Below are 72,089 nucleotides of genomic sequence, written 5' to 3'. Positions count from 1 at the left end.
TTTGGGTCTGTAATAATTTATATCGGTCTATAATAATCTCTACATATCATGCATGTAAGTTTTGTAAGCTCAACATGACCATAGACAAGACCATAGGGACCGAATGACCTGAGGCCACCCTTTGATCGACTTTCGGTCGACCGACACCAGGTTTTTGGACATACTTGAAAAGACCCAAGGTCCCAGCACTTGCATGTAAGAAAGTCCCTATAATAATTTGCTCAATTAGGGGATCAGATTGAAATTAAATTGAACATAATAGGCAAATATATGAGAGGTTGGGCGACTGAACCCTAGGAGTTCAAAACTCCTCGGGCGCCCAAACTGCTAGAAAGTCAACAGTTTGACCAGGTTTCGGGCGACCAAACCTATAATGAACGTATCGCCCTCGAGCGACCAAACCCATGTCAGAGAGCTTTTCCACCAACCCGGGCACTCGAACCTTTGCGTTCAAAAAGGCCTTGGGCGACCGAACTTGCTTCTCGGTTAACCAAACTCAGCTTCGAGCACCCAAACCATGGACAAAAAGTTTATGTCTTTGGTTTAGCCAACCAAACCTTTCTTTGGGCACCTAAACCTTTAAAAATTGATTTTCTAACTGAGTCTATTCGGGCACCCAAACCTCAGACCAGGCACCCAAATCTCGCGAGTTAAATTAATTTTTACCGAGGTTAAAATTAAGTAAACAGGGTTAATTTTGCTAAACCTTTTTAAACAAATTTAAGAATACCCTGTGTGTCCCCCAACGGTCATAATTTATCCTTTTCTATATATAGGGGTTCATTTGCAAAAATTAGTAGCGATTAGAAAATAGGATTAGCCAAAGATTCTCTCAAATTTCCTAAACCCTATTTGTTCATTCCAACTCCATAACACTCAAATACCTTCATTCCCTTGAGAAATCTTACTCTGTGAGTGTTTATTTATTGCTTGATATTGCTAGATACTCCCACTATTTTGGTTGATTGTTTGTCATTGATTTTGGGGAGTTAAGCAAGAGTTTTCCCATAGATTTTTATTTGATAAATCCTTTGTTGGGAAAATCTCGTTAGCTTAAGGATCTTTGCATTGTCATTGCAAAGATTCCTATAGCTTGATTTTGTTGTGAAAAATATTTTTTAACAAGTTATATTATTCTTTCAAGCAACTCGTGAGCATATTACATTGAAGAAAATATTTTGAGTTGTTTTGATTATTGTTTGCAGCATCTTTGAAACCTTAATCTAGTATTGAGATTTGATATATCTAGTTTCAAAGAAATAACTTGATTAGAACACTCTTGAGCATATTAGCGATCATATCTTATTGAGTGTGGCTTCACAAAAATACACATCACTGAGCTTACATTTACCTACATTGTTGATGTGTGGTTTATTGATTATATTATACATATTGGGTACATATCTGCTTTACTTGACAAGCATAATCACTGTATCAGTTACTTTGTGAAAAATATTGTTGTATTTCCAGGCGTGGCTTGAGGGGGTTTGATCTAGCCTAGAAGGATCAGGTTGGGGTCAGCCTTGTGAATTTGACCTAGGGCCTTCTTCGTCCTGTAAGGAGAATTTGTAAAGGTTAAGGTCAGCCCTGTGCTAATTGACCTGATTGTATTAGGTGCCGCTCCACCCGTTAAGTGAGCCATTAGTGGAATCCTCGGGCTTGCGAGCTAGAGGCGGGGACGTAGGCACAGTTGACCGAACCCCGATAACATATCGTGTGTCTGTTTATATTTACGCACTTTATATTTACCGCACATGTATGTTATTGTGTGAATGATGCACATGATTTAAATTCTGCATATTATACTTATTTGCGTATTTGGGTAGATAGACCTAGGTTGTGAATGTACTGTTGCTGAACTAGTTTAACCTAGGAGAAAAAGTTTTAAATTCCAATTCATCCCTCTCTTGGGAATACACCAAAGCTAACAGTAGTTCTATAGAGAATGGTGTTGTGAGCATTTTCTGTACTGGGATTTGTAGGTTTTGGAACTCGGTTCGCGGTTTAGGAGCCTTGGAGTTCGAGATTTGTTATTTGGGGGAAAGGTAAGGGGATTAAGTTTATGTCAGTTATTTTTTAAATCAGACTCGGTAGAACAGTGGTTCACAGTCCTGTGTGCGTTTTGGTTACTCATTTGGGGGGATCTAACAGGTAAAACTATAGGTTTTTCATTATTACAGTTTTGGGAAAAAATGGGTATTGGGTTGCGTCCCTAGTTTTGTTGGAAAACTCTATGTATATGATGATTTATACTGTGTAATAGGGATGGTCATACCTTGACTTTATTTAAACTGCATATATTTGGAAAACCATGATTTTAGATTACCAAATGGGTATGGTATGTTTGGTTATATGAGCATGCATAGTTGTGTTTTGTGAAATGCAATCGGAACTGGGTTCTGAGTTGTTCTAGGTACTGAGAGTGTTTGGCTATATATCTGAGGGCGTATGAAATCGCTGGCCATGTTGGAAAGAGTGTCCGGCTCTATATCCGAGGGCGTAAGCCTTACTGGCTAATCACCGAAGAGTGTGGATCCACCAGTTTGTACCGGTACGATGCCATAGGAGTCTGGGACTAGCCATATGCTAGGGGCACCATGTACTGAGGGTCAGTTACGGGTTGACGCCGCGTATCGTGGGCCGACTACAGATCGAAGGGTGTGACGACATTGCGTTGCTTGATCATGTATGTGTGTGCTTGTATGCACTATTGTGAAACTAGTACTGGAACTGCATTTAACTGTGTATGTGTTGTGTATCATGATAACACTCGAATGCCACACACTGATATAACTTGTATTCTTCTTTACTGAGAGATGTCTCACTCCTGCTGTACGTACATATTTTCAGGTCCTTTGGGTAACCGGAGCTAACTTCTTGGTGTAGGAGTGTAGTGGTCGGTGTATCGTGGATAGCGCTTGGGTAAGTGCTAGGACTTTTGTTCTTGGGTAGTCATTTTGGAGTACGATTGATAATCGAGTTAATGTTCTTTGTTAGGGAGCTTGGACTCCTGTTGTATAGACTCTGGTGTGGTGCTGTATGGATATAGGAAAATCTTTTTCTGCTGTGTATATGATTATATGTGGATGTGTATAGGGTGTCTAGGAGCGCCCCACGGGGTCGGACCCTCATTCATTGTACTGTATCTTTGGATGATTTGTTGGATACAGGGACATATTAGATTACATTTTCACCCCTAGGGTCCCATTTTCAGGTTCGCGGTGTGACAAACCAACTCTGGATATACAATCCTCACAATTTAAGAATCGAGTTGGCTTCCTCAACTTGCAGACACATTTATTTTCCTATACGAACTCCTAAGAGTTGTCCCATTTGCTGAGCATTCAGCTCCTGATAGATCTTTCCTCAATTAGGAATTCCTTCATGTTGCCTTACCTTTCCTTATAGCCATACTATTTCTTTGAACCTTCATTTCTGTTGAGGCAAGACTTGGCAACTAAAAGTCCTATATGAGGAGTGGGAACTACCTGAGGTTACTTGGAAATTTGGGAGGATTAATTTACTTAATGCACCAACATGACCAAATTGCCCCTCAGTTCCTTAATCACTAATCTTTTTAATTTAACTACTTTTTTTAATAACTTTGTTAGACTCCAAAATAGTACTGAACCTCTATTTCTTCTTCATTGTATACCACTAGTAAGTTGTCCATGAGTGATTTGGGGCTTTCCAAAATTTTAACTAAGTAGTGTGTATGTCTAAAATGGACGCAAAATATGGGAAACCATACAAAAGTATTCAAACAAACACAACAAAAGACTGGACTAAGTCATAAGAAGAAGGATGAAGCTCTTGTCCCAATCCTGGGTAGATTTATCACTTATAGGTTTTCTCCAAGGCTCTATCTTAAGGGAGGAAGCTAGAGTCAAATATGTGTACGTGATTTAAGCTCTATTCCCTATCAACAATAGGTTCCTAGAATGTCCCCTATTCTTACCCAATGGGCTTGGACAAAGTACAAACTGAGCAGAGTAGTTCGCCCCCCCCAAAGTGTAACGACCTGCTTATATACTCATATAATATAATTAAAATAAATAAAACAGTCAACCCGAACCCGTGGGTGACGGGGACACCTGTCATTTACAGCGGAAACCTAGGCAGAAGTAAATATAAATCACATTCTCAAAACCATAAAATATATAATACCAGAGTCTACTGTAATTCCATAATACTGTGTTTATATACAATATCCAAAAGTGCCAAAATAAACTTAGGATCATACACCAAAAAATATCTTGATCCTAGTACAAAACTTACCCTCTTAACGGGGTAACTCGATAAACTCAATGGCGGCCACGACCTGCCGGTCTCTCAGGGTCTCCTGAAAAATTTATTAAATTTGAGGGTGAGACACTTCTCAGTAAGGGAAAATAAAATAATACAACTGTGTGGCAACATGAATATTTATTGCAGTTGTACATACTTAGTATATTTCATATATCTAAAAACATACATCATAACATGGTAAAATAATCATATACTTTCATATTTTCTAATAATTCATACTGATCATGAAATGTCTGTTATAGCTAATAATACTGAAAACACACCCAGGATGAATAGTTAGCTGATGTCATGTATTACCTCCCATGACGGGTTGTGCGTCCCGAAGGCGGGACCCGACAATGGCTGACTGACCACTGCCGAGTCAAAAATGTCTGTAAGTATGATGGGCCTGGCACATCCTGGTTTGGACTTCCAGGTGGACGTCCACACTCTACACTGAAGGCCACATCAACTATCCATCTCCCACCCCCTTGTGGGGTGGTTAGCACCAATCTGATCATAGATATCTAATCTATAAGCTACAGTACCGTGCTCCTGAACTAAACTAAACTAACATCCGGGTTCTGATAACATATAATACATGATAGTATAGCATTTTTCATCATTTCATAAATATCTCGCGCTGAAATCATTATATATATATATATGGCCTCGTGCCGAAATCATTTCATATATATTATTTTGAAAATAAATCAATTTTCATGTATTTTTAACATCATTTTGTACTGTAACATTTCATATTCCTAAAAACATGCTTCATTCGTAACAAAGTCATATCATAATACATTTCACGTAAAATAATATTCATGCCACACGTTTGCTGTATAAAGCCATACATTGTATTCTAAAAATCATAATTTCTAGCATCTCATACATATATATACATTTCAAAATACTAGCAGTATTTTCCCAAACGTGCATTTCCTTTGTAATATACAGATATAATACATGCTTTTCTAAAAATAAGTTTACTTATACATAATAATAATATGCATGGAAAATAACTGCTTTAGTTTATTCCTTTACCTGGATACTGAGAAAAGCCCCTATAAATTTTGGGCTCACACCCGTAAGATTTTCTGATCAATACCCTGAAAATGAAAACTCTCAGTACTAAACTTCAGTATTTTTCACGTGAATATCATTTCCTATAACTATAGTAAGACTAAATTCGGCATAAAAAGCCTTACCTCAACTCAAGGATGATTTTCAACGGAGTTCCTCCGACAATCCGCTCCAGCAGATATGCAGAGAACTTCTCCAAGAGCATCGTGGTGGCCTCAGATCATCGATCCGGCGAGCTACGAAGCCGGAATCGAAGAGAGAGGAGAGATAAACCGAAGGCGGAGAGAGAGAGTGAGAGATTTCTTAATTTCTGCGTAAAATATCCGAGTTTCTACTATTTATAGGGTCAGATTCGTCGATGAGACACGTCACCTCATCGACGAGTCCTGTAGAGAGTTCATCGACGAACCTTTACCTTCGTCGAGAAATTTCAGACTTCCCCAAAACCCTCTCTCAGTATCTTCTCATCGACGAAACATGGATTCGTCGACGAGGCCTTGATAATTTCCCTCAGTTAATATTCCCAAAGTGTGTTCGCGTTCGTCGACGAAGTTGACTGCCTCCTTCTGTTACTGTTTCCATTTCCTTCCTCTTTATTATTTAAATACCATTATTATTATTCGGGTCGTCACACAAAGACCCTATCTCATTGGGGCTAATAGTACTACAACCTTATCTATTCCTAAAAGGTGAAATCTAGGTAGGAGGGTAATGAAAATGTATGTGCTCATATAAAATTTTAAAGCCTATCCCCTGATCCCAACTATTAGCCTGGGTGGCTACACTATCATATTTAATATGTTTTAATGATATTAACCTATTTGTAAATTTTCAATGACTCAGTGGGGTCCAAAAATCACTGTCCATAATTTAATTAATAAACAGCAAAAGTAAAGTATTTTTCTACAACCATAACTACCAGAGTACTAACTCATCCTAAAAAAAAAATATACAAGTCCCAAAATAAACATATGTCCACCCCAAAATAAAAACATTTAATATAAACAAAATGGTATCCTGCCCACACACACCCTCAACGAGATCGTCCAAGTCCCGCTGTGGCTCCCCGATTTTTCATACCATTTTTTCCCACATATTAGCATACATAACATATTAGCTACATCACCACCTTGATACCATTTAAACAAGACCCGACCCGGGGTGGATACCGAATAAAACGGTCATACTAGTATTCCTATTAGCATAAGTCGCAATATATATACATATATACACACATCACAGTGAATACACATACCAGATGTCGACTAACCGGAAGTTTATACATCAACATACATCCCAAAATAACAAAACTCTAGAGGAATCATCCATCCTTAGTTTACACACTCACCTTGTATTTCAGGGTACCAGCTCCACCCTATCTGGGAGCTCCATCACCAGCTCGATCTTGGTTTCTTGAAATATTTAAATGATTGGGTGAGACACATCTCAGTAAGATGGAATAAGTTATTTACAGTGTGTGGTAATATGAGATTCATTGTTTCATAACTCATTGTTTCATAACATATAACATATCAGTGATAGTATCTTTTGAGAAAATATATCATTTCTATAATCATAATAATTAAGATGTACAAAACAAGCTTTCATAAGCTTTTACTTCCATTTCCAAAATCATTCATTCATAATCCAAGTTTACGCGCAAAGTTCCTCATAATAGGGAAACTTACCCGTCCATACAAGCAGCTTCCCTCTACCCTGAAATCATTTGCAGCCTAGCTCGATTAACATGGGTTCAGTTACAACTGATACTTATAAAAAAACTCACCTTACTCAGTAAGCCCTCGGGCGGTGTGTATTACTTCGCTTTAATTATTTATTAACTTACGTAATATCATTTCTCGTTTTCATTTCATTTCCATAAACCCACTTCTTTTCCATTTCCGTTTCCATATCTAGCACATGAGTATACTCGGTAACCCAAACACCTATGTCTATAACTTATGGTTGCCCTTAGGATTTTTCTCCATGCCATGCTTCCCCTCATGGTCAAGGTTGTGCGGCTCGAAGGTTGGATCTAACCGCGGTTGGCCGACCCGGTTAGATAAAATAATCCTATATACCTATCTGTAGTAACGAATGGTCTGCCAAATACCCTGGTCCAGAATCGAGGGGGCAATATACAACCCTTCTCTGGCCCATTTGTACTGCCTCACCACATGCTCCGCAAGTCCGTGTGGTTGCACTTTTCATTTGCTAGCATCGGTACCGTACTCGATATCATAACCCATCGCTGGGGTTTACACATCCATTCCATCAGGGTTCTCCTTTTCCATTATTTCACTTTTCTCATATCAGCATTTCCAAATTCAATATTCATTGCAGTTGTTAGTTGCAATGTTCACATTCCCAATATTCACAATTACCATTCACAATTTAGTATTTACCAATCAATATTCCCATTTCAATATTTCTAGTAAATTCACATTTTTCTACCAATAAATTCTCAGTATTTCAATACCAGTTTCATTTTATAACAATATGAATATATATATATATATATATATATATAAGAAAATATATTACATATCACATGTTTCATCATTTCCAGTATGCACCTTTCAATATTTTATATTTGCCTCATTTCACAAAACCCCTTCCATATTCAATATATTTCCACATTTCTCTATTTACACAAATATCAGTATTTCATACTTTCACTGTTTTCATAAAAATCATTCCCATACATCCCTTTATCCCATTTCATTATTATCTAGAAATCGAAATTAACATTTCATCATTTTCATATGATCATATGCCACACAAATTTCATTTATTAATCATATCATAATAATTTCAAGAAAAATGGAATAATTCATTTCACATATAATTCACCTAGTATTTCACAAAATACCTGTTATAATTTATTCCGCTTACCCGACTTACTGAGATGCTCGCAATTTAATCCAAACTTACACCCATGGTGTTCCCAGCTTAACACCCTGAAATTTACATTTTCCCAAACAAAACTTCAGTATTATTCCATCTACTACACTTTCTTTAGTCCATAAATATCAAATACCTTATAAAACTTAAAATAACCAACTTACTCAAATTTTGGGATGGCGCCCAACTTGGTCTAACCAGCAAACTACTCCAGCAGACTTGAAGAGAATCTTCCCAAGAGTAGCGTGGCGGCTTCTGATCATCAAACCGGAGAAGAACGAAGTCGGAAATCTAGAGAGAAGGTAAGGGAGTCGAAATTCTAGAAAGAGAGAGGGAATTTGCATGCAATTTCTCCCTGAAAAACCCAAGCACAGCTTTTTTATAAGGTGCGGATTCGTCAATGAGACACGTCACCTCATCGATGAGTCCATGAAGGGAGTTTGTCGACAAACTCGTGACCCTCATCAACAAACCTCATGCTCTGCTGAATCCCTCTTGGTAAGTTCTCGTCGACAAGACACGCGTCCACGTCGACGAGCACTCTGCACTCGTCGATGAGACCCTGCTGAATCCCCTTTTAAAAAATCCTTTTCTCTTATTTCTTTTATTATTTATTTGCTATAATTCTTTGGTTCTCTACATTTTCCCCACCTTATAAAAATTTTGTCCTCGAAATTTTCTATTTGTCCTATACAACATCCACTGAGGAAAAATTGACTACTTATTTTATTACTTACCCTCACTTATGATGGAGGAATATTGTGGTTACAAAGGGGTTCTAGGAGATTACAACCATTGAAATGAAATTCTCCCCAAAACCATTAAAATCTAAACACTACCTAACCTACATTATACAAATTAAATTACATACCTTAACCCTAATTCCCGCCGAACAGGTGCAGATATCTATGGTGCATTTGCTCTTCTAACTCCCAAGAGGCTTCCTCCACTGTATGATTGCACCACAAAACTTTTACCGATGATATACTTTTCGTACGCAGCTCCTGTTCTTTCCAATCCAAAATCTGCATTAGCGCTTCTTTATAAGACAAAGCATCACTGAGCTCCAGTGTCTCATATTTGATCACATGGGAGGGGTACAGGATGCATTTCCTTAACATCAAAATGTGAAATACATCATGAATTCTAGACAAAGTAGGTGGCAGAGCCAACCTGTAAGCAACTGGACCCACCCTCTCCAGAATATCAAATGACCCAATATACCTAGGGCTCAATTTAACCTTTCTCCCGAATCTCATAACACCTTTCAATAGTGCCACTTTTGAGAACACATGGTCCCCTGTGTCAAACTCCAGCTCTCACTGGCGAGTATCAACATAACTCTTCTATCGGCTTTGCGCTATACTGATTCTATCTCTGATGAGTCTACCTTTTTCCTGAGTCTGCTGTATCAGCTCTAGCCCCAATATCTGTCTCTCCCCAATATCATCCCAATAGAGTGGGGATTGGCATTTCCTTCCATACAATGCCTCAAATGGTGCCATACCTATGCTGGCCTGATAACTATTATTATACGCAAACTCGACTAAAGGTATAAACCGTAACCAACTGTCCCCAAAGTCCAGCACGTATGCATGTAGCATATCCTCCAATATCTGTATCATCCTCTCCGTCTGTCCATTTGTATGAGGATGAAATGCAGTGCTGAACGACAATTGAGAACCCATGGCCTCTTGCAAACTCCTCCAAAAATGGTAAGCGAACCGTGGGTCTCAATCTGAAACTATGGACATAGGCACACCATGCATTCTCACTATCTCCTGAACATATAACTCTGCCAACCGGTTTAAGGAGTAGTTAACTTTAATAGGCAGAAAATGGGCAATCTTTATAAGTCGATCCACCACTACCCAAGTGTCGTCCTGTCTATGAAGTGCCAGTGGTAACCCAGTGACAAAATTCATCGCTATATGCTCCCACTTTCACTTAGGAATATACAGCAGCTACAATGACCCCGCTGGTCTCTGATGCTCAACTTTCACCTGCTGGCATGTCAAACACTATGCTACAAACTCAAAAATTTCTCTTTCCATTCTGATCCACCAAAATGAATCCCGAAGATCCTTATACATTTTAGTGCTACCAGGATGTACCGTATACAAGAATCGGTGTGCTTCCTCCAAAATCACTTTCTTAATCTCAGGATCGACAGGTACACATAACCTGGTATGGAACCTCAAGGCCCCATCATCTGAGATACTAAAATCTTCCTCTAGACCATCCTGTACTTTCTCTATGAGCTACATGTAACGCCCCGAACCCATAATCCTGGGTCCGGTGCGTTATACTTGATAATATCCTGATAAATCGTAATCCATAACATACGAAGTGGAAAACATAATCATAATCTCTATATAACATATACCATAGTACCACAATGCCGTAATACCAGAGTTTACTAATTCTAACTATAATCCATATTAAAATTCATCCACCACCTGCATTACCATAATTACACACACCTCCAAAAAATTTCAGTATTTTCACAACCATCCCTTTCTCAACAGCCATAAAACATAAACATATACATCTCCAAAATAGTATCATCATATACCCTTTCTCCTATAGTCTTCAAAAATGCTAAAATACCCTCGAGTTCCTAAGCTCAACCTCGAGGATGTCCTGAAAAAGAAACATTCATATTCGAGTGAGACACATCTCAATAAGGGAAGAAACACATATATTAAAACAGCGTGTGACTAACATGATGTATATAGATATCATTTTAAATACATTTTCCAATCATTATTATAACATTAAAACCATTTTCTGAACCTAAACCATCACATACAAAGATTTAACCACGAGATTACTCAAGGATAGGGGTGATTACCCGCCCATACAAGTAGCACCCCTCTGCTCTGATACTTAGGTAACCCTAAGGTCACCACTAAAGCATACTAGGGCACTCACCTTACTTAGTGAGACCTCAAGTGTTAACTTAATCTCGTACTCACGTATTCAACAATAGTTTACCGGAAAAGGCCCTAAGGATAGGAAAATCTACTCACCCATACAAATAGGTTCCCTCTGCCCTAGTACGTTATACATCTATTGCCACATCTGAAGCGACTAATGCACTCGCCTTTCTCAGCAAGCCCTCAGGCGAAGGGTATGCCTTGCCCAATCGTAACATATTCTACGTACATACATACTTCTAATATCATAATGCATTATTCTTTCTTTCATTATTCGATCATACACATCTGTTCATATTCATAGCTTAACCTTACATTGCATTTCACTTTAAGTGACTCTTTTCCATTTGTATCATTCACGTTTAACATTTCATTGCATTGCATTGTCATTCCATTGTCGTTTCATTGCATAACATTTTCATTTTATTCCTTCATACTACAGCTGGTCTTTTGCCATCATTTGTTAGTCTACATAGCTAGTCCATATAGAAATGCGTTAGAATCCACTAACATAGTTGTCTTTCAGCTGTCTTACATTTACATGGTTGCATTTAATATACGCAAGCAATATTGTCCATATCATATTTTATTCTCAATACTTTACTTATTTAGCCTGCATCTCATACATTTAACATATATTTGCACAGAATCTCATGACATACAGTTTAACAATAAAATTCATATACATTCTTTACAAAATAAACCAACCCATAATTAACATTTATACGTTGTAAATAAATTTCATTTCTTATTTAATTCCTTAGAAAATTCTTTTCACTTTCATTCGTTTACTTTCACATATACATAACTATGTAAACAATCCTAAGATTAGAAAACATAGATTTCATGGTTGGCATTTTAAACCCACATAAAAATATATATTTAAATAACACATAATCATTTTTAATTTATAAAAACCTGATTTAATACATAAATTTCCCCTTTACTTGACTTCTGATCTATGCCTGTAGGATCCCCGAACTGATACCCACAACGTTCACTTGGACCCTGAATCCAAAAATCTTAACTTAACTAAAATAAATTCTAACTAACTCAAATCGTAAGAAAAACACCTATTTACTACTTTCTAGGCTCCAAATAACAATATACATTAAGGAAATCTCAAAATAAATCACTTACCCTAATTTTGGGATGTTTCCCAAACCCCTCAACCCAACGATCAACTCTTATAGCCTTGCAGAGAATGATCCCACGAACCTCTTGGTGGTTTCAAATCGTCAAATTGGGTCAAATTTGGCCCAAAATCAAAGAGAGAAGGCTGGGAGATCGTTTTCTAGAGAGAGAAGGAGAATTTTCCCGAGTTTCATACTGAAAAATGAAAGAATTTCAATTTATAAGCAGGGCTTCGTCGACGCGACACATGGGTTCGTCGATGGTTCGTCGATGAGGCGCTATAGAGACTTTGTCGACGAGAAGATACCTTTGTTGATGAAATTTAGAGTTTCAAAATTCTCTCTCAGGATTCCTTCATCGACGAGGAACTGGTGTTCGTCGGTGAGCTTAGAAGGACACTCGTCGACGAATACAAGACATTCGTCGACGAGGCCTACTTTCCTTCTTAAATCCTTCCTTTATCCCTTATTACCCATTAATCCATTTTATTCATTATATTTTCTAATTATTTTAAATTCTGGGTCATTACACTACTAGTTCTGCATCACTCCTCTGTGCTGCTTTAATTCTTTCCTGTAGAGTCGGCTGCAATAACATATTGACAATAAATGCTTGATGATCACTCTGTACGAGTTCTATTCCCATTCTTCCAGATCTATCTAAATCGAATGTTGGATCTCCTATGCAAATACTGATGCACCCATGAATTTTCGGCTCAAGGCATCAGCCACCATATTCGCCTTCCCCTGGTGGCAATTGATGGTGCAATCGTAATCTTTTGTTAGTTCTAACCATCTCCTCTGGCTCATGTTCAATTCTTTCTACGTGAAAAAGTATTTCAAACTCTTGTGGTTAGTAAAAATTTCACACCTACCTCCATAAATATAATGCCGCCAAATCTATAGTGCATACACTGCCGCTGCCAGCTCCAAATCATGGATAGGGTAATTCTTCTCATATTCTTTCAACTGACGTGAGGCATATGCTATAACTCTCCTCTGCTGCATTAGAACACAGCCAAACCCTTTATGCGATGCATCACTACAAATCACGAAACCCTCCTCATTTGAAGGAATCGTCAACACCGGTGTAGTGATGAGTCGCTGCTTCAGCTCCTGGAAGCTCTGCTCACATTCATCTGACCATTCAAATTTTACCCCTTTCCTGGTCAACCTCATCAACGGACTCGACAATTTCAAGAAACCCTCAATGAATTTTCCGGTAGTATCCATCCAATCCCAAAAAACTTCTACTTTCCTGCACATTCTTTGGTCGTACCCAATCTACTACTGCCTCGATCTTACTTGGGTCTACTGAGATGCCACCTCTGGAGATCACATGTCTAAGGAAGGTAACTTGTTCTAGCCAGAATTCACAATTTTTAAATTTCGTAAACAGTTTCCTCTCCCTCAGTATCTGAAGTACTATCCTTAGATGCTCCTTGTGCTCCTCTGAGCTCTTTGAATACACCAGTATATCGTCAATAAATACCACCACGAACTGATCTAGATACTGGTGAAAAACCATGTTCATCAAATCCATAAACACCACAGGAGCATTTGTCAACCCAAATGACATAACCAAGAATTCCTAATGACCATACCAAGTCATGAACGCCGTTTTAGAAACATCTTCTGGTCTGACTTTTACTTGATGATACCTAGATCGTATATCTATTTTTGAGAAAACTTGTGTCCCCTATAGCTGATCAAATAAATCATCGATGTAGGGAAGCGGGTACTTATTCTTGATAGTCACTTTATTAATTTCACGATAGTCAATGCATATTCTCATCGACCCATCTTTTTTTTTTTTCACAAATAAAACCGGTGCTCCCCAAGGCGATACGCTAGGCTGAATAAATTCCCTGTCCAACAGTTCCTGCAACTGATCCTTCAATTCCTTTAATTCTACTGGTGCCATTCTATACGACACTTTTGAAATCGACGATGTCCCCGGTACTAGATTAATAGAAAACTTTACCTCACGATCAGGAGGTAGTCTCGGCAAATTCTCAGGAAAAACATAAAAAAAAATCCCTTACTATCAGGATATCCCCCATCCTCAACTCACCCTATGGTACTGCCTTTACATAGGCCACAAAACCCTGACAACCATCTAACAGCAATCGCCTCGCCTGAATGGCGGATAGCGGCTGTGGTGGGGTATTCACACAAGATCCCACAAACCTATACTCCTGTCCCCCCAGAGGTTTGAACACAACCTTTTTCTAATGACAATCCATGCTAGCATAGTGAGTGGCTAGCCAGTCCATACCCAATATCATCTCGAATCCATGCATATTGAAGACAACTAGATAAGCCATTAAATTCCTCCCCTGAATACACACTGGATAATTGCTAAGTACTTTATCACATGTCCCCACAGCCCCTGTTGGCATAGCTACTGATAAACTAACCCCCAACTGCTGAGTTTCAGACCCACACAATTTTATGAATTCTAGGGCGATAAAGGAATGGGCTGCCCTTGAATCAAATAATGCAGTAGCGTTAAATGACAGAATTGAAATGGTACCTATCACGACGTCTCCGGCAGCCTCCGCATCTCCGGGTGTCAATGCATAAAATTGTGCTGAGGTGATATTCCTGTACTGACCATCACGAGGTGCCTGATGACCTCCTTTGTACGGTCTCAGAGCAAGCACTGTCGTCAGTAGTGCATGACAATCCCTCGCCATATGTCTCGGCTGATAACACCGATAATAGATTGTCTCCCTGAGCCGGCATTCTTTGAGTGCCTCCTATAACATGTGGGGCAAGGAGGGGGCATCTATCTACCTTGTCCTGCTCTGTAACGACCCAAAAATTACACCATTTTTTTTATATAAAATATAAATTACTTTGATACCCCTGTAACACCTGGTATAAAATCTTATGCCCCAGATGGGTACTGGGGTATCCCTGTACACAAATTGACACACCTATGCAGCGGAAACATAAAGTCATACACCCATATTTACAATACTAGAATTTAGTGTTTCCAAACCATATATATATTTACACATCACCCTAGTATCATCTGCTAAAAAATACAATCCCCTGAATACACTTACCCTATAAACAGGGCAGTACAAAAAATCGCTCTATCTGCTCGCCCAATCTGCTCGCCTAGTTGGATCACCTAAAAAATGTTAAATCACTAGGATGAGACAACACTCAGTAAGAGGAAATATGTTATTACTAGTGTGTGGCGACTAAGTTTCGTAAATACTATACTAACAATATCTGAAACTGTAAAATTTGGTAAATCGATATACAGTATAATTTGCATCTATCATAGTTTAAAGTATAACTGTAATATCTGAGTTTTCTACTTTATCATACTTCTAGTATCATACTATATATGTTGATGTTCTATAAATCTATATACATATACATAACTGAGATGTTTACCTTGGAAAATTATACGTCATGATTTAACCCCTCATGACAGGGTTATACGACCTGTAGGTGGGACTTAATCCTGGTTGGCCTACCAGGTAAGTCAACTGTAACTCTACCAATCCTCAGCCCGGCCAAACTACAACCTTTCCTAGGCACGAAACTGGTAACTACCTCGTCAAATCGGTCACTTCAACCCAGTCTTCTGGGGAGTCTACAATCCCTCTAGACACCGTTGACAGAAACCATCCACACACTATCTAAGATGTGTGTTTGCACTCTGATCTATACTAGCAACAGTACCGTGCTCTACTAACTGATTATAACTTGATTCATCAGGGTTTGATACTGTAAATACTATTTCTATAGATATCCTACTATTTTCATCATATTTCCAAAATAACCATAACACTATAAATCTAATATGAACATATTGTAATATCTGACTGTATATCCGTAATATCTAATTGTAATATCTGACTTTCATATATGACTAAATAATCTGTAATGTCTAAATGTTATGGTTTTGGAAAGAATGACATTCTGTAAATACCGTAAAATATTTTTCTGTATAATATTTGTAAAATATCTATCTGGTAAATATCAGTCTGTAAAATATATTTGTCTATATATGTACTGTAAATCATGATATTATGAAAAACTATATAAATTTTGTACTTAACAAATATCTACTCAGACCACACAATTAATAAAACTCATATTCTGAAATCTGTAAAACTATATAATTTATACCATGTACCTTAATACGCAACTACTATAATTTACTGATAATATTTCTGAATATACTAGCATAGCATATTTCTCTTACCAAACTGGTTGGGAGGCTCGCCTCCAACTTTATCCTCACGCTCACGGCGTACTATCCCCAAAATCCTAAAATAATACATATATACATATTTCCAATAAATCAACTATATTTTCCCGAACCTACATACTTGTAATTTTCTAAACTATAATTTACCTGGATTCCTGGAAATTTTCACTAGGTCCCCAACCCATGTCTACAGGGTCCCAAAAACACCAGTCCTGAAAATATAATACCCTAATTTATTTCACAAAACTCCAGTATTGTAACGACCCAAATTTAAAATGAAATTTAAATAATAAAGAAAGGGAAATGAAAACCGAAAACAGAAGGAGGTCGTCGACTTCGTCGACGACATTGAATTTTGGGAGGGAAAAAGGAAAAAGGGATTAGCAGGACTTCATCGACGAATACAGGGGATTCGTCGACGAAGGCTTAAGAGAATTCATCGACGAACACAAGGCTTCGTCGACGAGAAAATACCGAGAGGGGTTCTGAGGCAGCCTGAATTTCGTCGATGAATATAGGGTCTCGTCGACGAAATTTGTGAAGGACTCGTTGAAGAAATCCCCTGTTTTATATATACGAAAATCCAGATTTTTTAAAGCTTCTTTAAGAAGCTAACTCTCTCTCTCTCTCTCTCTCTCTCTCTCTCCCCTTTGGTTCTCTCTCTCTCTCTCTCTCTCTCTCTCTCTCTCTCTCTCTCTCTCTCTCTCTTCGTTTTTGGGCCATTTTTATGCCGGATCAACTATCCAAAGTCACCACGACGCTCCTGATGGAGTTCTCTCCGAATCTGCTGGAGCGGATCATCGGTGAAAGTAAGGAGGAAACCATCCCAAATCTAAGGTAAGGCTTTATACTCAATTTTTGGATTTGTGACAGTTGAGAGAAGTGTTGTACGCGTTAAAATATTAAAGTTTAATACTAGAAGTTTTCGTTCCAAGGGGTATTGATTGGGAACATTGGGAATCATCCCTAAGTTGAGGTAAGACTTTTAAGCCTAATTTGACTTAGTGATAGTTATAGAAAATGTTGTACATACGAAAATACTGAACTTTAGTTCTGGTGGATTTCATTTTCAAGGTATTGAGTCGAAAACCCTGCGGGTGTAGGGAAGAGTTTCTTAGGGGTTTTGTAGGAATCAGGTAAGGGGATAAACTAAGCTAGTTTGTTTTGAGAAAATGTATGTATATATTTATATAGAATCTCACTTGCGGAAAATGTATATATATATATATATATGATTTATATTTGGAAAATATTGTTTAAATGATGATATATTGAATATGTGAAAATCCGATTGTGTGGCATGAGTATAAAATGTTGTGAAATACTGTTTTTTGGGAATGTGGATGATATGAATTTTTATGATAGAAAATCGGCGTACGGGCCGAGATATTTTTATATATATATGATTTGCCGGCGTACGGGCCGTGCTATGTGGATGAGATTTGCCGGCGTACGAGCCGAGCTATGTGATTTGCTAGCGTATGGGCTAGACTATGTGATTTTCCGGCGTACGTGCCATGCTATGTTAAAATGTGTAATACCGGCGTACGGGCCAAAGATTTTCATGATGCACGTATATATATATACATATGCAAATGATATGATTGATGTGAAAATGAATGATATGAGATATCTATGTATCACGATTTTAGTATATGTATATGATATCAGAACCTGGTTGGCTTAGTTTAGGCTAGCACTTTCATGGTACTATTGCTATGTGTTCATGGTCTTCGTGATCATGATATCTGTGTTAACACCGCTGTATGGAGTAGTGTGAGATTGGATGGTCAATGTGATTATTTTCAAGAAGTGTGCTATTATCGCCCCTGGTGTACGGACCAGTCTGGGTAGACCCATCGGACCTACAGACTAGACTATGGACTTGGAAGTGGTCGGCCAACCATTGTCAGGTCCCGCCTTCGGGTCACACAACCCAGTCATATGGGGGTAATACATGACAACAACCAACTAACCTACCAGGATTGTTTTATGATATTATTATTATGATATGAGATGAGATGAGATATGTTTATGAAATGCAGTATGTTCTGCCATGCTTTGATGTGCTTATGTTTTCCCAAATTTGATAAACAGTATTGAATATGTTATGTATGGTATATGTAGAACACAGAGTACTCATGTTACCACACACTAGTATTAGTTTATTTCCCTTACTAAGAGGTGTCTCACCCCTAAATTTCATTAAATTTTTAGGAGTCCCAGATAGGAGAGCGGGAAAAGCCCCACTGACATAGTGTGGTTTATTTGCCCTTTTTGAAGGGTAAGTTTTTGGTAGGGATAGTATGGTTTTGTGGGAATTGTCCCTAGATTTCATTTTTGGGATGTATATATGGAAGTACAGTGATTGTAGTAACTCTAGTACATTGTGATGTATGATATGATGGTATGAATATGATTGTACATTTTTTGCTGCATAGGCTTCTGCTGTATGTTCTGATATATCCCTGGTGCCCATGGGTCAAGGTGGATTGTGACTTGCTGAGCTGAAATGTGAGATATATGGTATTGATTTTATGATGATATTATTATAAAAAAAAATGTGTGGAAAATGAGCAGGTCGTGACAAGTATATTCTCATATTACTCAAAATCTAAACTCAAATAAGCCTAATAAAATTGAAAATACCTAAATAATCTTCTTACCCTAGTTTTGGGATGGTACCCAAGTTGGTCAAACCAACAATCTATTTTGGCAGACTTGTAGAGAATCTCCCTAAGATCAACGCGGCGGCTTCTGATAGTCAAAACGGGGAGAAACGGGGTGAAAATCGTAAAGAGAACTGAGTTAGAGAGAGAAGGAAAAGGGAGAAAATAAATTTCTCTCGCTGAAACCCGGTTTCCTGCTATTTATAGACCTTTGGACATGTGGCCTCATCAACAAGCCACGTCATCTCATCGACGAAGGCAAGAAGGGAGTTCGTCGATGAGCACCTAACCCTCATCGACGAGTTTCAGGCCTTGAAAATAGCTTCTTAGTAAACACTTGTTGACGAGACACACATCCACGTCGACGAGCCTAAGAAGACTGTTCGTGGATGAGGCCTTGTTGCGTTCCCCCTTTAAATTAAAATTTTCCTCTCTTTTATTTATTATTTAATTCTCATAATTATCCAGGTTACTACATGCTCGATCTCCTCCCCCTGGTCTCCATCCTCCTCTAGTGTCCTGCCTCCTCCATGGCCCCTGACTGGACCCGGCCTGAAACTCTAAAGGTACCAGTCTCTTCCTTTGACTCTGAGCTGCGATGTAACATCCTCAAAATTTCTCTAGTTTTTTTATTATATATCTATATCCATACTTAAGCAGCGGAAACATAAATCATATAACCATATATACTATACAATACCAGAATCCAATATATACAAACCATAGTCATACAAAATAAATTCCTCCAGCATCATCTATCCCAAAAAATACAAACTCTGTCAAAACTCACCCTACAACCAGGGTAATCAGGTAAACTCCCTATCTGCGAGCATGATCTACTCGCCTAACTGGCTCACTTGAAAAATGATAAAATAATGGGGTGAGAAGACGGTCAGTAAGTGGAAATATGCTACTACTAGTGTGTGGCGGCCGAGTCGTAAAACTATAAGAATAGTATATAAAATTGCATGATCTGGTAAATTTGTAGAACTCATATATCACATGTACAGTAGCTTAAAAATATATGTATCATATGAACTTTCTATCATTTATACTACTAATATCATATTATATACAACAAAAGTTGTAAAACTGTATACATATATATAACCGTGCTTTTATCCCTAGAACTTTATATGTCATGATTTGACCCCTCATGACAAGGTTGTGCAGCTCGTAGGCAGGACTTAACCTGGTTGGCCCTCTAGGTAAGTCATCATACTTTACACTACCTGAGCTCGACCAAACTGCATCCACTTGTAAGCTCAGAACTGCCTGCTACCTCGTTTAACCGACCCCCTCAACCCAGCGTTTTGGAGAGCTACATCCTCTCCAAGCACGGTTAGACGGTACCCACACACTATCTAAGATATGTGGTTGCACTCTATCTGTATATAGAAAAGGTACCGTGCTTTGTATTCTATATCTGTACCGTATCTGTCCGTAATCTTTCCACAGGGATATGATACTATATAAATACACACACACACACACACACACACACACACACACATATATATATATATATATATATATATATATATATATATGTCTTTACTGTTTTCATCATGTTTCCAAAATAACCATAACACCATGATTCTGTGCTGTAAATATTGTGATATCTGAATAACTGTAACATCTTGATGTTATATATGTATAATCTATCTTTATAAACTGTCTGTAGAAACTATCTGTATACTCTGAGTGTTATGACATTTAGGAAAACATAGCTTTCTATATACACTGTATATACCGTTCTGAATAATTATTTGTATACTGTTATATATCTGTTTATGTAATCATCTGAAAAAAACTGCATATGTATTCATACTCTCTATGTATAAAATCTACAAATATCTAACTATATCTGTACAATTTGAAATACTGAAAAACTGCATAAAACTCCATATCAATATCATATACTCAGGCCACACATACTTTAAAAAAAAATTCATATTCTATATAATATCTTGTATACATATTCTATATAATATTTGATATACATAATCTATATAATATCTGATAACGTAAGTAAATTTCCTAGCATAGCATATTTTCCTTACCTTAAATTTGAAAAACCTCTCACTAAACTCCAGCCCTACACCCGTAGGGTTCTCCACTCAATACCATGAAAACAATATTCCCCAAAACAAAACATTAGTATTTTCTTACATACAACATTTCTTATAACTACAAGGAAGGCATAATTTGAATAAAATGTCTTACCCTAGATTTGGGATGAATTCCAAACCAACTTCTCCCACGATCAGCTCCGGCAGACTTGCAGAGAACTTTGCCAGGAGCGTTGTGGTGGCCTCAAATCTTAAATTCGGCGAGAAATGGGGCCAAGATCTAAGAGAGAAGGAGGGAGAGTGTTTTAGAAAGAGAGAGAAAGTGAGAGTTTGTGGTGAAAATTCATCCAAAAATTTGGGTTTTCACTATTTATAGAGCTGGATTCGTCGACGAGACACGTCACCTTATCGATGAGTTCTTACGTAATTTCATCAACGAACTCTACCTCCTCGTCGATGAAATTCAGACTGCCTAAAAACCCTCTCTCTGTATCTTCTCATCGACGAGGCCCTGTGTAAAAATTTTCGAGTTATTATATTTAAAGTGTAATGTCGTCAATGAACGCGAAGCGTTCGTCGACGAAGCCTGCTGCCTCCTTCTATTTTTATTTCCATTTCCCTCTCTCTTTATTATTTAAATACCATTATTCTTCGGGTTGTTACGTGCTACACCTCTCTGCATACCACTCTTGATCACTACAACTTTATCCATAACCTCAACAAATGTCTGGGCCCGAAAACCTATGACCTGCTTGAATACATTCTGTCTAAGGCCCTCCTCAAACTTTCTCGCCTTCTTCTCCTCATCTGGTGCCAAATGTGGGGCAAACCATGATAGCTTAATAAACCGGGCTGCGTATTGCTGCACCATCATCTGCTCTTGATTCAGGTGTAGGAACTTTGCTGCCTTTGCGCTTCGGATGATAGTAGGAAAATATCACTCGAAAAACAATTCCTTGAACAGACCCCACGTTACCGACATAGGATCCGATCTCTGCTCCTCAATCAACCTCGCTGATCTCCACCAGAGTTTTGCTTTCCTAGTCAGCTTGAATGTTGCAAATGATACATTTTGTTCATCGGTACGTAGGAGCACTAGTAGCATGTCCTCAACATCCTGGACCCAATTCTCAGCCACTATCGGGTTTGCTCCTCTAGCAAAGGATGAGGGTCTCATACGCGTAAATTGATCGATCTTGCAGCTCCGCTCCACCAAATTCCTGGCCATCTCAGCCATTACCTACTGAGTGACACTGCGATAATGCGTCGAAATCTCTGCCCCCCATACTGGAAGGTCCTGCTCCATCACCCCCAGCATTCGTGTCACTGCTCCCAAGGTCCATCCTGAAAAGGAAATTGCCAATCTCACAATTCCATCATTATCATACCATCAATATATTCATCATACTATAACTTATAAAACATCCTTCTAAAATCATTTATCTTATTATCCCCAGTCCCCATTTAGAATTTAGTCCTACCACCTAAAAATAGACCCAACGATAGTATCAACAGTTTTCCTGGAATCGTTACCCTAGGAAAAACATAGAAACAACCAAGGAACCTTTGCTTGTAGGTTGCAAGACAAAACCCTAAATTCTAATCTCATCCTATAAAAACAACTGGCTTATATCTCATTAATATCCATTCCTATACTTTGGTATTGTATTATGCTGTTTACTAAAGTCTACAGAACCTAGCAAAGTTAGGCTCTGATACCAAACTGTGGCGCCCCGATTTTTCGTACCATTTTTTCCACATATTAGCATACATAATATGTCGGTTAGAGTGTCAACTAACTAGAAGTTTATAAATCAACATACATCCCAAAATAACAAAACTCTATGGAATCATCCATCCCTAGTTTACACACTCACACTGTATTTCAGGGTACCAGCTCCACCCTATTTGGGAGCTTTATCACCAGGTCGATCTTGGTTTCCTGAAATATTTAAATGATTGGGTGAGACACATCTCAGTAAGATGGAATAAATTATTTACAGTGTGTGGTAATATGAGATTCATTGTTTCATAGGATATAACATATCAGTGATAGTATTTTCTAAGAAAATATATCATTTCCATAATCATAATCATATAGATATACAACACAAGCTTTCATAAGCTTTTACTTCCATTTCCAAAATCATTCATTCATCATCCAAGTTTACGCACAAAGTTCCTCAGAATAGGGAAACTTACCCGCTCATACAAGTATCTTCCCTCTGCCCTGAAATCGTTTACAGCCTAGCCCGATTAACCTGGGTTCAGCTACAACTGATACTTATCAGAGCACTCACCTTACTCAGTAAGCCCTTAGGTGGTGTGTCTTACTTCAATTTAATTATTTATTAACTCACGCAATATCATTTCTCGTTTTCATTTCATTTCCATATTCCCACTTCTTTTCCATTTTCCATTTCCATTTCCATATGTAGCACATGAGTATCCTCGATAACCCAAACACCCATGTCTGTAACTCATGGCTACTTGGAGGATTTTTCTCCATGCCATGCTTCCCCCTGTGGTCAGGGTTGTGCGGCCCGAAGGTTGGATCTAACCGGGATTGGTTGACTCAGTTATATCAAATAATCCCATATATCTGTCTGTAATAACGAATGGTCTATAAAATACCCTGGTCTGGAATCCATGGGGCAATATACAACCCTTCTATGGCCTATTCGTACTACCTCACCACATGCTTCGCGAGTCTGTGTTTGCCCTTTTCATCCGCTAGCATCGGTACCGTGCTCAATATCATAAACCATTGCTGGGGTTTGCATATCCATTCCATCAGGGTTTTCTTTTCCACTATTTCACTTTTCTCATATCAGAATTTCCAAATTCAATATTATTGTAGTTGTTAGTTGCAATGTTCACATTCCCAATATTCATAATTACCATTCACAATTCAGTATTTACCAATCAATATTCCCATTTCAATATTTCTAGTAAATTCACATTTGTCTACAGATAAATTCTTAGTATTTCAATACCAGTTTCATTTCATAACAATATATATATATATATATATATATGTATGAAAATATATTGCATATCACATGTTTCATGATTTCCAGTATGCACCTTTCAATATTTCATATTTCCCTCATTTCACAAAACCCTTTCCATATTTCATATATTTCCACATTTCTCTATATACACAAATATTAGTATTTCATACTTTCATAGTTGTTAGAATTGGTGTATTCCCAAGAGAGGGGGGGTGGGGGGTGGTGAATTGGAATTTTAAACTTTTCTCCTACATTGAACTAGATGTTAGCAGAATATTACAACCTAGGGTCTTTCTATGCAGTTCCAAATACGCCGATAAATATAATATAGAAACTTAAATCAAGCGCATCATTCACATAATAACATACACGTGCGGTAAATATAAAGTGCGGAAATATAAACAAACACATGATATGTTATCGGGGTTCAGCCAATTGTGCCTACGTCCCACCTCTAGCTCGCAAGCTCGAGAATTCCACTAATAGCTCACTTAAGGGTGGAGCGACACCGATTACAACTAGGTAAATTACCACAGGGCTGACCTAAACCTTAACCAGGTCAATTAGCGAGGCTGACCTCAACTTACACGCCTTAGCAGGATGGCGCACCTAACTTTCCTAACCGGGTTTAAGCCAATCCATGACTATTCTAGGGCTAGTCTCCCTCTTCAGGCTCATGCCTGGAAATACAATAGATTTGCAATCAAATAATATCGGTACAGTGATTGTGTTTTCTTGTAAAGCAGATATGTACCCAATTACGCCCAATCATATAGACCACTAGAAAGATATAATATGTAAGCTCAGTGTGGTCCAATAGTTCAATTCTCAAATGTATTTTTCTATAAATGTAATGAGTGCGTGAGAGTATCAACCAGTATGATCTTTGTATCACAATATGTTCTATCAATAAGTTCACACAAAGATATCAAGTCTCAAATATTTCAATTAGCAGGATGTCTCAAGAATGTAAATATCAAATAATGTATATGCTTGGTTTGCAAAAGATATTCAATTTTTGTTTTCAGCAAATGATATGTAGGTCAGTGAATATTCCAACAAAGATTAATATCACAAACAAAAATATCTTCTTACAAATATGTCAATATAAATCACACAAGATATTTGAGTATGTTTTTAAAAATATTTTTGCAATTGAAAAACAAATACAAGCTTTCTAAGATATTGCAACACAAATAATACTCATAAGCTTAGGTAAGTCTTCTTAGGATAGGCTTATGAACAAAACCCCCTAAGAACACTTAGGTTTAACTCTCATAAAAATCGAATCAATGAATCAAGAGTGGGAGAGCAAACCTATTGAAACTAACACTTAATCAACTTACACAGGGTTTAATCAGAATGAGAAGGTAAGTATGAGTGTAGGAGGCTTAAAAATGAGTATTATAGGTTTTTGGATTTTCAAAGAATCTTCCCTAATCAAATCTGCTAATCTCTTACTAATAATCCCAAATGAAGGGGTATATATAAACACCCCATGAAATATAATAGTTGGGGGACAAGTCTGGTATTATTAGAAAAGATTAATGACCTTTTAATTAATTTAACCCTGTTTAAAACATTTTAACCACGGTAAAAAATTAAGGCAACCTGAGAGGTCTAATCGACCAGAAACCTTTTTGGTCGACCGAAGTTCATATGGTTCGATCGATCGGGCATGTTTTGAACTTGGGACTCGGTCGACCGAAGTGTACATGCTCAAGGCGATTTTTCATTCTATCGAGGTTCGGTCAACCAGGGCTTTTTGAACTGGACGATTCGATTGAACAGACAGTTCCAGGAGGGTTCGGTCAACCGGGCCATTTTGAACTACAAGAGTTCTGTCGATCGAGCTGTGGTCAACTTGTTGACCTGGACTAGGTTCGGTCAACTGGGGGTAGAAAGAACTGCCAGGGTTGGTCGACCAAAAGTACACAAAATGTGCATTTTAGTTCTGTTTTGAATCACAAACACCCTATTCAATGTACCTAACATATATGAGCATGGGTGAGTGTCCTAAGGTCAGTTTTAGGTCCTTTTGAAGACATCGAAACAATCTGGTGATGGTAGACCTTTGGTCGTTTGGATTATACTTGGTTTGAGCTTACGTATTATACCATGCATGTGATGTGTGTGTGCTTATTACAAACAAAAGGCCCTAATTACAACTACAAACCAACTACATGAATGAATTATATATTACAACACAAAGTAGTTAGGTCTACAATCTTCACTTGCTCTATGTGCGTCTTGATCTTGACAATTTTGGTTCCTGCACATAATCTCAAACACTCATTAGATATATAATGAGTATTTGTCATAATCAAAACCGGGTGTGACCTATAAGGTCAACATTTCAGAAATCACAGTTAACATTTCATCATTTTCATATGATCATATGCCACACAAATTTCATTTATTAATCATACCATAATAATTTCAGGGAAAATACAATAATTCATTTCACATATAATTCACCAAGTATTTCGTGAAAAGACTTGCTATAATTTATTCCTCTTACCTGACTTACTGAGATGCTCGCAATTTAATCCAAACTTACACCCACGGTGTTCCCAGTTCAACACCCTGAAATTTACATTTTCCCAAACAAAACTTCAGTAGTATTTCATATACTATACTTTCTTCAGTTCAAAAATACCAAATACCTTATAAAACTTAAAATAACCAACTTACCCAGATTTTGGGATAGTGCCCAACTTGACCTAACCAACAAACTACTCCAGTAGACTTGAAGAGAATCTTCCCAGGAGTAGCTTGACGGCTTCCAATAGTCGAACCGATGAAGAACGAAGCCGAAAATCTAGAGAGAAGGTGAAGGAGTCGAAAATCTATAGAGAGGAGAGAGAGAGAGAGAGAGAGAGAGAGAGAGAGAGAGAGAGAGAGAGAGAGAGAGAGAGAGAGAGAATTCGCATGCAGTTTCTCACTGAAAAACCCAAGCGCAACTTATTTATAAGGTGCAGATGTAAAGACCTGAATTTTTTTTAAAAAAATGATTAAAATAATTAGGAAAAATAATAAATAAAATTAATTAATTAATTTAAATTATTAATCAATTAATTAATTAAATATTATTAAATTGATGTATTGAATAAATAAATAAAAAGGAATAGTATGAAAGAAAAAAGAACTAATTGAAATAAGATATATATATATATATATGTATGTTAAAGCTTCGCTTCATCCCAAAATTGAATTTGGGATTCAATCTGCCCCTTCTCCAGTTCTCCCACTCTCTCCTGCTCACGCTCACCTCTGTCTCCGTCTCTCACTCTCTCTCTCTCTCTCTCTCTCTCTCTCTCTCTCTCTCTCTCTCTCTCTCTCTCTCTCAATTTCTCGACGAATTTTCAGCTAATCGTAAAATAGAATGTGTCGTTGGATTCCTAACTCTGCCACTAACATTTCAATTGGTACAAATTTGTCGTGGGAGCAGCGTAAGCACTATTCCTGATGTAAGACAACTTTTCCCTATTTCTTCAATTTCTCCTTAAATCTATCGTTAAATCGACGATTGAGCACCACCATGGGATCCTAGTCACAATTGTTGTCATTTTGGCCAGAGTAAATTTTCAATTTGGGTTTCCTAGGCACCACTCCAAAGCGAGAGTGAGATTTGGGAAATTAAGTAAATTAGTTATGTATGATGGTATAATTATTTATTTAGAATTTAAGGGCCTAAGAAATATTAAAATAGTATTTTATTTAGGGTTGATTTAATTGAACTAGGGTTTTTGAACCAGGGTCCAGATGAGCGCTACGAGCATCTGTGTTAGTGTAGTTCAAAGATTCAGGTAAGGGGGGAATTTTATATATTAAATCAAGTTTTCATATATTAAATGAAAATGAACTATACTATATATATGTATATATGTTTTCATGTGGATATAAAAAATGCCGACCATTTAAATTATGTTTTCTGAGCTTACGGCTGCTTATTTAGTTATGTATATGTGAAAATGAACTAATGAAAGTGGAAAAATATTTTCAAGATAATTATGTAAGAAATGAAGGTATATTTTCAGTATTTAAACCTTAAATGTTGGTTGACTTATTTTACAGGCAATGTATGAATTTTACTGCAAAATTGTGTGGCATGAATAGATGGTAATGCAGTATAGATGTATGTTATATGTATGAGATGCAGGCTATGTAAGAAATGCAATGACAATGAAATGTATAAGGATTATGTGGCTTGTGTGTGATAATGCTACCATGTATACAATGACAGCTAAAAGGAGCTGTAGACTAATTGATGACAGCTAAAAGGAGCCGTGTTAGCAGATTTTAGCGCATATTTATATAGACTAACTGATGTACAACTAAAAGGAACTGTAGTACGAATAAATGAAATGAAAATGAATGAAATGGAAATGTGAATGAAATGGATACGAAATATGAAATGTGAATGAAGTAAAATGTGAAAGGTTACGTAAAGTGAAATGTTATGAAATGCTAAAGTTATGAACATGAACAATTATGGGTGGTTGAATAACGACAAACAGAATAATGTATTATGGTATTATCAAGTATTTATGTTAGTAGAACATGTTATGTTAGGGCAGAGCAAACTCTTTGCCTGAGGGCTTGCTGAGAAAGGCAAGTGCACTAGTATTATCAGATGTAACAATAGGCTGCATAACGCACTAGGGCAAAGGAAAACTACTTGTATGGGTGGGTGGATTCCCCTATTCTTGGGGGCTTTCACTGGTAAACTTTTGTATAAACTGTGTGAGTACGAGACTAATCTAACACTTGAGGGCTTATTGAGTAGGGTGAGTGCTCTGGTATGCTTCAGTTGTGACCTTTGGATTGCCTAATGTATCAGAGTAGAGGGGGTGCTACTTGTATGGGTGGGGAATCACCCTTATTCTTGGGTAATCTCGTGGGTAAATATTTTGCATGCGTATGAGTAGGATCAGGAAATATTTTCAGAATTTATGTTAATGGCTTGCAAATGTTATTAAAATGTTGTTTATGAATCTCATGTGGACCACACGCTGTTTTATTATATATTGTTTCTTTTCCTTACTGAGATGTGTCTCACCGAATTACAAATTTATCATCTCAAGACTACCACGTAAACAAGCTTAGAGAAGCTCGAGGTTGATAGCATTTTTGGGGTTATAGAAAGAGAAAAGGGTATACACATTTTGATGTATATAAGTTATGTTTTAGGTTTTATGTTTTAAGTTCTTCTGGATTTTATGGATGGTTATGGGACATACTAGAGTTCATGAATACTGAATGTTTTTGGAGATATGTGTTTATATGGGAATACAGGTAATGAATGACTATTATGGAATATGGATAGAATTAGTAAACTTCGGTATTTATTTTTTTATGATTGAGGATCATAGTTATGTTTTCCGCTGCATACATGACATTTATTATGGATTATCAAGATTATCAAGAAATAACACACCATACTGGGTTTAAGGATTCAGAGCGTCACATTTTGGTATCAGTGCAATGATTTTGGGATTTTGAGAACTTAGGAAATGATTTATACCAGAATATAGGAATGAGTTAGGATGAAAAACAAGAGATGGGTAGGTTAGGTGTTGATAAGTATAGGATTTTGTCTTATAACTTTGAGGCAGAAATCCTTTGGCGGACTTCTTTGATTTTCTAATTCATTCGACGGTTTCAGAAAACTAAGGTAAATCCATTGATGATGATGTTTCCTAGCCGTGAGATTGGTCTTTATATGGACATTTTGGATTTTTATTTGAATTAATTTAATGATTATGATGTTTGAAGTTATGATATGGAGTTCTTATCTCTTTTCTGTCCTATTTTTTAGGATGGATCTTAGAGATGAGGACATAGAGGCTGAAGGAAGAGAAGATTCAGATACTTCCAGTGAAGAGGACATTGATACCTTCAAGGTGCTATGGCGTATAGTCCTCCACGTTAGGGCAGAGATGAAGAAGGAATCTAAAGAACGAAATTGTCCACCTGCAGGTCAGGGCTTCAACATTAAGGAGTTTATGAGGATGAACCCTCAAATGGTGTCATCCTTATGTTGGCATGATAACTGTTATTATACTCAAACTCGACTAATGGTATAAATCGTAACCAACTACCCCCAAAGTCTAGCACACATGCACGTAGCATATCCTCCAATATCTGTATCATCCTTTTCATCCGTCCATTTGTCTAAGGATGAAATGCAGTGATGAACGACAACTAAGAAACGGTATGTGAACCGTGGGTCTTAGTCTGAAACTATGGAAACAGGCATGCCATGCATTCTCACTATCTCTTGAACATATAACTTTGTCATCCGGTTTAAGGAGTAGTTAACTTTAATAGGAAGAAAATGGGTAGTCTTTGTAAGTCAATCCACCACTACTCAAATGGCGTCCTATCCATGAAGCGTTTATAGTAACTCAGTAACAAAATCTATTGCTATATGCTCCAACTCCCACTCAGGAATATACAGCGGCTGCATTGACCCCGCTGGTCTCTGATGCTCAAATTTCACCTGTTGGCATGTCAAACACTGTGTTACAAACTTGGAAATTTCTCTTTTCATTCTGCTCCACCAAAATAAATCCCGAAGATCCCTATACATTTTAGTGCTACCAGGATGTACCGTATACAAGGATTGGCCCACTTCCTACAAAATCACTTTCTTAATCTCAGGATCGGCAGGTACATATAACCTAGTACGAAACCTCAAGGCCCCATCATCTGAGTTACTGAAATCTTCCTCTAGACCATCTTGTACTTTCTCTATCAGCTCTACCAGTTCTACATCACTCCTCTGTGTTGCTTTCTTTCCTATAGAGTCGGTTGCAACACCAGATTGACAATAAATGCCTGATGATCACCCTCTACGAGTTTTATTCTCATTCTATCCAGATCCATATGAATCAAATGCTGGATCTCCTCTGCAGATACTGATGCACCCACGAATTTTCGGCTCAAAGCATCAACCACCATGACTCACTCGAAAAATGAGTAGCTCAGAAGCTATCCCAAGTATAGGAGTTACGTCGTGTAATAAATAGCTCAAGGGCCAGATCATCTCCTCAGGAAATGCGGTTTAATCTCAAAATTTGCATAATTCCAATTGAAAATAAAAAGTGACTGAACACAGTTCAGATTCGAGGTTTTCAAGATGTTTGTGATTTCTTTTGACAAATTAAACGAATATGTAAATTAAATTCTAATCCTAACATGCACTGAATTTAACAATGAGAAATGGAAATCCTACATCTAATCAGGTAGGAATTGAAACACACGTTGAACTTCGGAATACAAACTAAAAAAAAATGATAACTTTCCTATGTAATTAAAGCACACAATTCTAAAAACTCTACTAATCACAAATTTAAATGAAAGCTAATTTTAATGTGATTAAGAACTTAAACAGAAGTTCAAAACTTAAGAACTAAACAGTAAACGAAACACAGTAAAAAAAATTGGATTTTAACTAAACGAACTTCATATAAATAAAACCCAGCAAAATTTAATTTCTAAAGAAAGAAAACAAATTTAAACTCCAAAGGAAATATTTTTTTTTTTCTTTTTTGTATTTTTCTTTTTTTTTTTTTTTTTTTTTCAAAAACTGAACCGAACCTTAATCAACAATAAAAAATAAAAAAAAAAAGCTTCAACATGAACTCACACTAATAATAAATCCACTCTAATAATGATAACCCGATAAGATTCAAAAACTTAAACTTTAATAAAAATTCACTAAAAAATAATAATATAACTAGCACTCAATTAATTAAAGGTAAGAACAAGTAATAAAAAAAAAACTAAATAAAAGGAAAGGGAAGAAAAAAAGAAAAAAGGAGGACAGAGAGGGAGAGAGATGCTCAAGCAACAAGTTGGCCGAGGGGAATGTCTCAGGATGGCTGGCCGTGAGTTAAAGACAACTGCAGCACACAGGGGCTTTGGGGTTCACCGGTTGCAGCAGCAGCTAGCAGGGGCAATCCGTGGCTTGGGTTCAACAACTGTGGTAGCAAGGCAGCAAGCAGGAGCCTTGGATTTGGACCTCTAGCGGCAACCATATGCAGCAGGAACAACTTCGGTTTGTAGGCCTCCAATAGCAGTAGCCGTGGAGGAGGAGCAGGGAGCTTCCGAGTAGTCTAGAGTTGCAGCAGCCGTGGAGGATGGCCGTAGTATAGGAGAGCTTTAGTTTTAGCACAACAACAAAGGGAGGCTCGGGATTCAGCAGCAGCTGAGAGAGAGAAAGCTGGAGGAAGAGGGAGAAGAGAAGGAGATATAATGGAAGAGAGGGAGTCGGGTGAGAAAGGAAAGAGAAGGAGAAAAAAAAGGAGAACCGAGAAAAGAGAACAGCAGGAGGAAGAAAGGGAGAGTTCGGGGTGGCTGGGTTGGCTTGAAGCAGCCGGGAGAGAGAGAGATAGGAAACGATAGGGGGAAGGAAGAGAAAGGAAGGAGAAGGAGAAGGAGAAGGGAAGGAGAAGGAGAAGGGAAGGGAAGGAGGAAAAAGGGGCTGCCGGAATGAAAAGGAGAAAAGGGAGAATTTATAAGGGGAAGCGGGGTTACTACCCAACCCAACAAAGACCCGAGAACTATCCAGACCCGACTGCATGGTCGGGTCACATCAGGGCAAAGGTTTAAATTTTTCTTTTCTTTTCTTTTTTTCTTTTTTTCATTTTTTTTTATCTGCGAACGAGGCCAATTTTGACCCTCCTGTAGCCCATTGTTCTCAAAGCTCAAAACACAAAAGTTGTAGATAATCTTCTCATATTTTGCTAAAATTTTAAATCATCTCGATCGGAGTGCAGATAGAAAAATTATGTACAAATTACAAACTAGTGTCGGTTTTAGCTTCTGATAATTTTTCTGCGATTAAAAAATGCCAAAAATTCATAAATTGCTCAATAAAACCCAAATATTATAAATAGAATACCGTGTTAAAATATTGAGAGTAATTAGATATTTAATTAAAAATATAAGCCCTAATGCTTAAATTAAAGTACCTAATTACACAGTTTAAGTGCGTAATTGCACCCCCCAACTAACATTTTGCTAGTTTCTAGCAAATAACGTGAATGATTTCAAGGGCGGTATCCACAAATACAAACTTCAGCAAACATGAAATTAATGCCTACGCAACACAATCATACCGTTTCACATACAAGAATATAACTGAATTTCACACAAGCTCGTTCATATTTAATGCACATAACTCCGAAGCACGTCACTCATGCAAGTTTCATCATTATATAGCATTTAAGAATAGTATACTCACATGACAATTCAGAGTTAAAGAGGTCTTATGAGTTCGGTATAAATAGGTGAAATCTTGAGGAATGTGTGATGTGTGTGACTCATTACACCTAGGATACCTACAGAACGATTGTTTTGATTCGACCTAACTGGTATACCCTTAAACACACTCAAAAGGAATGGGTTCGCTCGTCATATGTGAGGAAGAGTGTCACGATCAAACATCCCATATATTGTAAGGAACAAATGCTAAATGTATGGAGTGGACTAGTCTGAAAAGGATCCAGCCTATTTGTGAGGTGTCGGGTCCTTCACCTTAACATCTTCTCACCTACTTGCCATGTCCATCCGAGGCCACCCTAGATCAACTTATTCACAAACTTAGCATGAATACATCTGAAATATTAAAAAATTGAAGAATCTTCATTTGTGGAGAACATGTGTCGTGTCCCTGACTTTTTGTAGTATTTGTGTGGAGCAGACATTAACATTTCATTTCATATGCATTTCTATTTTTCTTATTCTTTCTTCTTCTCATTCTTCAATTTCTATCTTTTCATGATCAATTAGGACAATCGTTTCACTTTTTTGTTTTTGTTTTCATACTGCCAATAGGAATTAAGCTCGAACAGTAGTCCATGAACTAAGTCTATTTCTAGGGATGGTTCAACCTTCGCATCTTGAGTAGGCTACAAGAACTAGGTTTCTATCTCCCCACTAGACGTCACCTTTAGGCTAGAAAATCAAAAACAGAGACCGGTTTACAAAGAATCATTCAGAAGAAAAGAGAACTGAGTGTTGTAAACTCTGATTTGTTGTTAACACTCAAAAGGACTATAAATAGCTCAAAGATATCTCACAAGGTGTCATAGTCGCCACGGATGTTCTCTCGGTGCTCACAAGGAACCCTAAGTGCAATGAATCACGTGAATGTGTCTATTCAGTTTCATGAGATGCCGCGTAAATACAAGAGTTTGTATAACTAGATTAACACGAGTGTACTACCGATCAATTTTTCATGGAGTTATAAAGTCATATTGAGAGAAACTACACATAAATGACTCAAGTGTGTAATTCTTAGGTTATATGCAAGTATGTGAAGGGTATAAGTCAGTGTTAATCATGACATAAGTCAGTGTAATTCCTCAATACTCTTTCTTTCTTTTCTCTGTTTTTTTTTTCAAATTAATATAAAATCCAGCAAGTATACGTGCACAGTGTCACATGCAAATGCTCACCCCTTCAACTAAAGTGGAACATTGTCCTCAATGTGAAAGCATAGGGGAAATAGAAAAACTGTGCACTGGTGAACATACTAATAGAAAATCACTACCAACTAGTGCGATAAAAAAATAAAAGAAAGATGCAAATAAAAAAACAAATAAAACGAAAAGAAAAAAATGAAAAAGAAAAATAGTAAGGTAGAAAGGTCGAAGGACTCCCTTAGGGTCTTGCAGAAGCAAGACCTTTTTATTTGGATCAAATGGAGTCAGGAAGTGCTTTAGACGTTGTCCATTGACCGTGAAGTGGTTGCCACTCTTTGGATCTACAATCTCTACCGCGCCATGAGAATGAACTTTTTCAATGACGTACGGACCACCACATCGAGACTTCAATTTCTCAGGAAACACATGCAATCTGGAGTCATAGAGAAGCACTTGCTAAGAAGGGAAAAGTTGTTTGTCTTTAATTTTCCTATCATGTAGCAACTTCATCCGCTCCTTGGCTAAGCGGGCATTGTCGTAAGCTTTCCTCCTAGAATATTCAAGCTCACATACTTGCAATTTCCTTAAACTCATGACATCGTCAAGTGAAAAGTTAATCTGTTTTATAGCCCATAAAGCACGATGTTGAATTTCAACAGGTAAATGACATGCCTTACCATAAACTAACCTATAGGGAGACATCCCTAAGTTTGTCTTGAAAGCAGTTCGGTAGGCCCAGAGTGCATCAACAACTTTTTTTTTTCCAGTCCTTTCGATTAGGACGCACGATTTTCTCAAGTATGATTTTGATCTCTTTATTGGCCAACTCAGCTTGACCATTAGTCTGAGGGTGGTATGGAGCAGAGATCTTATGGGTCACGCCATACATTTGCATGAGTTTTTCAAAAGGTTTGTTACAAAAATGCAACCCTCCATCACTAATGATCGCCTTGGGCATGCCAAAACGTGCAAATAACTCCTTGAGAAAATGAATGACAACCCAGTGGTCATTTGTTCTACAAGGTATAGCTTCCACCCATTTTGAAACATAGTCCACAACAACTAAAATGTAAGAATACCCAAAGAGTTTAGGAATGGTCCCATAAAGTCAATTTACTAACACTTAAAAATTTCAAGAGTAAAAATGGGAGACATGGGCATTTCATTCCTTGCTGTAATTTCCCCTAATTTCTAACAAGCCTTATAGGTTTTACAAAAATGTTCAACATCTTTGAACATAGTAGGCCAGTAGAGTCTACTTTACAAAATTTTTGAAACGGTTTTCTTTGCAACAAAGTGACCTCCATATGCTCCACTATGACAAAAATGCATCACATAAGTAAATTCTTCATCAGACACACATCTATGAACCAACTGGTCAAAGCAGTATTTAAATAGATATGGATTGTCAAAATAATAATATCGTACCTCCACAAGGAACTTACGCTTATCCTGAGTTAACCAATGTTTTGGCATTCGATCGGTGACAAGGTAATTCACAATATCAGCAAACCACGGAGCGTGTGACACTGCAAAAGGACACTCATCAGGAAAATCATCATTTAAGGGAGAGGGAGATACATACACATCAGGTAGCTGCAAACCAGAGGGATGGTCAGTTACAACATTTTACATGCCCTTTTTATCTCGAATAGTGATGTCAAATTCTTGGAGAAGTAGAATCCATCCGATCAACCTAGGTTTAACATCCTTCTTTGCTAACAAATATTTTAAAGCAGAGTAATCAGTAAATTTATAACAAGCGATCCAATTCCTTCTCAGTGGTGGTATAATTTTTCTGAGCATCATTCAAAGTTTGACTCGCATAATAAATGATAGATGGTTTATTATCAATTCGTTGACCTAGAATGGCACCAAGGGCGTAGTCACTAGCATCAGTCATGATTTCAAATGGGAGGTACCACTGAGGAGGTTGCATGATAGGAGCAATAGTCAAATGTTTCTTTAGTGTTTCAAAAGCCTGTTGACATTCATCAGTCCACAAAAAATTAGTTTCATTCTGCAATAACGTACATAATGGTTTAATAATACTACTAAACCCCCTGAATGAAACGCCTATAGAAGTCGGCATGACCAAGGAAAGAATGGATATCCCTAACTATCTAAGAGATAGGTAATTGGGAAATCAACTCTACCTTGACCCTGTCAACCTCTATACCATGCTCAGAAACCAAATGACCAAGCACTAAACCACTACTTACCATAAATTGACATTTTTCCCAATTCAAAAACAAATTCTTTTCCTCACATATTTTAAAAATAGCAGTCAAATTTTTCAAACAAATATCAAAAGACTTACCAAACACAAAAAAATCATCCATAAAAATTTCACACATATCATCTAACATATCAGAGAAAATATTCATTATGCAGCATTGGAAAGTAGCAGGTGCATTGCATAGACCGAATGACATTTTGCGAAAAGCGAAAGTACTGAAGGGACAAGTGAAGGTAGTCTTCTCTTGATCCTTAGGTGCTACAACAATTTGATAATAACCAGAAAATCCATCCAAGAAGCAGTAAAAAGAATTACCAGCTACTTTTTCAAGTATATGATCTAGGAAGGGTAACAGGAAGTGATCTTTTTGGCTAACCGAATTCAATTTACGATAATCAATGCACATTCTCGAACCTATTACTTTTCTAGATGGGATCAAGTCTCCATTAGCATTTTCAATGACAGTCAAACCAAAATTTTGGAACTACCTACGTTGGGTTTACCCATTTGCTGTTGGAGATTGGGTAGATGATATCGGTAGCTAATAATTTTAGCATTTCGTTCTTTACCACCTCCTTCATGGTTGGATTCAGCCTCCGTTGTGCATCTCGAACTGGTTTAGCGTCTCCTTCAAGGAAGATGTTGTGAGTACAAATCGAAGGGTCGATATCCTTGATGTCTACAATGGTCCATCCTATCGCTCAGTGATGCTTCCTTAGTACCTGCAATAGCTTGGTTTCTATTTTAAGAGTAAGGTGAGAAGAAATTACCATAGGGAATGTGCCGTTTACTGGACCCAGGAAAACATATTTCAGCTCTTTAGGCAATGGTTTCAATTTGAGTGTTGGAATTTCTTCTTCTAATGAATTCATAATTTTAGGCAGGTCAATAACTTCAAATGTTGGCTTACACCAACTGCTCGTGTAACTTGCATCCAATATGTGAGGGGAACCATCTATCTCTAGAAACAGCCCCTCCGATCCTGGAAATTTTTCATCAAATACCTCAAGCTGTTTAGAAGAGTCATTTTCAAATGCGCCATTCAACATCAAGTACTGACAGTAGCTCTGAAATATCCAAATTATCTATTACATCAACTGCATGTGTTTCTGCATCATCGCACCCACTCGACATCTTGTGAGCATTGAATATGTTCATTTCCAATGTCATGTTCCCAAACGTGAGCTTAAGTACTCTGCTTCGACAATTAATCAGGGCATTAGAGGTAGCGAGGAATGGTCGCCCAAGAATGACAGAGACCTGATATATGGTGGAAATAGCCTGTTGCATATCCAGAACAACAAAGTCCACGGGGTAGTAAAATTTGTTAACCTGAACCAATAGATCATCAACAATGCCTCACGGAGCTTTTACAGATCTGTCTGCCAACTGTAGCATCATAGTAGTTTTCTTCATCTCACCTAAACCCAGTTGTTTATATATCGAAAACGAGAACAAGTTCACACTACTCCCCAAATCAAGTAGAGCTCTCCCGATACAAGATTCCCCAATCATGGTCGAAATAGTGGGAGAATCAGGGTCTTTAAGTTTCTGTGGAGTCTGACTCAATATCAATGCGCTAACTTGCTCAGTCAAGAAAGTCTTTTTCTTCACGTTCAGTTTCCTTTTTACTATGCATAAGTCTTTTATAAATTTTGCATATGCAGGGATTTGTTGTATGACCTCTAGAAGTGGAATGTTGATCTTCACCTGTTTGAATATTTCTTGGATCTCAGTGTGATACTTATTTTTTTGACCAGATGTCAACTGCTGAGGATAGGATATCACAGGTTGATATTCCTTAATAGTATCATCCTCCTTATTATCTGACTTCTTTGAACTTGAGCTTGCTTCATCTAATTTTTCTTTTCCTTTATTTGTCACAGTTGTCACTTTAAGAGTTGGAGTAATTGTTTGTCAATCAATAGGCATTTTAGGACAGGAAACTTCCTTTCTTGTCTTCGTCAATGAAGAGATCTCGAGTGAATAAATTTCAGATTTTAAGTTTTGTCGATGAACGCATCCTCTTGTCGATGAAGTCCCTTCTATGGTTTGTCGACGAAGCCACGTGGCAACATTGTGTATAAAAGATCCAAGGAAGCTTCTTTGCGAAGAAATCCATTCTCCTTCGATTTTCTCTCTCTAGAATGATTTCCTCTGCCTTATCTCTTCAAATATGGCCCGGATTCAGCCCCAATCAACAAATGGAAATTGTTATGGTGTTCTAGGGAAGATTCTCTACACATCTAGTAGAGCAGATTTCTAAACTGAACTTTTCAGGAAACGCTCCAAAGTTGAAGTAAGGGTTAGGATTCTTAGTTTCAGGATTTTAAATATTTATTTAAGGTTTATAGGTTGGGAAAATGTTGAAATAGTAGGTTATTTGGGGGTTATCTGATTAAACTAGGGTTTTTGTGTGACGACCTGCTTAATTTCCACATTTTTTTTTTACCATAAATACAATATCACAAAGCTAGGTAGATCATAGCCCAACTGGACCCGTGGGTACCAAGGGTACATCAGAATATATAGCAGAAGCCTAAGCAGCAAGAAACATACAATCATAAACATCTCATTATACCATACATCACAATACTAGAGTTACTACAATCATTGTATATATATATATATACAACACTCAACCTAAAAAGATGTTTTAGGGCCATTTCCACAAAATACATCTGACCCTATCAAAATACTTACCCTTCTGGAAGGGCAGATCTACCGTACTAGATCAGCGGGGCTTTACCCGCTCTCGTGTCAGGGGCTCCTGAAATATTTATGAAATTCGAGGTGAGACACCTCTTAGTAAGGGAAATAAACTAATACCAGTGTGTGGCAACATGAGTATTTCACGTTATACATATACCATACAGAACATATTCAGTAACTATTATGTCAAATCTAGGAAAACATATATATCATCAAAAACATGGCAGAACATACTGTATTTTCATAAACATATTTCATCTCATATAATAATAATACAAAAACATTCCTAATAGGTTAGCTGGATATTGTTATGTATTACCCCCACATGACTGGGTTGTGTGGCCCGATGGCGAGACCTGACAATGGTTAGCCGACCACTGCCAAATCAAAAGTACAGTTTGTAAGTCTGATGGGTCTGCTAAACCTGGTCCGTACACTAGGGGCGCTCACACACTTCTTAAAAACCACATTGACCATCCAATCTCACACCACTCCATATAGCAGCGTTAACACAAATATCATGATCACAAAGACCATGGACACATAGCAACGGTACCATGCAAGTGCTAGCCTAGACCAAGCCTATTAGATTTTGATATCATATAACATATACTGAAACTGTGATACATGGATATTTCATATCATTAATTATCAGATCAATCATATCATTTTGCATATATACGTATATCATGAAAATCATCAGCCCATACACCGGTATTACACAATTTACCATAGCTTGGCTCGTACACCGGCAAATCATATCATAGCACAGCTCATACGCTGGCAAATCATATCATAGCACAGCCCGTATGCTGGAAAATCACATCCATAGCTCGGCTTGTACGCCGGCAAATCATACACATAGTTCGGCCCGGTAAATATATCAAAATCTCGACCCATATGCTGGTTTTCCATTATAAAAATTTGTATCATTAACACATTCCCAGAAAATCGTATTTCATAACAATTTCTACTCATGCCACACTAACAGGTTTTTCACATATTGAACATACCATCATTTTCAACAGTATTTTCTCAAATATAAATCATATATAAATATATTTATTTTTCTGAAATCAAATGCTATAACAATATACATATTTTTCATAAAATGCTAGCTTAGTTTATCCCCTTACCTGATTCCTGAAAAGCCCTAAGAAAATCTATCCCACCCCTATAGGGTTCCCTACTCAACACCCTGAAAACAACAATCCCTAGAACTAAAGTTCAGTATTTCTACGCGTATAACACTTTCTACAACTATCAAAAATCCAAATATTGAGTAGAAAGCCTTACCCTTGATTTGGGATGGTTTCCAACTCAGCCCCACTGACGAACCACTCCGGCAGACTTGCAGATAACTTTCTGGTGGCTTCAGATTGTTGAACCGGTGGAAATTCGACCCGAAATCGAAGAGAGAAGGGGGAAGAACCGAAGGATGAGAGAGAGAGGGTTTCTACGCAAGATTTCCATCAAAAATCCGAGTTTTTCACTATTTATAGGGTTGGATTCATTGACAATCCACGTCATCTCATCAACGAGTTCTTTAATAATTTTGTCGACGAAACCCACTCTTCGTCGACGAAATTCAGACTACCCAAAACCTCTCTCGATATTTCCTCGTCGATGAATCCCCTGTGTTCATCGACGAGTCCCCTATGTTCGTCGACGAAGTCGACCTCCTCCTTCTGTTACTATTTCCTTTTCTCTTCCTCTTTATTAATTAAATCTCATTATTATTCGGCTTGTCACATTTTGATTCAGGGTTCAGGTAAACGCTATAGGCATCATTTTGGGGTTCCTGTTCAAGGTTTTTATGAAATTAACTAGTAAAAATGGAAATAATATGTATATATGTATATGATTTTTATGTGAGTTCTGAAAAGCCAACCATTTAAATAGTAAATTTCTAAGCATAGGGTTGTGTTACTAGTTATATTTGCGAAAAAGGTAAGATAAAATGGCAGATTTTCTAGTTAATTGTGTAAGAATTTAAATTTTGATTTTCAGTATATTAATGATGAGTATGGGTTGGTTCATTTTCAGTAAACGTATGATTATATGTTAATAAATTGTCTGACATGATTAAAAGGAAAATCCTGTGCTGAACTATGATATATGTACGAGATGTAGGAAATACTGGAAATGTATTGATAATCAAAATGGGATATGGTTTATTATGCATGTGTTTGGGATTGTTAAATGGCAATGTATGGTTTGAGAACTCTGGTAAACTAGAAACTGGTAAACTGAAAAATGGGCATAGTACTGTTGTAGATATATTTGGCGGAGCTAGTGCACCCAGATGTCTTAGATAGAGTGTGGAGATGGGATGGTCAATTGTATTGGGAATGGTAGTGTCCCCTTGGAGTCTAGACCAGTGTGGCAGTAGTCAATTGGACCTACAGATAGTAGAATGTGGTTGAGAACGATATAGAGTAAAGAAAGAAATGTATTATATATTGTATTATTACATGTATTTGGGGCGGGGTATACTCTTCGCCCGAGGGCTTGTTGAGAAAGGCGAGTGTCCTGATAGGTATGAAATGTAGTTGTGGGCTACATAATGTATTAGGGTAGAGGGAAGCTACTTGTATGGGCAGGTAATCTTTCCTATTATTGGGAACTTCTGCTGGTAAACTTTTGTATAAATGTGTGGGTATGGGATAAACTAATCACCTGAGGGCTTACTGAGTAAGATAAGTGCCCTGATATGCTTCAGATGTGATCGTAGGTTGCTTAAAGTATCAAAGCAGAGGGGTGTTACTTGTATGGGCAGGTAATCACCCCAATCCTTGAGAACTCTCATTGGTAAAATACTTTGCATGTGTTTGATTAGGAGTAGAGAATGGTTTAAAATATGGTTTCATTTTCAAGAACTTCGCGGGATCGAGCTTAGAGATCGAGACCTTTGTTAGCATTTTTGAAATAGCGGGTATAAACTATGGTTTTAATTTTGGGGTTGTAATATATTTATGTTTGCAATGTTGTGAATATTTGGGAATACTTGATGCTAGATTATGTTTTTGAGATGTAGTTAGATGTTGAAACTCAGGTATATTTTTGAGGATATGTTGTTATTTCTGCTGTGTGATTGAGAGTATGATATCAGATACAGGAGATATATTTTGTATAACACTCCGAACCCCAGTTTCAGGTTTGGGGCGTTACAGCTCCAACCAATTTCTATTTTCTTTTTTAGTTATTCAGTTGCTGTTTAGTTTTTTTTTTTTCTAGTTTTTCAATTGTTCAGTTATTTTTTTATAGGTGTGTATATATATATATATATATATATATATATATATATATATATATATATATTCTTGTTTGTATAACATGCATAATAAGAGAAGAATAAGAATTCTCTCGCAGCTTTCTCTATGTGTGTTTCCATTTCTTCTTCATTCAATTCTCTATTTTTTATCTTTCACTACAATCTTCTATTTTCGTGAAATGTAAAAATATATTCTGTTATCTGTTGCTGTTTATTCTATAAACTATTAGTTACCCGCTGCTGTTGCTACTCCTACTGTTGGTGCTCAATGCTGCTCCAATCAATTTCTGTTTTATTTTTTAGTTATTCAATTGTTGTTTAGTTTTTTCAATTTTTTAGTTGCTCAGTTATTCTGTTGTGTGTGTGTGTGTGTGTGTGTGTGTGTGTGTGTGTGTGCTTTTGAGCATAACAGGCATAATAAGAGAAGAAGAAGAATTCTCTCGCAGCTTTCTCTGTGTGTGCTTTAGTTTCTTCTTCATTCACTCCTCTATTTTTCAGCTTTCACGACAATCTTCTGTTTTCGTGAAATGGTATCAGAGCATACTTGATTGCAAATTTGTAAAATCTTATGTTTCTTTTTTCTTAAAGAAAACACATTCAACATTTTTTTTCTCGTTTTTTTGTTAGTCATGTCTTCTTCTGTTTCATCCTTTGAAATTGATTCATCTAATCCATACTTTATGCATCATGGCGAAAATCTTGGTTCACTTCTGGTTTCTTAGCAATTGACTAGACCTGACGATTATCCCAGTTGGAGGCATGCCATAATATTGGATTTATCTGCCAGAAACAAATATGGTTTCATAAATGGCACAATAGTTAAGCTTAAGGATGAAGATCCTTTGTTTGCAGCCTAGTCAAAATGTAATACAATGATCCTTTCTTGGCTCCTGAATGCTATTTACAGAGAAATTGCGTCAAGTGTTCTTTATCATGAATTGGCAAAAGATTTTTGGGATGATCTTGCTGTCCAATTTCAACAATCAAATGAACCATGTCTCTATCAGTTAAAGAAGGATATCTCCAACCTAATGCTGGAAAATTTAACTGTAACAACCTATTTCACTAGGCTCAAAGGTTTGTGGGATGAATTGTCTAATTACATAGCCACTAAGAAATGTGTTTGTTGTCAAGGATCTGCATGTGGAAAGTCATCTCATGAGGATTATGTGCTGCAATTTCTTATGGGGTTAAATGGCACATATTCACAAATTCGTGGACAAATATTGTTGAGTGATCCTCCGCCTTCAATCAGCAAGGTGTATGCACTAATTGTTCAGGAAGAACCTCAACGAACTGCTGTAGGACATGTGCCTTCCATTGAATCTGCAACAATGTTGAGTAAGAATTATTCTTCAAATGCACACAAGAAAAGATATCAGAAAAATAACAAGCAAAAAAGACCATGTTCTCATTGTGGTTATGAGAATCACACAATTGAAAAATGTTATAAACAGCACAGTTATCCTCCAAGGTACAAATTTACTAAAAATAAGCCGACATCAAGATATACTAGTTATGCTCATCAAGTTATTGCTGATAAAGACTTAATTAATGCAGCAAATTATTGTCCTTTTACTCCAGAACAATGTGAGCAGGTTTTGAGTCTCCTCAAGGCTTTTAACTCTTCATCTTTGTCATCTTCCTTTGCTATAAATAACAACTCAACATATTACATGTCAGGTAGGTCCTTGCCAAGTGTCTTTTCTGCTTTTCAATCAAATAAAACCAACCCTTGGATCATTGATATGGGGGCTACTGATCACATCATACATTCGACATCTATGTTTCATACTTACTCTCGTATTACATCTAAAGTTCAACTGCTGAATGGACAAAAGGTTGAATCCACTCATATTGGTACTGTTAAGCTTTCTAATGATTTATGCTTAACCAATGTGTTGTATGTCCTTGCATTTAACTTCAATCTTCTTTCAGTTAGCAAATTGACTTCCGACTCACACTTATGGCTGTACTTTGCTTCTTCACACAGTAATATACAGGACCTTGTGAGCAAAAAGATAATTGGAGCAGCATTGAGCAGCAACAGCAAGAGCAACAACAGCAACAGGTAACCAACAGTTAATAGAATAGATAGCAATAGATAACAGAATATATTTTACAATAATATTAGAGATAACACAAAAAAAAAATCGAATTTGAAACTTCTCATCAAAAGTCAAATTCAAAACAAAAACAATTCAAAACTTGATTAAATGAGTAAAAATGGAAATTAATTTGACCACTTTGTTTAAATTTAAATATTTTTATAATAAAAGTTATTTCTTCCATTTATAATATACATAAATGTATGTTATATGTATATCTTATTGCTAAGAAAATATAAAAGACTTGTGTATTTTCTTCATATAATATTTAAAATAATTATAAATAAATACACAGACAAATTTAGAAAAATATTAGGAATAGTTATTCTAAAAATTGACCTCCTCATACACCGTATTCGTTCATTTTTTATCATTTTCATTCATTCATTTATTATCATTTCCGACGTGCAAAAACAATTACGCTATCTGTATAAGCAACTTTTAATTTAAATTATAAAAAAAATTATAAAATAATTTTAAATTTTTTAGGTAATTGTATATAGCAAAGCATATGTCACAAGAAATCATAAATAATGCAAAATGTTTATAATCTATTGAAATTAATTGATTTTTTCAAAGTCATTAAATTATCGATATGCTTACCTTTCATGAGATTTGTATTCTAGAAATATTTTGACCAAATCCGAGTTTGGTGTGGATGGTCCACCCCACCCTGTGTTTGGCTAGTACCCTCTAAACAAAAATTTCGAAAAGATTAATACAATCAAAAAAATTATATCAAGCATGTTACATTTTTAAAAAAATGCCAGCCTTCTTGATAATTTTATAAAGATGTCTCTCGAATATAATTTGATACTATTTTCAATCTCATATGAATCATCACTTGCATTCCAAAATTTAACATAATGCTTAAAATAAATAAACATTTTAAAAAAAGTTATCAAGGTGACAAGCATAGGTCTGAAATTTCCTGGTATGAAAAAAAAAAAAAGCAAACTGTTTTTTTTTCATGGTATAGGATTTTGAAGGCGACCGACATGGCGCAAATTGGCGCCATACCAACCTCCGAAATGGATAAGTCTACTAGATATCCATTCGCTGAACGAACAACAGATTAAAGTTATCAAAGTGACTCGAATCGGAGTCATTTTCTTGCTGGACAAACAACAATTTAAAGAAGGGAGTCTCGGAAAACAATAAATGCCCATTTGCCATTACAAGGAATGAAATTCAACTCTGTATCTCGTCGCGCTGGAACTTGAACAGATGCAACAATTAAAGCCCTAAGGGAAGTGATTTAAGATGTTTTTGCTGTTGGAAGCTTCGATTTTATATTCCACAATTAATTTGCTTTCCTCTTTTATACCCAACCCGTGCCTACTGATTGAACCTGCTGATATATATAGAGATTTTTGTTCCAAGTGAGCCAGGAACAAACGTGGGTGTTTGAATATGTTGTCCCAATTTTCATGCTTCCAGTCATTTGAATCCTAGATTTTCTTTTTTATGCTACTTTTTTATGTGGACAATCGAAATTTGAGCAACCCATTTCCGTAAATTGGTTCTTAGGCTATTTCGCTTCTGTCGTTTGCATCATCTTCTGAGCAACATCTGTCGATCCCATGAGATATTCAAGGGATTGCAGACATTTCAGATTTTGAGTTCAGTTTCTGCTGACTTGGATTCTTCCATCATCTTCCTTGCTTCAGTGTGTTCATCAACAATTGGATAATTTAGAATAAGACATCAGATTTGGTGATGGATACTCTAGCAGATAGAAAAATTATAGCTGTGATAATGTCCCTAATGCATATTGTGTTTGCCTTGCTGGGGATTTGTAAGGCAGACAATAAAACTCCTGCTATTTTTGTCTTTGGAGATTCTTTGGTTGATGCTGGAAACAACAACTACTTATTCACCATCGCTAAGGCCAATGTCAAGCCCAATGGAATTGACTTTGGGAGGCCAACCGGGCGATTCACAAATGGAAGAACAATTGTGGATATTATAGGCTAGTGTTATTCATGCTATATGATTCTTCTTTTTCACAACTTGCTGCCTACTCTACTGTTTGAAACAATTTAAATGCTCATAGTTTCTTTCTTCCTTCCTTTCTTTGACTTTGGGCCAACCGGGCGATTCACAAATGGAAGAACAATTGTGGATATTATAGGCTAGTGTTATTCATGCTATATGATTCTTCTTTTTCACAACTTGCTACCTAGAAATAATTTAAATGCTCATAGCCTCCTTCTTTCTTCCTTTCTTTTTTTGACGTTACTTTCATTCGTGGATTTGTTACCACAGGTCAGGAATTGGGTTTGAAAGATTTCATTCCTCCTTACTTGGATCCAACAACAGTTGGTGAAGCGGTTCTGCAGGGTGTCAATTATGCCTCAAGCACCGGTGGAATTTTAAAACAGACTGGGTTTTTTTTTGTGAGGCTTCTGCCTCTCCCATTTTTATTGTTTTGTTATTGTTATTTAAATCTTCTGAAAGTATGGTATGTTTTACTTTTACAAGGTCTTTTACCATCAAGTCTGTAGCTGTGTTTTTCTTCCTTCTCTATTTCACTATTTGGATGATGAAACATAATCATACAAAGATCAGCATCATGTGGAAGAGCCAGAGTATAGCTGGAAGCCTAGAAATGCTTCTAGGGAACGATTCCAACGTACATTTAGGATTTAAAATCCAACAAATAGAAAATAGAAAATAATCACTTTTCAGAGTCAAATTCCTGAGTAGAAGACACAAGTTGGCAGGGATATAATGTCGATTGCATAGGCATTTGAACCATGCAAGTTATTTGTATGCTTTGTGTGGATCCTAATAATGTACGTTTACAAAACTGTACTGGATCGAAACATGAACACAAAAGCTTGGTGGGTTCCAAGTCGTATGTAGAGAGATTGCAAGTCTTTCTTGCTGGAAGACAAACCATAAGTGCAAGGAAATGCATACAATTACCCGCACCATGTGAGAATCGAACACAAGACCTCATCCCTTGTACAACTGGGCTAAGACCTCTACTGTTAACATAAATGATCCAAGTAGCTTGTCATAATGTGAACTTCTGAATCCAAAAGTTTTGAATTTGGAGACAACATTGATTAAGTTACCTCAACTTCAGGATTGCATTTAGATGCACCAAACTAATGAGCAAACTGAATTCTATTCACAGTTCGGCCGAATCAACATGGATGAGCAGATTGATTACTTCGTGAAGACCAGGCAAGACATAATCTCGATGATCGGTGCTCCAGCAGCCCAGAATCTGTTGAATAAGGCTCTATTTACAATTACAATTGGCTCAAATGACTTCATGAATAAGTACACATTGCCCATTGGCTCAATTAGCGAGCGGATAGTCGCATCTACAGAGACCATTGTGGCCATCCTGATTTCAAAATACAGGCTCCAAGTTACTGTAAAACCTCCAAAACCCTCACCACTTTTAGAAACACACTTCCAACCTACTAGAAATGTTCTTATAGCAGATGTATTGATTTCTGCAGAGGCTCTACGATTTGGATGCTCGAAAGTTCCTTGTGACTAGCATAGCACCTATTGGGTGCATCCCATTTATGAGGGACACTAATTCTTTTGCCGGATCAGACAATTGTGTTGGAAAATCCAATCAGGTAGTCCAGTTATTCAACACCCGGTTGAAGAGCCTCGTCGTCGAGCTTACTGCTAACCTCGAGGGATCGAAGTTTGTTTATGCAGATGGTTACCACATTCTAGATGATATGATCCGAAACTATAAGGAATATGGTTTGTCTCTTCTGCTACATCATAGCCATCCACCAAGCTGTAGCTTAGGTTTTGCTTGATCATTGAATTCTGATTTGAGTCTTGCAGGTTTTGAGAATGCAGATTCTGCGTGCTGCCGTCTAGTAGGCCGCCACGGAGGCCTCTTCCCTTGTAATCCTATTTCTAAACTTTGTCCAGACCGGTCGAAGTATTTGTTCTGGGACTTATTCCATCCTTCTGATGCTGCTAACCTAATCATCACAAAGCGCCTAATGTATGGAAACGACTCGAGGGATGTTTGGCCTATGAATATTAGGCAACTTGTTGAAAGTTGAAACATGATTCTATTGATCAGAACACAAACCTCTTAATCTCTTAAGGAGTGTTATCCCTGCAGTTGTGCTAAATTTGTGTTTTGGGTTGATGAAGCCCCATGTATTTTGGAATGTTAATGCTATAGCATTGATTATTGATATAAATGTATTTGCTTTTGTTTCAACATATATATCAAGTTAAGCATTTGGTGTTTTGTTTCAATGACTGAGAACTGGGAGTGCAAACTTAAATTTTTTTTTCTTGATCAAAATTTATATTTAGATAAATAGGTTAAATAGGTTATAACATTGTATCTTCCTGCTATGTCAGAGAGCTTCTAAAATAAGGTTGCTAATGTGTTAAAACTTTAACCCTATGTTTGGAAGCAGTCTTAGATTTGAATTTATGTATATTTGAACAAGAAGCAATACAAATTTGTATTACATTCTATTCAAATCTAAATTTAAGACCTAAAATTCATTCTCCCAAACCCAGCATAAATAACTTTTAATATATTGTTTGTGTTATGAAAACCAATTTAAAAAATAATACTAACAATCTTTAGTATCCTTTAAGTGCCACAACCAAACGGTCCCTATATTTCCCCAATAATTAGTTGGTTTGAGAGTCAACTTTGAATTTGAAGTAGTCATTTTGTTGTTTTATTTCTCATAAAACTTTCATCTTCTAAGTTAGCACAAAAAAAATTCTATTAGTCCAAACATGGAAACTCAATAAAGTTTAAGCGTGTAGGTGTATATATATATATATATATTAGTAAGTAGTATTCAACAATTAACACTATAATTGGAGAAATTATACAATAGACTTTGAATCATTAAAACTCTTTCTAAGTATGACAAAAATGCAATGTAGAGAGAGAGAGAGAGAGAGAGAGAATTACACAAACCACCTTTGTGGTTTGACTAAAAAATATGGGGATATTTTGTGGTTTTGACAATTAAAACCTTCTATCAAATCAAAATGTTAATAGTTTTTATTGGTAAAATGTGATAGAAATTCAAAGACAAAAATACCCACACAATCAATTTACAAAATTAGCATACTAATTGATTTGATTAATATTTGTACAAAGTTGGAAGTTTACTCTGTCCTTATTGTGAGCAACCAATACACCAAATCAATGTTCCGCACATTCACTGTCAAGCTTGTCAATGATGGCATTGTCAATAACAGTGAAGAGTGAGCCAACAAGGAAACACTTTTAGTAAAATGGAGTGAAATTAAAATAACGCCATCAGATCTGTGATGATCCAAATGTGCTTAAAGGGAAGTAAGGGTTTATTAAACCTTAAAATTGTATTGATAATAATATAATTAATTAATATTTTAATTTAATTAATTACTTTTGTGAATACCAATGACTTTTCATCACTTCTTATTAATTGGAAATAATGGAACTAATATTTTACATGCTTTCATAACAAAACCATAAGGTACCACATACTGCTTTCCTTCGAGTCAAACCATAGAAGTTTCCCCAAAAAAGGGTTTGCTTAAAGAATTATTAGTTTTGCTAATCTTATGTTATATATAGAAAGAAGGTTGTCTCTTAAGGGATATTCCAATTATTATAATTTGACACTTCCATATTGGAAGTCTTACTCTCAAATTTGGGGAAATGAGAAGAGATAGGATGGGGGATCTCAATCTTCTATTATTTAATCTAAGCCTATTGTAGGCATCCATAAATCCAAAAAATGAGCAATTGGATACTGATTTTCTCTAAAATTTGGCGAAAGAATGAAACCTCCCTAAGGTTTTGCTAAAAAAGATGCCAACTTGCCCCCATGATATGGTACAGTGGAAAGACATCAGTAAGTAAGGAGCATCGGGGGTTCAATTTCAAGTAGATAAACTCACGGAGTTAGCGGTACCTATAAATGGTGAGAGTTTACTCTGTGAGTCAGCGGAGACTGTGGATGGTGAGAGTTCGCTCTATGAGCCAGCAGGGACTATAGATAGTAATGGAGATCTGTCCCAGGGGTTGGATTGGTCAAACGTCCAACTAGTGCATAGAAGTCGTGTCTGCATCCGAACTTTAGCCGGATCAGCAAGACCTGGGGGCGGAGGACGCTGATCCGTAAGTTTGGTGCCGCACCAGGAGGTCCAAAGGGCTCATTGGTGGCTGGAGTTCCTATGTAATAAAAAAAAAAGACACAAATTTATATATATATATATATATATATATATATATATATAATTCATTTAAGAGAGTATAATTGTCCCAAAAATTAAATGTCATGAGAAAATTTACATCTTCCTGATTATCTTAATAGAGGGAAAGTTCATGTCTTCTTGACTATCTTAATAGAACTAGTTACTATCTATTACCCAAAAAAACAGGTTCTTCAAAATCCTCCACTATCCAACGTGCACAAATATTTGGTAACCTATATTCAAATACTAGTTTTTTTTTTATTTTTTATTTTTTATTTTTTATTTTTTATTTTTTATTTTTATTTTTATATAAAAAAAGACATCAATGGATTAAAAAGCAGGGCGACAAACAAGTCAAGCTAAATCGAACCTTATCATAATCAAGTTTGTTTATTAAATTTTCAACAAAGCTCAAGATTGATATAAGTTTAAACCAAACTTTAATATACTTACTTAAACTTATTCATTTATACAAATGAATGATGTGAAATTACAAACCCTTACCTAACCAGGCTATTAGACTATGTTAAGAAATTTTAATTTCCTATTGTGGGCTCACATATTTAAGAAAAATTATTTTACTGGACTATTTTAACATCTATTGGCTATGAGCTTTACCATGTGTAGAAGTCAAATACTAAGTTAATTTAGGACTGATGGGCTTTTAAAATTAACCTAGTATATAAAGAAAACATAATAGAGTTATGGTCCCTAAGTCAAATCAGAAAAGTTTTCACGTTCTTTCTTTCTCCATCTAAAGAGAAGAACACAAGTGAGGCAATTAGAGATTTGACTATGGAAGATCAAAAATCTCTGCTAAAGGCTGTTGGACAATCAAATCAGATACATCCATGGATCTAGGTATTTATTCTGCATTTAGTTTTCTAAATTGAATAACATGATGATCTTGGGTTATTAGTGTTGGGAAGTAGATCTACGAGCAACAATTGCACAAGAAAAATATACAACCACAATACGAGACCAGATTTACGTGGTTCGGTCCACTGTGACCTATGTCCACGAGAGAACACACAATCCACTATAACCGGAAGAATTACAAGGAGGAGGAGGACGCTACTGCCCTAAACTCGACTCTCTCTCTCGCTCTACAACACACACTCTGCCTCACACTACTATGCACATCCCCACACCGCACTCTGCAACTCCCTCTCTCTGCACACACCACAGCACGCAACTCACAATCTTGCCACACACAATTACACACACATACCTTACATATATATACACAAATGGGAGGGGGAAAGTCACAGAAGGTGGTTGCAATTAAACATGGTAGGAAGATTTTGGTGGCCGTCGGTTTCCAGCGTCAACGATTATGGCTGGGCGGTGTGGCTGCCGACTCCAATACGAGCCACACCCTAGCAATATCGACCTTGGCGAGTATCAACTCCCAAGTCCACAGCTCCACCTTGATATAAACTCAATCAAGGAAAATCTTTATAACTTGGTTCAAACGTCTAAACCATGCAAAGAGCACCGCCTTCTTCATCGGCAAACCAAACTCATCTAATCATTTCTGACAATGTGCAGCTATCATCATCCGAGGTCAAACCACCAACCACTGTGGTTCCCATCAACTAATACAACCCACGAGACTCCTTCCCAATAAATATCATTGAGTCACGTCGGGTCACCTCCATAGCTCCACCTGCGACAGAGATTTGACAACCATTAGAATCCAACTGACTAAGGGATATCAAATTTCTTCACATCCTTGGAACAAAGTTTACATTATAAAAAATATGGACCACTCCAATGGGCATCTTTAGCTTCACAGATCTAATCCCTTTGACATCGCATGAAGACCGATCACCGAGTAATACTGTACCACAAACTTCTTTGAAAGAGTGTAAAAATTCTTTTGTAAAACAAACATGAATTGAACTCCCAGATTCCAAAACCCATCCATCATCGTTTGGACTACAGAGAGCATTCATGTTCTTTTTCATCAATTTCTGGCACTCTCTCTTCATATGGTCGTACTTCTTGCAATATCGACACTGCACATTTCTTTCATTGATTTGTCAATGTAAGTTGCTCGCCATTACAAGGACCTCATCATTACCATGCCAAGTGGCATGCTCCGACACATTGACACCATCCCGTGTCTTCTTTTCTTCTTCATATCGTTTTCGATCTTCATAGTCCCTCTTGAAGTGCCCCTTTTTTATCACACCAATAACATACGACCTCGTCCGTATCTCGTCCTCTTGATTTTGAATGCCATTGTTTATCTTCGAACTTTCGATCTTTGCTTCTTCCTTGTCTCTCACTATTAGCCACCAAAGCTTACTTATGAGAAGTCACAACAGTCTTTCTTAACGTCTCAAAATCTTGAAGTGATGCCATCACATCATCCAACTTCAAGGTATCCTTCCCCACGAGCAGTGCAGTTACTAGACCATCAAATGAAGCTGGTAGAGACGACAAAAGTAGAAGCACGTTATCCTTTTCATCAATTTTATACCGAGCCTCAAAAATTGAGTCAAAATCTGGTTGTAATCATTTATGTGATAAAAAAGACTACTTCCCTCGTTCTTTCAGAGTTGATAAAGTTTCTTCTTCAGAAACAACTTATTGGTATGGGACTTCGACATATATCTTTGCTCTAATTTCTTCCAGAGCTCCATCGGTGAGGTTTTGTCTAACACCAAATATTTGACTTCATTTGCAAGACACAATCGAATTGTGCTGACTGTCTTCATCTCCAATTCGGTCCAATCATCATTTTTTATATCATCTGACTTCTTCCCAGTCAACAGCTTGATCAAGCCTTATTGAACCAAAATATCCTTCACCGTGCTTTGCCACAAGATGAAGTTCTTTTGCCTATCAAACTTATCCACCTCAAATTTTGAAGTGCCAACACCTGCCAGTATGCTCCTAAGCTTACAAAACAAACATTGCCAATGACTCCAAAATGATCGAAAACCTTAGAAATGGTTCAATCCGTTCAAAAAATTGACCCGAAATGGCTTGGAAAAGCCCGATCAAACTTGTGGTCAAATCGGTCAAACACCAGTTAACTCTCCGTCAAACTTGACGAAATATTCCCGAAACCGTTACTTGACACCGTCTGCTGATGTGGCACCGGGGCCCATCTGCTGACGTGGCACCAAGCCCACCTCTTGTGAGGACCGCCTACTGATGTGCCCTGTGGGGCCCACCCTGGGGTCCTAGTTGCTGATGTGGCAACTAACGTGTCACGATCTCAGCTGCTGAGGTGGCGTGGTTCCCGCTAATGTGGCTGCTAATTGTGCAGCTGATTCAGCACTGACATCGCTCAATGAAGTGGCACTACGTGGCCATGGAGTCGCTAACGTGGCCTATTGACTCAGCGCTGACGTGGCAGCTGATGTCAATGCCTTCAACCTTTGGATGCTCGCCGTATGTGCACCGGTGCGTGGTGGTGCGTGTTGGACGTGGTCTTTATGTCGGTGGTGCGTATAAGCGCGTGCGACCTATTTTGAGCTCCAGTTACCGCCGTTGGCTTCATCTCGATGAGAGGAACGTTTTGGTGGTCTCAAAACTAAATTTTGAGCTACTGAACAGAGGCTCCAATCTAGGAATTTTGCTCCAATTTGACGATTTTGCTCTCACCTTGCTCTGATACCATTTGTTGGGAAGTGGATCTATGAGCAACAATCACACAAGCAAAATATACAACCACAATACTAGGCCAGATTTATGTGGTTTGGTCCATTGTGACCTACGTCCACGGGAAAACACACAGTCACAGAAGGTGGCTGCAATTCAACATGGTAGGCAAAGTTTTGTGACCGTCGGTTTCCAGTGTCAACGATTGCGGATGGGTGTTGTGGTTGTCGACTCCAACACGAGCCTCCCCCTAACAAATAGATTTTATGAATTAAAGATATTTCCCAACAAGTGGTATTAGAACTTAATCATGTTATTGATTAAGAAACTGTGTATGATATGATCTAGGAATAATACTAATTGCATGATAAAGTTTAAAGAAAACGTAGATTAGAAATATTGTGGATTGATTGTTCATAAAATCAATTTTGGTGGCGCGCATGATTAATATTTTTGGTTAAATTTTGTATTGTCGCCTGCAATGGTTATGGACCTATGGTAGTATTTGTGCTATGGACCCATATTTGGATTTACCGGCGAGCGTGCAGACTTGGTTTTAGAAAAGACTACTAAAGGATACCTTTTGAATAGGTGTTGCGAATTCTGTGTTGTAATTGTATGTAAATTGATGCAGCAGCATTTGGGGCCATTTGCCTTTTCTTCTCTCTTTCTTTGCTCGTCCTTGAAAAGAAATTAAAGAGACTCATCATCCTTGTTATGTGAGCTGAGCATTCACTAAAGTAGACATGTTTAACAAATGCTATGATGTTTATCTTTTAGTGAGTGTTTTAAAATAATTAAAAACTAGAGCTTCCATGTCAAAATATTTGTGGGTGATCAAGGTGTTTTTTTTTTTTGTAAAAGGAAGTTTATGGATCTAGGGGATGCGGCCCAGGTACAGTAGAAAGAAAAAGAAAAAAAAAAGGTAAAGAATAATTTAATATGATAAAAAAAATTGGTTCTTTTCCCGCGCTTGACTCTTGTAAAGAATAAAAATATTTTTTATTCTTTTTCAGAAAATTCTTTATGGTCCCCTGGTATAGAAAAAAAAAAAAAAAAAGACATTTTTCTCTTTCTAAGGTAATTTGTGTATGTCTAGTATTTCGGTATAAGTATATTGAAGTAATAAGTTGTCAAAGTAATCTATATTATGTAGATGCAATTATATTAAAACATTAGGTACGAATGTGTGTTATTTCTGCGAGTAATGATCAGCCCAAAGAAAGGTCATTGTTAGCCCAAATAATTTGCATACTTGCAGTGATAAATACGTTACATTTGTTAGGTTATCCATGTGAATAATAAGTCGGTCCAAAGAAAGACTTGCTGTTTGATAGGACTTATTGTAAGTATTTGATCAATGCATGAAAGATACCACTAATAAGTTAATATTTTTGTCCAAAGATAGAGTATTAATGTTGTACTAGGTATCTTGAGATGGGGCTCACTTTTATTTGTTAATATACCTGTCATGTATATATGAATTTGATTTAGGAATATAATATGACTTGTATATTATGACTAAGCATGCTGTTTGATTTTGTTCTGCATTTAGTTACTGCATTTGCTACTACGATTTCTACCAACATAAATTTCATTCCGGTGCTTAACCGCTCCAACTTTAAGAACTGGAAGGAGAACGTCATGATTGTTCTAGACTGTATGGATCTAGATCTTGCGCTACGAACAGAACGACCTCCCATCCTTACGGATACAAGTACCTCTGATATGAAGAGGGACTTGGAGAGGTGGGAGCGTTATAATCCCATGAGTCTAATGATCATGAAACGCTCTGTTCCAGAAGCATTCAAGGGTGCAATGTCCGATGAGGATAATGCTAAGGTATTCCTTGAGGAACTACAGAAACATTTTTCAAAAAATGAAAAGGCTGAAACAAGCAACCTTTTGGCTAGTCTTGTTTCAATGAGGTATAGAGGAAAATGTCATATCAGGGAATATATTATGGAAATATCTAATATCGCTTCATAGCTAAAGGCACTTAAGTTAGAGCTATCTGATGACTTGCTCATGCATTTAGTTTTGATTTCCCTTCTTGTACAATACAGTCAGCTCACTATGAGTTACAACACTCAACAGAATACGTGGACTTTGAATGAGCTCATTGCTCATTGTGTGCAAGAAAAGGAAAGGATTAAGCAAGAGAAGACAGAAAATGCTCATTTAGAAACTTCCTCTAAGGATAACAAAAGGAAGAATGATAAGGATTCTGCAGTTGGGACATCCCATGGAAAGCTGCAAAAGAAATCAGACCAAGAATTTGTTTGCTACTTCCACAAGAATGGAGGACACCTCAAGAGGGACTGTCCCAATTACGCCGCTTAGCGGGAAGAGAAAGGTACACTTCTAACTTTAGTTTGTTTTGAAGTTAATTTGGCTATTGTACCTTTACATACTTGGTGGGTAGATTCGGGTGCTACTACTCACATAAGTGTGTCGATGCAGAGCTGCCTAAGAAGTTGAAAGTCGATTGATGCTGAAAGATTCATCTACGCAGGCGATGAAAATAAAGTTGAGATTGAGGCAATTGAGACATTTAGATTTTTATTTAAATTTGGTTGTATTTTGAATTTGGAAGAGACATATGTGGTACCGTCTTTTAGACAAAATTTGGTTTGAATTTTTGTATTAAACAAATTTGGTTATTCTTGTTCTTTTGGAAATAATAAATTTTATCTTTTTCAAAATTCAAATATGGTTGCAACAAGATCTTTGGTTGACAATTTATATATGTTGGATACTATTGCCTTTACTCATATTCTCTCTCTCTCTCTCTCTCTCTCTCTCTCTCTCTCTCTCTCTCTCTCTCTCTCTCTCTCTCTCTCTCTTTTCTTGTTTAGTTATTTTAAATGTTTATTTTAATGGATTGTGGGAAGAAGTTCATATATTTTTGTCACGCCCCGAACCCTGAAATGAGACCTAGGGGTGAATTAAGTAACCTAACCTGTCTCTGTATCAATATAAACATACATGATACCATATACAAGAGGGTCCGACCCCGTGGGGTAACGGATGCCCTATATACATACATACAATACGTGTCCATACTTATCAATATACGCAGCAAAATACGGTCTTTCTTTACATCTAACTGTACCATACCAGAATCTATACCATACAGGGTTAAACATACCTACAAATACTATACATACCACGGGTGTCTACAAAATCCATCAGGACAACCCGGTTACAAAATTCGTACCTATCAGGTACTAATAGTAGCCAAAACCACCCCTCGCTTCCGGATGCTAGGATGCTAGTTTCGGCTACCCGAAGGACCTGAAAAATATTTGTATATATTCGGGGTGAGACACCTCTCAGTAAGGGAGAAAACAGGTTATATCAGTGTGTGGCATAGCGTGTCATTTTCATACATCATAACACATACATACGATACAGTTTGAAATACATACGTACAGTTTCAAAACAAGTTCCATACATTCCCATACAATTCCATACAGTTCCAGTATTTTCACAAAACCATTCCAGTTCATACGATACTCAAATACATACATACATACATATGGTCAATGTCATCACACTACTCACAACTGCACAAGTCACCTAGTCTCACAGCGGTTACGTTCCAACACATTAAACTAAGAAGGTTTCCGACTCAGACCCACTGTGAATACATTGCTGCACATGCAACTACACAAGGTCACCTGGTCTAACCCTGATTACGTTACCATGTGCAAACTACGTTGCGTCAACCTAGGCCCACTATGGTCCGTTGCTACATTCGGTGATTAACTGAATCATACTGGTGATATTTCACACCCCGGATATAGAGCCGGCCACTCTTGCCCACGGTAGTTAACCTTTACAGGGCACAGCGTACGGTAGTTAGCTGCCCCTAGCCATTTTTCACAAAACCTAGAATCACTTTGGAACTCACGTCCCTATACATTTCAGCGTACGGTAATAAGCCGCTACATAGCTATTTTTCACAAATATCTACAACAACATACATACATACACACGTACCACACTTATTTGGTTTACGGCAAATCATATCGTTTACAATTTCAAGTATACAGTTTATGCAAATATGAATTACGGTCACCTCAATAATACGTTTTAAACAACATAAACGGTTTTCCACTCAAATAAGAGATGATACCCAAAATCCCCAATTTTCTCAAAAACTATAACTCAAAAATCCCATGTTTTTAACTGATAGATTTCCCCAAATAAGTAGCCAAAACATACATACGATCGTAGCCTACAGGCTTACTGATCCCGATTTTAAAAATGAACTGATATAAACAGAATCCCCTTACCTCAACCCGAAACCAAATCACGAACTCTACGGCCCTCAAAACTACGAACCGAGACTCTGAAATCTATAAATCATAATACTAAACATGCTTATGATCCATACTACTATACATATATCGAATCAGAAATGAAAACCGAGCCTTACCTCGATTATGGCCTGAAACCCGAAAATGCTCGAACCGAGATTCTAATCCACAGAAGTTGTAGAGAATCCCTCCACGATCCTCGTGGTAACCTCAGATTTCCGATTCTATCAACGACCGGCAAGGAAATCTAGAGAGAGAGAGAGTAAAGAGAGTTTAGAGAGAGAGAGAGAGAGAGAGAGACTTAGTGAAGAAGAAACCAAATATCCCATTTTTAAGCCTTTGACCCGTCCGGTTTTCGTCGACGAAAAGTACCTTCGTCGATGAAAAATCAAGAATTTCATCGCGGATGTCGGTAGCCTCGTCAACGAAATCTGATATTTAGAATTTTCCAGACCTCTCGGCTTCTCTTTGTTGACAAACCTCTGAATTTCATTGACGAAAAGTCTACTGCCTTCGTCGACGAAATCTGGCTTCGTCGACGAAATCTGCAGAATTCCCTTTATATTTTCCTGGTTCTTACAATTTTAATGGTAGTCTTTAATACTTTATTAAAGTGCTTCAATACCAAGTTTCGTTATTTTATTATTTGAGTATGGTCATTAGATTAATTAATTGCTTATCTTTTGCTTTGTTATTTTGAATGCTTTCAAGGTTGAGTTTTAGTTTAGTATACATTTAGTCTAATGATTGGAATGATTTTAGGTTAGATTAATTAGTTCTTTAGTTTTAGTATAGATCTAGTTTATTGTTCTTTTAAGTTGTTTTTTTTCCTATTTTATTATTGCAATGATTTATTGTGGAATTCGTTTGACTCGAAAATTGTGGATTGCAAGCATGAGTGACTAGGTTTTATAACTTGGGTTGTGGGTCAGTGTCGATTGCTTTCCATGGTTTATTAGTTTTCTTACGATATTATTGTTAAACTTTTATTTGGTTAAAATCGAAACTTGAAGGTATCGTTGATAAATCGCTAGCTCTTATTTCTTGTTTTGTTGTTGACATTAGGCACATCAAAACCTTGATTTAATCTAAGATTTTCGTCAATATATTTTTACATGAAATTCAGATGATACTTAATGAGAGTAATTATTTTCTCTTGTTTGGATGCGACCAATTTACTCGAACTTTAGTATGAAAATTTCATCTTATTAATGCCTTGATTGGATTAACAAGAAGAGGAGTAAGGCCTAGGGAATTAGTAAATGGTGGAAGCAAAAGGACGTTAAACCCGTAACCCAAGTGTTTGGTAAATTGTTTCAGTTAATCTATTTATTTTTGGCTGCATTATTAGATTTACATTTTTGAAAAATTGATAAAATTTCAGTCTCATTTTGATAGTTTACTCAAGCATCTCCCGCTCTGTTTACTGTTTTCAAAAATCATAAAAAACCAAAAAGATTTTCAAACCACATTTTACAGCAACAGGATTTCACTAACCTTTCATAAATACTTTGATACTCAGTGGTCCCTGTGGAATACGATCCTAAACTCATCCTTGATACAACTTGACACTTCTGTACTTGGAAGCAAAACTCAGAACAAGTCAAGTATTGCTATTGAACCTGTTCAAGAAACAATACAAGACAATATCATTGTACTCTTTACAAAAAATGAGGATATTTCTCCAGAATAGCAAACTCAACAACCTCAATAAGTGATACCATTAAGGAGATCCACTACAGAAAGGAGAAGTGCGATTTCAGATCATTATATTGTCTTTCTCCAAGAACATGAGTTTAACATAGGTGTGGTGGAAGATGATCCAATCAACTTCCATCAAGTCAAACAAAGTTCTAATTCTCAGAAGTGGATTGATGCCATGTGTAGTAACCCAAGAAAAAAAAAATTAAAATTAATTAATTTATTAAATTATTATTTTTAATTAAATTATATATATTAAGTAACTGAAGGATCCTTCAGATTCAAGTGAATTGAAAACAAAAAAGAAGCAGAGAACCTGTGCTCTCTCTCTCTCTCTCTCTCTCTCTCTCTCTCTCTCTCTCTCTCATCGTCTCTCTCCTCTGCGTTCCCTCCCTCTCTCCTCATTTTCTCAGAAAATACTCGGTCGATCGGAAAACAGAAAATACCGCTGGATTCCATTTTCCGCCACTGACATTCCTACCGTAGTGGATTTTTCGTAGGAGCATTGTAGGCACCACTCTTAGGGTAAGATAAACCCACTCTTTCTCCTCAATTTCTCTCAAATATTCAGTCTAACTGACGATCTGAAACCAAGACGTGGTTTTTGGAGTGTTTCTCTACAAGTCTAGCGGAGCGGATTTTTGAATTGGATTTTCTAAGCACTAATCCAAGGCTAGGGTAAGATTTAGGAAATTAAGAAAATTTGTAGTTTTTGAGAATTTAATTATTTATTTGAAGTTTATGGGTTTAGGAAATGTGAAAAATAATGAAATTTTATTTAGGGTGGTATATTGATAAACTAGGGTTATTGAATTATGGTTCGGATGAGCGCTGCAAGCATCGTTTTAGGGTCTCTGCTAGCATAGTTTCTGGAAACCAGGTAAGGGAAATAGATTAAACCAGTAATTTTTTGAATTTACTGGTTAAAATGGAAAAATAATATGTGTAAGTATATGTTTATTATGCGAATTTTAGAAAAGCCAACCGTTTGAACTGTGATTTTGACCCTAGGGCTGTGTTATTAGTTATTATTTGCAAAAATGGAATTATGAAAATAATGGATTTTTTTGGATAATTGTGGAAATAATTAAATGTGTATTTTTAGTAATGTGAATGATGAATGTGGGTTGACGTATTTTTAGTAAATGTATAAATATGTGTATTATTCTAAATCGTGTGGCATGAGTAAAAAGAATATATTGCGATGAATTATGATATATATATATATATATATATATATATATATATATATGAGATATTCTAAATACTGAAATGAGCTGAGAATATTTATTGTGTGTGATTGTTAAATCAAAGTTGAATGTGAATGTTAAATTGCAAGTTATGGTTTGAGAACTTCGGTGGATTGTGGTTTCATGTTATTGACAATATTGTTGTGCGTGATTTCTGAAGAGCTGGTGCACCCACAAGTCTCGTGGAGAGTGTGGAGACGGGATGGTCGATTGTGTTGTGTAGGGTAGAATTCCCCCTGGAGTCCGGACCAGTGTGAGAAAGTCAATCTGACTTACAGACTAGAGAGGATGTTTTTTTTATTTAACTCTAGCGGGCCGACTAGGGTTAAGTTCAGCCTTCAGGTCGCACAACTCGTCATAGGGGGAAGCATGATAGTGTGTTATCCATCTAGTAGTGAGTTCAAAATGCATAATTGTTAATTTAACCAGTGAATAAAATGAGAACACAATAAATGAATGCAGGCGGGAATACAGAGAAAGTGAAATGTGAATGTGAAATGCGGAAGTGAGATTTTTGTGATGTGAAATACTGAGAAGTGTGAAAACTGAGAACTTGAAAAGATGAATAATACAGAGATAACAGATACAGAGTAAAGTAATAAATGTATTATATATTGTAGTATTATATGTATTTGGGGTGAAGCATACTCTTCACCTGAGGGCTTGCTGAGAAAGGCAAGTACCCTGATTAATATCAGATGTAGTCATACTAGGCTGCTTAACATATTAGGGAAGAGCGAAGCTACTTGTATGGGCAGGTAATCTTCCTTATCATCGGGAACCTTCGCTGATAAACAATTATGTGAATGTGTGTGAATGTGAGACAAACTATCCACCTGAGCTTACTAAGTAAGGTAAGTGCCCTGATGAGCATCAATTGTAGCCATACCCGGTTGCATAAGGTATCAGAGCAAAGGGGTGCTACTTGTATGGGCGAGTAATCATGCCAATCCTTGGGAAACTCTCGTGAATAAAATACGCTACATGTGTGTGAGTAAGGATAGAGAATGATTTCATAATTGTGGATTAATTTGTAAATAATGATTATATTTTTTACACAAATCTCATGATATCCACACACTAGTATTAATCTATTCTGTCTTATTGAGATGGGTCTCACCCATTATACAATTCATTTTTTTAGGACCTCTGTATGATCAAGCTTAGCGAGCTCGGGGTTGGGTTTATTGGCATAGTATTTTTGTGATAGGGTACAATTTTTGGTTGTATTTTTGAATTTATATATTTTTTAGCTTTTTGAGATATATGTGTATATATATATATATATGGATATTGGATGTTGGGAAATAATGTTTTGGGATGTTTATATAGTACTATGGTATATATTATTAAGGATATTTATTTATTTTTCCTCTGCGTGACTGAGGTTATGGTATTAGACACAGGTGATTGGACCACATCACACCTCGGGCCCTACTTGGCGGGTTCGAGGCTTGACACCATGAATGATGAGATGAATAAAAGCAAATGACGTTTGGGTTTTCATAAAATTATTCGAAGGTGTGAAGTCCATTGGTTGCAAATGGATATTTATGACCAAGAGGGATTCAAGGGGCAATATTGAGAGATATAAGGCATGTCTAGTTGCTACGGGATTCACTTAGAAGGAAGGCATTGATTATAAAGAGACTTTTTCTACGGTTTCATCGAAAGACTCTTTCAGGATTATAATGGCATTAGAGGCGCATTTGGACTTAGAGCTTCATTAGATGGATGTAAAGACAACGTTTTTTAATGGTGTCATTGATGAAATGATTTATATATTGCAACTTGAAAATTTAATTTCTGAAAATCTAGAAAATATAGTCTGCAAATTAAAGAAATCCATCTATGGACTCATGCAGGCTTCCCGTCAATGGTATCACAAGTTTCATCAAGTAATCATCTTATATGATTTTAAGGTAAATTCAGTTAATGATTGCGTATCCCATAAGATCAATAGTAGTAAGGTTATATTCTTGGTTTTGTATGTGTAGAGACCTTAACAAGGAAAATAAGGAAATTAAATAAGAAAAGGAAAAAAGGGATTTTAGCAGGCTTCGTCAACGAAGTCCATGTTCTCGTCGACGAAGGCCCTTTTGTTGTCGCTGAAATTCAGAGCATCGTTGGTGAAGAAATCCAAAATGACCAAAAATATCAGGCTTAGGGTTCGTCGATGAAGCCCTTCTTTCGTCGATAAACGACCTTCTGTAGTTCGTCGACGAAGCTAACCGGGTCAAAGGTCTATAAATATATTTTCAATCCCTTCTTCATTAAGAAATGGAAATCTCTCTCTCTCTCTCTCTCTCTCTCTCTCTCTCTCTCTCTCTCTCTCTCTCTCTCTCTCTCTCTTTTTCTCTAAACATTGCCCACACACTCTCTCTCTTTGATCTTTTGTCGATCGTTTCCTGTTTCGATGATTGGAAGTTACCACGAGGATCAGGGTATGAATATCTACAAGTCTAGCGGAGTGGATTCTTGATCTCGGGAAAAATTTAGGGTTTGGTTTTCGAGCATCTCAGGTAATTTTTCAGGAAATATGTAAAGGGATTATATTATGTCAGTTATGTTTATAAGTTCTAACGCAATAAAATGTTAAAACGGTTTTTAGATAAATAGTTATGACTTTTCTAGGATTTCCGAGCCTAGGGTTCGGTTAATCGACTTTATTTTTGAAACCAACCGTTTAAATTTAAGTATGATATTTTTAAAGTATAGTATTGGACTTTATGAACGTTTTCACCAGTTGGAAAGTTGTTATTTCAAACTATAGGTCAGTTTTTAAACCAACCAAAGACAGTAGGGTTGATTGTCTCCATTTTTCTCGTAATTAGTTACATATCCATATTTAGTAAAATAACAACCTGGAGATATTCATACCCCAGTTTTAGTAGCAATATTTACTTTCTCAAGCAAATGATTTATTTATGAGTTACCGAATGAAAATTGTGTGGCATGAGTAAAGTTTTTAATTGGCATTAAATGAACAGGTTTTGTGCAATACTGAAATGTAATGGCTATAAGCTGAGAGATGAGATCTGATGACTACATGCCAATTCTATGAGGGATTGAGCCTAGCATCCTACCAAGCTGAGTTTGGATAGTAGACAGTCCTTGTCAGAACTGGTGAGATATTAGACAGTGTCTGTATTTTTTGGGGATTGTAATATATAGCAGATTGTGTTTTCAGTTATATATGATGGGAAACTGTTAAAAACTCTGGTAAGTATTACATGATGTATGTATTTACGCTGTGTATGTTTATACAAATCAGTATAGAACACCTGTTTTTCCTTTGTTTGGGTGGGTTGTATACGTATGGTATCAGAGAGATATATGTTATGTATGTTTAGTAGCACTTTAGGCCCACCTAAAGGGTTGGGGCGCTACAGGTGGTATCGGAGCAATGTATGTTATGTATGTTTAGTAACACTCTGGGCCCACCTAGAGGGTCGGGGTGCTATAGGTGGTATTAGAGTCTAGGTTGCTAGGTTCTGCAGACTAAGTCAAATGGTCTTACCAGAGTATAGGTGTTAGAGTATGACAAGGATAGGAATGGGTATGATAGGACCTTTGGGTTTTGCTTCGTAAGCCTGGAGACAAAAATTCCATCGGCGGACTTCTGTTTATTTCTGGATCAGTCGATGGGTTCAGAAAATCACAGCAATCCATTGACGATTTTGTTTCCGAGTGGAGGGACAGAACTTGAGTTAGAATGAGGGTATTACATTGGCATAGTACGTGGTCATTAAGGATGTTGGTTTATTAAGATGAGTCTTATAGTATTGTAGTTGTAGCAGGTATGTAAGGTACCAAGATTTTAAACGATTTTCTCAATTGTCTCTTTAGGATGGATTCCAGGGACAATACTACCAATGCGGGAGGCAGTAGCAGTGAAGGGGCTGGTCATGAGGCTGGTAGTGATGCTACAGTGATACTTAGTGACTTCACCAAGCAGTTTATTGCAAAGGTCATGCAGAATTCTAGGGGGCAGGACCATCCCACGGCTGAGCTAGGAGGTTCTATTGTTCAATTCACCAGATGGAAGCATCCTACCTTCACAGACCCGATCCGCGGAGAATTGGATTCGAAAAATTGAGAAGATCTTGGCTATTCTACGTTGCACGGATGAGTAGAAGGTGCTCTACGTGACTTTTAAGTTGATTGGGGAAGTCGAGAGATGGTGAGAATCAGTAAAGCTGCTTGAGGCAATGAGACTAGTGCCGGTGGTGATGACGAGGAGCCATTTTTGTGATGACCTGCTTAATTTTCACATTTTTTCCCATAATATAATAAAATCAATATCCCAAAACTCAACAGATCATAATCCACTTGGACCCGTGGGTACCAAGGATATATTAAAACACATAACGGAAGCCTAAGCAGCAGGAAACATGTAATCTTAATATCATAAATACAAAATCATCCATCACAATACCAAAGTTACTACAACCATTGTATATATATACACATAGTACACAACCCAAACGATATCTAGGGTCATCCCACAAAATACATCAGACCCTATCAAAACACTTACCCTTTTGGAAGGGCAAATCAACAATACTAGATTAGCGGGGCTTTACCCGTTCTCCTATCAGGGGCTCCTAAAATGTTTATAAAATTTTGGGGTGAGACACCTCTCAGTAAGGGAAATAAACTAACACTAGTGTGTGGCAATATGAGCATTTTTGTGATATACATATAATCATAAACATAATTAGTAAAATCGTATATACATCATTTCTGGGAAAACATGTATAATTAAACATGGCAGAACATAATTGTTTCCATAGCATAATTCATCTCATATAAATAATAATACGAAAACAATCCTGGTAGGTAAGTTGACTGTTGTCATGTATTACCCCCACATGACTGGATTGTATGGCCCGAAGGCGGGACCTGACAATGGTTGGCCAATCACTGTCAAGTCAAAAGTATAGTCTGTAAGTCTTATGGGTCTGCCAGACCTGGTTCGTACACCAGGGGCGCTCACACACTTCTTAAAAACCATATCGACCATCCAATCTCACACCACACCGTACAGCAACGTTAACACAAATATCATGATCATGATAACCATGGACACATAGCAATGGTACCGAGTAAGTGTTAGCCTAGACCAAGCCAACCAGGTTCTAATATTATATAACATATACTGAAACTGTGATACGTGGAAATTTCATATTATTAATTATCAAATCAATCATATCATTTTGCATATATATATGTATATCATGAAAATCATCGGCCCGTACGCCTATATTTCACATTTTACCATAGCTCGGCCCGTACGCCGACAAATCATATCCATAGCTCAGCCCGTACGCTGGCAAATCACATCCATAGCTTAGCCCATACGCCAGAAAATTATATACATAGCTCAGCTCGTACGCTAGCAAATCACATCCATAGCTCGGCCCATACATTGGAAAATCATATACATAGCTCAGCCCGTACACTGGCAAATCATATACATAGCACGGCCCATACGTCGGAAAAACATATAAAAATCTCCGCCCGTACGCTGGTTTTCCATTATAAAAATCCATATCATTAACACATTCCCAGAAAACAGTATTTTATAATAATTTCTACTCATGCCACACTAAACAGGTTTTTCGTATTTTTAACATTCCACTATTTTTAGCAGTATTTTCCCAAACATAAGGCATATATAAATATATTTATTTTCCTAAAATCAAATGCTATAACAATATACATATTGTTCATAAAATACTAACTTAGTTTATCCACTTACCTGATTCTTGAAAAGCCCCTAAGAAAATATGTCCTGCACCCGTAGGGTTTCCTACTCAACACCTTGAAAACAACATTCCCCATAACTAAAATTCAGTATTTTTACGTGTACTACGCTTTCTACGACTGTCAAATAACCAAATACTGAGTAGAAATTCTTACCCTAGATTTGGGATGGTTTCCAACTCAGCCCCACCGACGATCCGCTCCGGCAGACTTGCAGAGAACTTTCTCAGGAGCGTCGTGGTGGTTTCAGATCGCGAACCAATAGAAAATCGGTCCAAGATCTTAGAGAGAAGGGTAGGGAACTGAAGGGTGAGAAAGAGAGAGAGAGAGAGAGAGAGAGAGAGAGAGAGAGAGAGAGAGAGAGAGAGAGAGAGAGAGAGGTTCTGCACAGAAAATTTCAACAAAAAATGGATTTTAGGCTTATTTAAACTGCGGCCTTCATTAACGAGCCACATCATCTCGTCAACGAGGCCAAGAAGAAGACTCGTCGACGAACCTCAACCCTCGTCGACGAATTTCAGACTTCCAAAAATCCTCTCTCAGTATCTTCTCGTCGACGAAATGGAACTTCGTTGATGAGATCCTGAAGAACCCTCATTGACGAAACCCCTGTGTTCGTTAATGAGGCCTAGAAAATTTCTTGGGATTATCCCATCCAAAATGCAATGTTGTCAATTGCCTTCTTCTGTTCCTGTTTCCATTTCCTTTTCTTTTTATTATTTAAATACCATTATTCTTCGGATCATTACAATTTTAGAGAAGTGTTCTTTGAGCGGTACTTTCTAGCCTTCATTTGGAACACAATGATGGAGGAGTTCGTGATTCTGACTTAGGGGCAGCTGGCAGTTCAGCAGTACGCCGCCAAATTCATGGAGTTATCACATTTCTCTCCGTTTATGGTACTAGATGAGGCGAGGAAAGCTTGGAAGTTTGAGAGGGGTCTAAATAAGAAGATCCGGAAGCATACAGCGATACTGCAGATTTAGGATTTTGCTACGCTGGTGGATAAGGCCACCATGGCAGAGGAGAGCCTACAGTAGGATTCAGAGGTTCAAATTCTGAACAAGAGGCCAGTACCATCGAGTTCTTATTCAGGTTCGAGGTAGGGTACTTGGAAGAAATATGGTCGCGGCGGAGGCCAGCAGTGAGAGACTAGTGGTGGTACAGTTCAGGGAACCTCATCTTCCTCTATTTGTCCTACTTGTGGCAAGCAGCATTCAGGGAAGTGTGTGTGGGGATCAGGTGTTTGCTACCGATGTAGCAGACCAGGGCATATGGTGCCTGAGTGCGGCACGTCGGGGACCAATGCACCCCCACAGTAGCCATATCAGGGAGGTGCTCAGGCACCACATGGTGGATATTAGAGGGGTACTACCCAGGCGAGGGTGTATTCCCTAACTCTTGGCGACATAGAGAACATAGGAGATGTGGTGACAGGTAATATTTATATGCTTTCAAATAAAGTTGTGGTACTATTTGATTTAGGAGCGACGCATTCCTTTATTTCCCATGGATTCGTTAAACTATGTGGGTTAGAGGCACAACTATTAGATGATGAGTTAGTAGTGGCTACATCGTAAGTGAGTTCCTAGATGTGTTTCCAGAGGACTTGTTAGGAGTGCCTCCTGATCGTGAGGTGGAGTTCGTTATAAAAATCTTGGTGTCACTCTCTTCCCTATTCCCTTTAAATTACAACACATATAAACTGTATGGATACTTATTTGAATTGTTGGATATTAATTTGTTTTTGGGAATTGTGGAAACTGTAAGGGAATACGTTGATTAATCAATATTATTGCGAAAACCACAAGAGAATACATTGATTGATTAATATCAAAGTTCATTGATATATTGATTGGTTACATACTTTTAATCAAGGTACTTATTTGATATTGATATTTGAATTTTGGAAGCTTGGTTGAATTTTCTTTTTTTGGATATCAAACTAAATTCATTGATTGGATTGAATATTAATTGTAGTTGTGAAGTTGTTGTGTTTAGAGAGGGTGATAGCAAATTAACTCAAATTGAAAAAGGGGTTAACTCTTAACTAAAGAAACCTGTAAAACAAAGGGATTTCAAAGAAAATTTTAAAAACCTAATTCATCCCTCTCTTGGGAGTACACCTAACTTTTCAATATTTAACATAATTAAGTATATATAAATATTAATTTAGAAAAAAAAATTAAAAAAGGTTCTTTAGCACTTAAAGTTGATCACCTCATATACTCTCATCCTTGATTAAATATTATTTTCCATATGTAAATTAGAAAAAAATTTAGGTTTGAATTTGTATTACATTTCAATAAGTATAATATAAAATTATATTAAAATTTATTTAAATCTATCCACGTTCAAGTTTAAGGTTCAAAATTTATGCTTCTAGACGCAATATTAATTCTAATTTATGAAAAAAAAATTTAAGCATAAAATGTCACAAATTTTTCACAAATAATTCATAATTTATTAAAATTAACGGTAAAATCCAACAACACCCTTCAAATTTTCTGAAAATGACAATCTACCCCATGTGTTTTCAAAAACTACTAAAAAACCTTCTAAGATTCAATTTTATTGATAAAATGAACCTTCTATTGATTGACCGTTAGTAAATCATTATGTATATGTGAAAAAAAGTAATTTTAACCATAATAAATTATATTTAAATGACACATATTTAATAAATTAAATTAAAAAAATTAGTCAACATAATGTCTTGAAAACTAATTAAGTGACTCGGAGACCTAATTAATTTTCAAGTAACTAGTCTATCAAATCCAATCACTTTAGATCAACCAAGTGATATCATCATAACAAAAAATATATTTCATTATTAAAAAATTACAAATAAACCATAAAAAGCCTAATAAATATAATAATAAAATAGTTATTATATGTAATTTTCATAAAAATTTAATGACTAAACACATCATAAAACAAATAAAACATAATAAAATATTTTTAAATTCATGTAACTTATCAAATGTTGTGTTAAAAAAAATTAAATTTTAAAACTCATTCTATATAAATTAAAATTATAAAATGGGATATTAATCCTTCTGTTTGTAAAATACGAATGTTAAATGGATAAAAGAAACTCAAGTTTATATTAATTAATTGACCATTATCTGAGGCAATTCACCTTACTTCTCGTGAGTTAATTTATTCTAATTTTTTATGTTATTAAATATGGAAATCAACCAAACCCAAAAAGCAAGTTACAATCGGCAAATTATTTAATTGAAATCAATTTTTTAAAACTATAATTTATTTTTTATAGATATATTAAATATTTTAATTTTAATGAAGGGTATATAGCAATTTTTTCGGAATAATATAATTATTTAAGTATTTTTTCTGAATTATTTGCATGGTTTATTTTTTTCATAATTTTTAATTTTTAAAATAATGATTTAATAATATTGTCTGATTGACTCAACTTAGTCTTTGGATATTTAATTCACTTATAAGTTCAATTTTAAAAATATATTATAATGAACTGATCAAATTTTTAATATAATTTATTAAATTAATTTTAGTTTCTTTATTTATCTTTATTAAATTGAGTGAAAGGATAAAATAGTCATTTCTTGAGAATAAATTTTAATTTTTTACTAAATTTAATATTTAATTAACGATTAACTGATAAAGATTCATTTTATTAATAAAATTAAATCTCACACTCTTTGTTATAATTTTTAAAAATTTAAATAGTGTAATTTTTTTAAAAGTGAGGGCTTAAAATTAATTATAGGTTTCTTGAAGGCAACCGTTGGGCGCGAATCAGCGCCATACCTGTCGTCGTGTCACGAGCTAAGCTTGTTCAGGGCATTATGCTTGCCTGTGACCTCTTATCTCGTGTGCTTGAGATGGATTTCCATCATGTAAATACTAGTGTAGGGTTATTTTCTTCTACTAGTGTCTTTGTATGCCAAATAAGGTAGTATGACTCCTCGATCACTTTGATGTTTCCTAGTGTCAGGATGATAATTACATAAAAACCTCTTTAGGGGTGGGTGAATGTTCATCAGTCATTGTAAAACTCACTAGCTATTGTCAACGTATTTAGCATACTTGTCTCCCTTGCTAAATACGTCATGTCA

General features: G+C 36.7%; 2 protein-coding genes across 2 annotated transcripts; both read left to right on the top strand.

The window, feature by feature from the left end:
- The first annotated feature begins 43,874 nt into the window (after positions 1–43,874).
- LOC131150428 (uncharacterized) lies at positions 43,875–46,803 on the top strand. The gene is made up of 2 exons (XM_058101133.1): positions 43,875–45,073; positions 46,641–46,803. The coding sequence occupies exons 1-2, from the start codon at positions 43,875–43,877 to the stop codon at positions 46,801–46,803; spliced, it is 1,362 nt and encodes a 453-aa protein (XP_057957116.1).
- Positions 46,328–49,251, top strand: LOC131150427 (GDSL esterase/lipase At4g16230-like). Its single transcript, XM_058101132.1, has 6 exons — positions 46,328–47,082; positions 47,167–47,231; positions 47,318–47,509; positions 48,256–48,501; positions 48,590–48,848; positions 48,936–49,251. Exons 1-6 carry the CDS (start codon positions 46,830–46,832, stop codon positions 49,160–49,162), a joined length of 1,242 nt encoding a protein of 413 aa, XP_057957115.1. The 5' UTR covers positions 46,328–46,829; the 3' UTR covers positions 49,163–49,251.
- The last annotated feature ends 22,838 nt before the right edge of the window (positions 49,252–72,089 follow it).

Source organism: Malania oleifera, chromosome 3, assembly GCF_029873635.1.
Source record: "Malania oleifera isolate guangnan ecotype guangnan chromosome 3, ASM2987363v1, whole genome shotgun sequence".
NCBI classification, from domain to species: Eukaryota; Viridiplantae; Streptophyta; class Magnoliopsida; order Santalales; family Ximeniaceae; genus Malania; species Malania oleifera.
This window is presented reverse-complemented; position numbering and strand designations above follow the sequence as displayed.

Excerpts from the sequence above, each read along its gene's own strand:
- LOC131150428 (XM_058101133.1), top strand. The coding sequence starts at position 43,875 with ATGATCCTTTCTTGGCTCCTGAATGCTATTTACAGAGAAATTGCGTCA. Across the intron at positions 45,074-46,640 it reads AAGAGCAACAACAGCAACAG|GCTATTTCGCTTCTGTCGTT; the intron begins GTAACCAACAGT and ends ATTGGTTCTTAG.
- LOC131150427 (XM_058101132.1), top strand. The coding sequence starts at position 46,830 with ATGGATACTCTAGCAGATAGAAAAATTATAGCTGTGATAATGTCCCTA. Across the intron at positions 47,232-47,317 it reads TCACAAATGGAAGAACAATT|CCTCCTTCTTTCTTCCTTTC; the intron begins GTGGATATTATA and ends AAATGCTCATAG. Across the intron at positions 47,510-48,255 it reads AACAGACTGGGTTTTTTTTT|TTCGGCCGAATCAACATGGA; the intron begins GTGAGGCTTCTG and ends TTCTATTCACAG.